This window comes from Peromyscus leucopus, chromosome 19 (assembly GCF_004664715.2).
Source record: "Peromyscus leucopus breed LL Stock chromosome 19, UCI_PerLeu_2.1, whole genome shotgun sequence".
Lineage (NCBI taxonomy): Eukaryota > Metazoa > Chordata > Mammalia > Rodentia > Cricetidae > Peromyscus > Peromyscus leucopus.
Window position 1 is genome coordinate 82,391,310 of NC_051079.1, and position 72,089 is coordinate 82,463,398.

The window sequence follows — 72,089 nt, forward strand, 5'->3', positions numbered from 1 at the left end:
AGCCCTCTCCCTACCCACTCAATTTCACATCCTTTTTTCTTAAACCCACCAAGTAAGTTTTGTGCTATCCATATATTAGTGAAATTATTAAGGCCACTCCACGTAGTTAAAAGGGAGGTTCATTTAGTGGCGTAACTTACAAATGAAGGGATAGTAGGTTGCAGGGTCTGGGGAAGACATAGAGCATTCCGAGGGTGTTCACTGGAGAACTCTGTTCGGTCTACCTCCAGTGTCCAGGGTCCAGGAACCAAGAGAAGGTGGTGCATCCGGATCTCGGGTCTTCAGGGTCCTCTCTTGGCCCTGCCTTGTAGGCGTGACAGTGGCTGAAGCCTCAGTGGGGATTGGAAATTCCAGATCAAAGCTGGAATGACTACCCACTACATCCATCTACTCTTAAATGTGTAGCCTTCCACTGGAGTACCTTCAACCCGCCAGGTGCCACACCTTGAAAGAAAACTGAGTCTCCCTGTCCCAGCAGCTCTCAACTGCCAACAGCTCCCTAGCTAGGGATGGAACTACCTGCCCTACCTCCCTGCTTCATGCTAGAATTTCTCTGGTGTAAGTCAGCATAGACCTACTGCATGCCATGTGTCTCACCTGTTCTGAATTCATATGTGCAGCTGTCTCTCCATGTCTAGAAAACTCTGCCCATGGCTCTGAATTTTCCTTCCCCTGAGGGGGAGGGGTGTGCTAGTTATTCAGTAGAATATATTCAGCTGTTAAGAAAAATGGAAGTCAAAGATGAATGGATGGATCTGGAAACAATCATACTGAGTAGATAACCTAGACCCAGAAAGAAGACAAATGTCATATGTTTCCTCTCATCTTCAGATGTTAGCCTTGAAACTTCAGGTGTGTATATTTCATTTTGGAATAACTGTAGAGGTCAGAAAAGTAGCAGGAGATCTTGGCATGAGAGAGACTTCAAGGGAGGGGAGATAGAGTGGTATAAAGGGTTAAAGGACAATAATGGAGCAGGGAGGGTTTAACTGGGAGGGAAATGGGAGGGCAGTGTGGAGCAGGAAGTACAGGGAGGGACAACACTGAAGATAACTGAAAGGAGACTATATGAAAATCTGCTACTGGAGAAGCTTCACACACATGCACACACACACATGCACACACACACACATGCACACACACACACACACACACACACACACACAGTTATCCTATAATGGAGCAACAGTGGCCCAACTAGACACCACAGGATAACAAATAGAAAGCCCAGAGCCAGGAACGGGTTACTTCTTTGGAGATGTTGATCAATGAGATCCCATTGACCCCTGAACATTGAGTTTTGATTTATATGCAATTCTTGTAAGTGTAGCTTGCTAACCCATTGCACCCATGGAGGTATGATTTATATATGATTCTTGTCATAACAAATGTTAAATGTGAGTGGTGACTCACTGCTCTTTCCATAATTGGAGGCACTCTCGTTGAAACAAAGTGAAATAAAGATCCTCGTGAATTCAGCACAAAGCATCTTTGCTAACCACCCCTCCTCTTAGAGACCGTACCCGTTTAAAATGTCTCCTGAAGAACACACACTTGAATGTGCAGGACTCTGGCCAGACTCCAGGCTCCCTTGCCTCCCTCTAGCCTGAGCGGAATGGACTCTGCCCCACTTCCTCATCTCTGTCCCCCTTCTTTGTTCTGAGGTCCCACTTTGTGGCTTAAAGGACACAGAACAAACACCCACCGTGCTCAGCCTGGTTCTGGCAAAAGAACCACAGCCCAAAGACTGTTTCCACCCACTGATCCACTTCTGGGGTGCTGGGGAGTCCTCCGCTGCTGAGGTCACAACAGGCCATACACCTCCAAGATATCTGCCCTCCTGGATACTCTGTCAGTAACCAGAATTGACAGCTTCATCTGCTGTTCAGATTAGGAACAGGAAGAAGGCTGGGGTTACACGAGAGGCCTCAGATGTCTTGGGCAGAGTGTGGAGGGGAACAGCTGCTGGGTGCATTCTGCCTGAGGAAGGGTGACCTCCCTTGTCAGAAGACTGAAGCTAGGCAGACATTTGTCTCGGGACAAAGACGCCATGAAAACTTCCTTAGGCCAAGACTTAAAAGGACGTGGCCAGGAAGGAGCTTGCGGCATTGATGAAGAAGATGCTTTGGGAACAGTGCCTTGTACACTTTCTACTTGGTTCCTGGCTATGTGTCTTCCCTCTGCCCCATTAAATCTAACATTATTTGGGGACACAAAACTCAGATTCTGTTTATATTTTAAAGATGCATCTGCTAGGTGGGATTTTTCCAACTACAAGAACAAGTGAAGAGACCTCCTACACAGCAATGCAAGGGATACAGGGAGATAGACAGACAGACAGACAGACAGACACACACACACACCACACACACACACACACACACTCATATACTCACACTCACAGGCACAACTCACACACACTCACAGACACAACACACACACGCACACCCTCACAGGCATAACTCACATATTTACCCCCATGTACTGTACACTCACATGTACAGTCACACACAGTCACGAACATTCACATGGTCATATTCTCTCTCTCTCTCTCTCTCTCTCTCTCTCTCTCTCTCTCTCTCTCTCTCTCTCATCCATTCACATTCACAGTCACGCACACAGAGGCATATACACTCACATATGTATGAATAATACACTCATATCCACACACATTCATACACACATCTGTTCTCATTCACATTCGTCAACCCACAATACATATTCACATGCACATAATACATCACGAGCTATGAAACCTTCACACACATTTTACAAGCCACTTTATGTTGTGCCTTGGGGATTATTGCCACACTCGTTCTGCGGAGTGGAGCAAGCAGTGCAGGGTGAGAGGAAGTGACCCCCCTCCAGGCCGGGTATCAGGTCAGAGAAAGCAGAGCCAGGCCCCTCACGGCCCACACCTGGCCCATTCCCCTCCATCCACTACCCAGCCATGCTCACCGTAAGTCACATGTACAGATAACACGCACGTTGTAGGGAACAGGTACATCTAAAAGATGAAGACCAAAGTCTCTGTCTGCCTCTAGTTCAGGAAATGCTTCCACGTGGAGTTCACATGTTTGTGTCAGCATGTCAGCTCCACCTCAGGAGCAAGAACCTCTGCTCTGAATACAGCAGATCATCATGGCCGAGAGTGTGAATGAACCTGTGGGGCCACCCAGGGCCAACAGCTTCCCAGGAGAGTCCATGTCTTCAGCTAACTAACATGACCCACTGGGGTTTTGGGGAAGTTGAATAGGCTGTATCAGTGCAGACTGGGAGACAGTGACATCTGGAGTGGTTGGTGCTACCAGGACCACCATGTTCCCCCTCCCCACCTAGGTCTGGCTCCATGCGCAGAGCGCCATATTGAAAATATCAGAACAGTAGTTCCTCAGTCTCAGTGGCCTCAAAGGTGACCTTAGGATTCTGAATCTCTTCATTCTCCTGACTGCCTCTTGTGGTTATCTGTCACGGGTGGGCATCGTTACCTGCATCCCCAACACAGGCGGAAGTGAAGGAATGTCCCCATCACACAGCTGGTGAGTGAAATGGCTGTAATTCCATGTTCCGTCCATGCCTTTCCAGTTCTTCTCTTACCCAAAATGCCCCTCAATCCAAACTCCTCCAACGTAGCATTCACACAGTCATGACACCATTTCACAAAGAAGGAAGAAATGTGATGACTTGAAGCTCAGGAACCCTGACACTGATAATATAACCCTGAGAAGCCGTACAAAATCAAGCTGCCAAATGCTGGGCTGGAGCCTTGGAACAAAGTATCAACTTCTTGGGGCAAAGTACCTGCCGACAACACAAACCCAAACACAAACAAAGCTTCTCTTTATAGATAGGCCTTAGCAAGAATAGAATTCCTTGAGTGAAAGCCATTGGTATTTACAGGCATACTGTTGAATTAATGATAGTACCGGTAAAATAAATTACAAATCTCTCTCTCCTCTCAGAAGTTTAAAACAGCTTAATGTAATAAGTGAACCCATTGTAAGAATCGAGAAGTAAGTTCGTATCTCAAGCTTTTTTTTTTTAAGGGTGTGGAATTCCCGAGGAGAGGACATCTTCTAGAGGAAGGAAGGGGTGTGTCTGTTTATAATGTAGGAGGGTAGATGTCTATACAGCAGGCTTGCAAAGCTGGCCAGGCTCTGGAAGACCCCAGGCAGGGCAGATGACCTGTGCATTGCACGGGATCTGTACACCAGAAGGGAGTGCTCACAGACGATACCTCTGTTTCCCTCATTGGAACAGAGGGAACTTTTCTGTGTAAGGAAAGGGCTTTTCACCAGGGTTGCTTTTGGGGTACATGGCTTCCTTTGCCCTTCTGTGGGCAGCAGCTTCCATTCCTACCCCAAGTGTACAGCTGCAGCCAGAACATGGGGCTGTTTTTAAGTGAATTTGTAATGACCTGTCTGCATTGGTTTGGTCAGATAACTCAAGAGGAAGCAATCACTGTGAGCACATGGAGGGGTTATTTCAATGTATGATGACACAGAAAATGAAAATATTTCAATTTCTGCAAAGAATAGCTGACTCATCAACCCACAGACACATGAGGGAAGAAAAAGAACCTGAGGAGAAGCTGCCTTTTCCTCGTCTTCTTCTTCATCTTCTTTTTCTCTTCTTTCATGAGAAAAGAATGTCAACAACTCCCAACTTTCTTTTTCCTAAATTTTCATACACTATATTTTGATCATATTCTTTCCTCTCCTCCAGCTCTTCCCAGATCCTCCCACCCACTCACCCAATTTTGTGTTCTTTCTCTCTCTTAAAACATACAAATGTGAGTGCACAGAGATGCACAAAGATGAAAAAAAGCACAAAACATGGGGGTCTGTTTTGTTTTAATGAACTATGGGCATGGGGTCTACCCTAGAGTGGGAATGACATATCAGAGACACGCTACTGATGAAAACTGATTTCTCCTCTCCCAGCAAGTATCAAGAGCTTCCTAGATAAGCATGAGACTCTATGCCCACTTCCACTTCTGTGTGCTGGAGTTTTCTGTGGTTTGAACTTGTGAAGATCTGTGAATGCTGTCACACTTTCTGTGAGTTCATGTGTACATCAGCCCTGTCCTATCTGGGAAAACGCTGTCCCTTTGGAGCATCTGCCACCTCTGGCTCTCATCATTTTTCTGCTTCTTCTGCCACATAAGTCACCCCAGACCAGTCCTTTTGGTAGAGTACTATTCACTTGGCACCCAGCAAATCTGGGCACCAGGCTGGGCTGCAGTGCCTCAGTATAAAAAGACTGAATTACTAATCTTGGGAGCTCCAGGACAAGCAAAAGGAAAAACACCCTAATACTTACTGTGTCCTGAGTTGGATGCTTGCAAGCCAAAGATGTTTTATATTATGCCATTTCAGAAAATGATGCAGTTGTCCGGTCAGTAACTCTCAACTGTACAATTCAGTAGACAGATTCAGCTGGGATGTTTGTCCAAAACCATTCTTTCTAGAAGTAAAGGCCACTCTCTACTTGGTGCTGTTTGTAAAGACCCTGTCTACCTTGAATCCCACTAGATACATAGGGAACAAGGGAGAACCTTTGGCAAGGTGGTACCACAATCTCTGACCAGTGGGTATCTCCATGTGGTTGGTTTCTCATCATACTATAGTCTGCCTGTCTCATTCTTAAAAAGCAGATGCCCTTCAAGTGCTAGCAAGCCTTCCCTCCCTAGCCCAGCAGGGAGAATTCTCTGTGTATTTCCACTTATATGCCTTATTTTCAGCTAGATTAATAGCTGCCCAGGGATGGTAGCTTAAGTTCCAGCACACAGCAGGAATTAGATAAGTGTTGCCTCATGAAATGAAGTGAAGTGAAAGATGGCAACATTATTTTTTTCCAAATAGGTACATTTCCTTCAACACATTCACCAAGCCACAGTGTGAATGGCAAGTCTGGGGACACAGAAGATAGGCAGGTCCTAAGCAAGGCTTGGCAGTGACGTCACACAGCAATCTCCTGCTCCTTTTGATGTTCTCAGCTAATTCATTCTCGCTACATGCTTGACTGGAGGGAACATCTTACAGAGCCCAGAAGACCTGAGAGAGCCTCTTAGTCATCCCCCCTGAGATTAGAACAGTCCCTCTGGAGTCACATGCTGCCGGAAATTAACATCCCCATCCCGCTGGAGTACCTTTCACTGTGGGGAGGCATTTGCAAGAGAGAAGTCAGTCTCATAGCTGGGTGGTAAGCACAGTAATTACCAGAAACAAATGGAATGGGTAGGTGGGAGGCAGGGAGACAAAACCATAAGACGCATGTGCTGTGTCAGACACAGAATCCAAAGAACCTGGTCCTTGGGTGGGAACAACTCAGTCAGAAATGTTTGTACACAGAAGCATGGATGCTATGTGGTGTGTGAAGAGACAAATTAAAAGTGGCGTGAAGGCCCAAGAAATCAAAACCAGGAATGCCCAGGAGAAACAGATGAATCTGGCTCCTGAGGACAATGGATGGCATTTCCTCCCACAGTTAGAAGTGACAGTGGGAAATGGCTTCCCTTGCACCCACTCCAGGGATCCTGGTGTTCCCCTTTCTGATTCTAATCTGAGCCTTTTCCCTTTCCTCTGCTGACTCCCAAACGAGCCAGCACTTAATGATACCCCTCTCACCCGAAACATTTAAAGTGGTATTTCTCTCAGCAGACATGGGTCAGGGACAAGGATGTTCAAAATGAGGATTCTTGGGTGCTGCCAAACTATGTACCAAATGCCTGCTGCAAAATCTGGAAAGCGTCCAGGTGTACCCTGGCGGACTAGACGCTGTGTGCCACAGGAACCTGCTCCTGGGGAGAAGAAACAGGAGGAACTCCATATGGGAAATCCCCTCCACTGCATGCAGGTGCAGAGAAAGTTAAGAATGTTGCCATTTCAATATAGGATCCTTGGGACATATAGATTCTGGTAGAAAGATTAGTCCCCGACTTTAGTTTGGAGTCCACAAAGGCTGGCACTCACCAACATGACTATATGGATTCCTCCCCTCCCTGGAGATCAGATGAAGAAAACATAAAACATAAAAACCATAAAGAGGATTTGACCAGAACACCTAGTCACTCCTCTATGAATGGCTAAAGCTGATACAATTATATTTATAGATGAAATAAATATAAATGTGAAAGATGAAAGTAAAATAATAGGATTGTATTTTACAAGTGAGTATAATAGACCAAATCCAACTCCTCCTGTATGTGTGTGTGTGTGTGTGTGTGTGTGTGTGTGTGTGTGTGTGTAAACATACACATTATGTAAGTTTTCAAAATGCTATGTTAAGTGGGCTTTTGTGAATTGGAGTCGTAGTTTATTTGCTTTGCATACAGAAGATCCTGTGTTCAATCTAAATTACTTTTATTAAGTGGTCTCTTGCCTCTGACTGTTTCATCCCCATGTTTCTCACTTTGTGCACATCTCAAACCTTGGTTCACCAGTCACTTCTGTCTCCTATCCATTTCCTCCTCTATGTAGCCCACTTCCTCTCAGAGAGGTGCCAGGGATTCATAGCCCCCTGGCTCACAACAGCAGAGGGAGGCAGGAAGGCTCAAGGTGAGTCATCCAAGCCAGTTCCTTTTGACACCATGAAGGAAGAGCAAGAACTGAGAGAAGGAGCAGGATGTACGCTTTAAAGGATATGCTGTCTAAACTGAGACTTGGAGATCCACTAGGTACGCAGGTGGTAAATGGAGAGGCAAGAATGGTCAATTCAAAAACCACATTCCCTAACCTGACCACTCCAGAGGCAGTCAGGACTGAGGTGGAGAGTGTTGGTAGAGGGATGACAGGTAGAGATCCCTAAGAGCTTTCAACCAGTGAGTGCTCCTGTGTGCTTGGTATGTGTTTCTATCATCCACATATTACATCATTTTTAAATATTTACAAGTATTTTTATTGCAGCCTAAATTACAGTGTATGTGTATAGCTGGATGCAATGACGTTGCTGTTTTAGCTGGTAGGATTTACTGAACTTCTTTTTTAATTATCATAAATATATTCATGCAACCAGTGTTTTATAATTAAAGCATCAGCCCCTGCAGTAATGCACACCCCTTGTCTGGTGCATGACACACCACATGTCTATTGCTCTTAGTCATTTCATATCATCAGATGGCAATAAAAAGGGACCCTGCAACCTACCTTTCACTTAATCTGTGAGTTATGCCATTATATAAATATCCTTTTAACTACATGGAGTGGCCAAAATAATTTCTCCAATAATGTATACTATATAAATATCTGCCAGGCGGTGGTGGTGCACGCCTTTAATCCCAGCACTCAGGAGGCAGAGGCAGACGGATCTCTGAGTTCGAGGCCAGCCTGGTCTACAGAGTGAAATCCAGGAAAGGCACAAAGATACACAGAGAAACCCTGTCTCAAAAAACCAAAAAAATAAAAAAAAATAATAAAAAATAAAAGTAAATAAATATCCAGGTTTGCATAGTTGTGTTAGTTAATTCTTCTAAACACTCAAGAAAGAAATTGTGCTGATATTGTTAATAATTTTCTTTGACTTCTGATTTAAGTAAAAATATCCTCACAAAATTAATTTCATTCTACTTGAAATCTTTATTGCTATTTTGTTGTTTTGTAAATGATAGTAGCAAAAAATTGCACACAGCTGCAACTTGTCTGTGAAGAGATTGCAAGGTTTTCCATGCTTATTCACAGAATTAGACTTCTAAGGTTGAACTTGATGGAGATAATGGCCAAAACCAGTAGTTATTAATGAGAGAAAATAAATTTCACATGTATAATAAGCTATCAGTACATCAAATCATCAGTATGATATAAAATACCCATTTAAAATGCCCCCAGTGAAAATGTATAGTAGGATTTATCTAGTTAAAAAGACAATATATGGTTGAAAATTTTCATGAGTCATTCGACTACATGGCAAAGGAATCTAATAAGGCTAGAGAGGAAGCAAGCCTGGGAACGGCTTATCAAGAAGACTTCCTGGACGCAAGACGAACCCTTTCTGATGATGGGTGAGTGAGGCACTGATCCATGGTGTAGCAGAACGTCATCGGGAGTCATTTTATCGCTACGTTCCTTTACAAGAACAACAGTATTTGGTTTTCCCCTTGACCCATGACATATCTAGTCTCAGGTTCTCAGTCACTCAAGCAATATCAGGCGTGGGTTCCGTCCTTGGTGAGGGCCTGTAGTCCTCTCTGATAGTGGTTGGTTACTCTGACAACATGGTGCCGCTATTGCGCCAATGTGTCCTGCAGGCAGCTCACCATTGTGGACGTCAGGGTTTGTAGCTGGGATGATGTTTATCTTTCTTCTCTGGTAGTGTGCCTGAGTACCTTCCAGTATGTGAACACTAGTCAGTGGGTGTGAAGGCTCCAGCCAGGCACCAGCTTGGCTTTTCCGTGTTCAGTGAGATGTGTAGGTGTTGTCTTCACCAACAGGGCCTTATGATCGTTTTTTGGGGAGCAACAGTCTGAGTTGTTCAAAAGTTTTCATGGGGCCCCTTTGGCCCATTATTTAACTATATATAACCCATTCCTGGCGCTTGGTGCAAAAAAAAAAGTCTAGTATTGTCTCCCCCATTACTTGGTGACTCTGTTTACATTTCCTTCATTCTGTATATTTTAAGAAGCTTCTACAGTATTGTTGAACCCTGCAGAAATTTTTCTCCTGAATATGCAATGTAAGCATCCCTGTGACTGAACTGGAAGGTTAGCTCAGTCTTATGATTCTCCGCCTTTCTCAACTGCTGCTTCCTCATAAAAGACCTGCTGCCTCTCACCAGGAAACCAAGCCCAACAGAAACATGTGACCCTTCTGTGCAACGGGGAAAGATGTCACACGTGGGCTCAAAGGAGGGCAATAAAAATTCATTTTTATGATTACATATGCACAAGCAGCAGAGAAGAAGCAAGAGAAGAATACGGTCTGTCCCGAAGGAGGTCTGAAAAGAGCAGGCATGGGACAGATGATTAACGAGCTTGTCAATGGCCACCGGCCATGCCTAGCTTAGCAAATGTGAGCTAAGGGTCCTCTGGGATCTGCGTGCTGGCCATTACTGCCAAATGGACAGCAGCCTCCTGGGTTAATTTAATGCTACGGGAGCTCGGGATTCCTGCTGCTTTGTTCGTTGCTGTTTAGAGTAGAGATGGGCTTAGCATTTAATCCAACAGCAGATACAAGTGACCTTTGCATACAAAAGGCCACATACATAAGAAAGGATATCGTGGGCACACAGGTATTAACAGACAGAAAACCACAGGATGTTGCAAAAGAAACTGCAAGAAGAAATGCTAACACCTCCAAGGTCATACAGCCAATCGGCAGGAGACCCTGAGCTGAGCTCCCGCCAGAAGTATCCTCTCCTTTGTTATCCACCAACTCTGGACATCGGAAGTCACGGACGGTGCCAAGAAGTACCTGCAGCAACTATGGATTATTTTGGGGAGGGACTGTAAAAGTTATACACATGCACACACACACACACACACACACACACACACACACACATGCACACACACACACACACACACACACACACACAAATGCACACACTCTCTCTAACACACATACAGTCACTTCCTTGCATCACTTAGGGCCCAGAATCCCGACTGGGGGTAACAGGAATGAAGAGAGGACAGACAAATAGACAGACACACAGAGAAGAGAAGAGCTGGGATTGGGTGGTCTGGGCTCTCCCATAGAGAAGCCTCAGCACCTCTGAAGCCCAGTGTATTGGTTACATACATTTCAACAGGGAGGCGGGATTATTGCAAACAGATAAATAAGGAGGCAGGCTCAGCTAATCTCTGCAGGGGTAGTGTTTGTAGGGAAGCTGCCTTCCCGCCATTAGCATCTGGGCATTTTCTACACACTGTCAACATTCACACATGGACCAAAGGAAGGCTTTGACATCCCTCTGAACATCACCTATGGGACACTTTGTCACTCCTGTGGGGTTGATGCATTGGGGGCCTTGACATGGTGGTGCCCATTTCAACAATGCACATTCACTGAAGACTCCTCACACTCAGGGTTTGTTCCACTCCCCATACATCATATCCTTTAAACACACGGGTGCTGCCATGGTTAACCCTAAAACACAGGACCATCCAAACATCATATACTTTAAACACAGGGGTGCTGCCATGGTTAATCCTAAAACACAGGATCATCCAAAAGCGTTACTGAATTCACATAGTTTACCATAAAACTGTTCTTCAATCAGTGTTTATTTAAAATACAACCATTTCAGTGGAATCCCTCTAGGCTAATACTATAAAAGCGATTTTACTAAACAAGTCAGGAGCCACACTCCTAATGCTCACCCACTTTTAACTCGGCACTTACAAAAGGAAAAGAACATTTAGGTGGAATACAAGAACATTCGAGATTCCCTTTCTTTCCCCAATCTAAGATAATCGGGGCATCTTGTGGCTTTCAGTCAATAGCCCATCTGCATGGAGAGGAGTGAACACCTACAAGTCTTCCTGAAAGGCAGCAATTGCAGTATTGACTGTGCAGCTAAGTGCTGGCATTGTACCTGTGAATTGCCATGTAAATGAGCAGGATGTGCGGGAGAGAGCAATCGTTTCATTAGGAAGCAAAGCTGGAACTCTAAGCCACGCAAATCCTTGCTCACATCACAAATTACCTTTAATGCATCTTTAAAACAGAACAAACAAAGGAACAAAGTCACAGAGGCTTTAATTATTTGCATCTAGAATACAATTTCTTCCATTATTGACAAAGGACTCCATGAGTCCAGGTAGAATATCATCTTTCTTTGCAAACAAGACATATCAGGAGACCTTGGGTCACACAGTCTTACATTGATGGATAGTGTGTTCCTGTTGGACATTCCCCAGGCAGGTTTACAAGTGGGAACCATAACATTTAATCAGACAAGAACCACAGACTAAGAGCTCACCATGTTTCTTAAATAGAAATTGTAATGCTTCCAATGTGGGGGCCAATGAGACAGAAGTCAGCACTCTCCACATACTGATGAAATAAATGGGTTGAATCATTTTTACATGAACCCATAATCACTTAGAACCAAAAGAATTTTATAGAGTCCATTGTTTCTCACAAAGAACCAATACATATGCAAACTGAGTCTGTAAAATTCAAGTGCAAAGCTTGGTGGGTACCCAAAAGCAACAGAGATTGGATTTCCTGGAGTCTCGACTCTAGACAGAGATATGCAGGCGTGTGCAGCTGGGGATGGCCATCTGAGGACAGGGAAAGCAGGTCTGTACAGAAGAGAAAAGTCAGCTAGACCATCCACAGTCATAGCATCTTCCTCTCAGCCCACCAAAATGGAGCTGGATGCTATGGATTTTGGAAAGGTCTAGTTGTAAGAATGATAAGCAACACTGGTTACCGACGCTGGTTACCATGTGGAAAGGTCACGGCCATAGCCACGACAAAACCCAGTATCAGTATCAGAGCTTTATTAGGAGAAAAAGGGGTTGGGGGAGGGGGAACAAGAGACCTAGACTGGGGAAGGAGCACATGGAGAGAGAGGGGAGAGAGAGAGAGAGAGAGAGAGAGAGAGAGAGAGAGAGAGAGAGAGAGAGACAGAATAGACACAGGGTGGTGTCTGAGCCACAGCTCTTTTTTTGTTTGTTTTTGTTTTTGTTTTTGTTTTGTTTTGTTTTTGAGACAGGGTTTCTCCATGTAATTTTTGGTGCCTGTCCTGGATCTCTCTTTAAGGCGCAGGAGGGCTTACAGAGCCATGCCACACATGCACAGATTGTGTGACCACACCGTGCATACATAATCACCGGCGCATACTGATGATGTAAGACCTAAGACCCCTTGTCTAGCTCCTGAACTGTGCGTGTGCAGTCAGGCAGCTGGAGCACAGCAGAATCCCAACACTAGTCGCTTAGAAAAAGTTAAGGAGCAGCCACCTGATGACCCTCACCACATGCTCCTGCCTCAGGGCACGGCCGTAGAGGACTAAGAGTAATAGTGAAAACAATGGTGAGAATCTCTAAGTTTCCACAGGTCAGGTCCCAGACAGGGTGCTCCGCTCCAGGGTCACAACCATTCTGTGGGGTGTTCCTCCAGTGTGTCTTGAGTTAGTTTTACAAAGGCTAACAGCATTTTTTTAAAAGTTGTTTTAATTTTTCTTTTCTTCCTCTCTCCCCCACCCACCAAGACAGGGGTTCTCTGTAGCCCTAGATGCCTTGAAACTCACTCTGTAGACCAGGCTGCCTTGAACTCAGAGATCCGCCTCTGGAGGGTTGGGATTAGAGGCAACCACACCCAGCTAGAATAACAGCACTTTGAAGCAACAGGCATTTACTCTCTTCCAGGTTGCATCTTCGTTGACAGGAATTGTCCCTTCTGAAGGCTCTTACAGAACCAGAGGAGGGGCTGACATTGTTCCAGCTTGCACAGGGGTAGGGGAGGTAGAGAGTTTGAGCCCAGGACTTTGAAGACAGGACACACAAGTCTCAGGGGCAGGGTGCTGTTACTTGGTGCATGCACAGGTGCTGATTTGAGGATACTGGAAACAGCAGGCTCTGCGTTGGTGGAGGACTGGAGGAATGCGAGTTTTGAAAAGCTAAGTCATGGCTAAACCTCCCTTTGTCCAGCAGCCCAGCAGTCACCCCTAGTCACCGCTGGAGAAAGAACCCAGCAGGGAGCAACCAGCAAAGCAGATACTTGCTTTACAGAACCATAGCTCAACAGAGCTAAATTGAATGCAAAGGAACGAGTTTCTATTGAAGTCTGTCACTTAACAAGCAACTCCCTCAGCTTAGAAGAACCTGAGGCAACAAGGAGCAAGGAGCACTAAGCTTTATCTGTGCTCCTCTAAGGTCAGCTGTGAACCAAGAGACCTACTCTCCCTTGAAGGATGCTTATAATGGCATACATTCCTAAGTGGTCCTGCAGCCCACGCACAAGGAGGAAACCAGACCTGGTACTAGAAACCTAGCCAGCTACCATAGATCTTAGAGGAGACTCTACTTACCACCCCTTTACTAGACCAGCATAATTCCTTACCGCATTCTAAATCTTCTTATAAGTCCGGGTAAGTGTAGCTATCATCCCTCATCAAAGAAGCCTCTCTTTATAGAAAACGGAGACATCACTGGACACAATGCAGAGATCAATGGATCTTGGGGAGCCCAGCCCCAGTGGACTCACCTGTCTCGCAGCTCCTGCACCTACGGCTCAGGGAACACAGCAGAAAAGGGAAGGAGAGACCGCAAGAGCTGGAGGACCAGGAGGCCTGCTGTGGAGTCTCTCCTAGAGATGGCTGCTTGCACAAGGCCAGAACAAGGGTGACATTAATGGACAGGTTAAGGGGGACGCAGAAATTTTCACAACGTCCCACTCCAGACAAAGAACTGCAAACATCTAATGACTGCTAGGAGAGGAAGAATTATCCTCTTCCTGAGATGAGGAGCCTCCTTATTGGTTGTCTAATACAATATGGTCAACTCTAAAATCATATATACACATACAACAAACATGTACTCAGTGGTTTATGTTATATATTTGTCTATTTTATATATATATATATAGTCATTTATATAAAATCAAAGAAAAATACCTATCAATTTGAGAGTGAAGACGGAATGGAAGTGGTTGGAGGGAGGGAACACAGCTTGGGTAGAGGGAAGAAAGGGGAGGGGGAATGATGGAATTCTCTTTTTATTAAAAGCATAAATAAGATTGTAAATGATACTTGTAAATGAAAGTGTATTACTGCTATCACCCACAAAGTCATCACAATCTGAAAATCAGCCCTAGATTAGTTTTCACAAAGGACCGGAGAGCCTCCTTCACACAGGACTGCGTAGGCAGCACTGGACCCTACATGGCGTTGACCCCTCTCCCTCACACAGGCTGGATTTAACAGTGTGACTTCATGAAGGTAATACACAAACAGAGCCGTGGTGATCCTCAAAATAAAAAGAGAAACATGAAATTCAATTAGATTTTTGAAAAATCAAACAAAGATTGGGAACAGCTAGGTTTCGGGCCGTGATATGTGATGTTAGATTAATCATCTAGAAGGGAATGAAATGCTGTTGAGCCGGGAAGCCAGCTAGTGAGTCCTCTGGTTAGGAGTGAGTGTCAGCACATCAAGCAACACAGAGGTCACCTAAGATCAGCAGCTCAAGCATCCTTCTGCTCCTGCGCCTTGCTGTGCTGAAATAGTTTCTTGACATACTTAAGGAGGATGTTGGTCAGTCCAGTCACATTCCACTGCACTTTTGTCTCCAGGTCTCCCCACTCATGCTGAAACCATCGTTGATGTCCTACAAAACCTAGTGCTGTGGGATGTTCTGTATGGCAAATGTGTTGCTCTGATTGGTCAATAAATAAAATACTGATTGGCCAGAGGCTAGGCAGGAAGTATAGGTGGGACCAACAGAGAGGAAAAAACAAAGAACAGGAAGGCAAGGGGAGACACTGCCAGCCGCTGCCAGAATAAGCAGCATATGAAGATGCCTGTAAGCCACGAGCCATGTGGCAAGGTATAGATTTATGGAAATGGGTTAATTTAAGCTATAAGAACAGTTAGCAAGAAGCCTGCCACAGCCATACAGTTTGTAAGCAATATAAGTCTCTGTGTTTACTTGGTTGGGTCTGAACCGTTGTGGGACTGGCAGGTGACAAACATTTGTCCTGACTGTGCGCAAGGCAGGAAAACTCATGCTACAACTTAGACTTAAAGGAACCTGAGCTATACCCTCTCTCTTTATCAGACATTCTTAAAACAAGACTTTGAGTAACTGGCCCACTTTTTTTGACATTTACAAGCTTTAGAGACACTTGAACCTTCTTTTCTAGGAACTTTTTTTAGGATTGTAGTCAAGTCCATCATGTGTTTGTTTATAGCAATTCACAGCAAAGAAAGATCCAATGGATTTTGGAAGAGGGGAAAGGCAACCTACATTGTCCAGCTTTTGCTGTGTATATCAATCTCTGTGTATACTGTGAATGTGCTGCTCTGATTTGGTTGATAAATAAAATGCTGGTTGGCCAGTAGCCAGGCAGGAAGTATAGTATAGGCGGGATAAGCAGAGAGGAGAATTCTGGCAACAGGAAGGCTGAGTCAGGAGACGCTGCCAGCCACCACCATGAAAAGCAAGAGTGAAGTACCAGTAAGTCACAAGCCACGTGGCAATGTAGAGACTAATAGAAATGGGTTAATTTAAGACATAAGAACTAGATAACAAGAAGCCTGCCACAGCCGTAGAGTGTGTAAGTAATATAAGTCTTTGTGTGTTTACATGGGTCTGAGTGGCTGCAGGAGCCGGGTGGACACAGGAAAACTTCAGCTACAGGCTTTCTATGATATGAAGCCCTAAGTCAAGCAGCTTTAGATCAGGAATTTGTTTCTCATGATTCCGGGTGGGTGGACCTTCAAGACTAAGTAGATCTGTTGTCTGGCGGGGATCTGCTTCCCGGGTCACAGCAGGATCTGCTTCCCGGGTCACCTCAGCTGCTCTCCTACTATGCTGTCCTGAGGCAGAAGGGAGAGGGAATACCCTAGAGCCTCTTTTGTAAAGATACTGAGCTTGTTCTCTGTTGCTATCACACGCTACCTGAGACTGGGTCATTTATAAAGGGACCCGAGTGTGAGTTACAGTGTGGGTTGCCAAGGGCCTTGAGGTAGCCATGCTTCACTGACCTATGACAGAAAGCAGAGGGGTATGTGGACGCAGGTGGAAGGGTGGGCCCGTTTATGAACTTCACAGCAGCCAGCTCCAGAGGTATAGTCCAGCCTAGAGGAGAAAGAAGACTCACACAGACAGGCATCAGTCCACCCATGGAGGCTCTGCCCGCGCCCCCCCCCCCACACACCAGACATCTCCCACTGGGCCCTTGTAACATTCCTGTGACATCACTTCATGGAGAATTTAAACCCCAGCATGAGGTTTGACAGGAACAGATCTTACTCAAACCATGGAAGGCATTAACCCCATGCCGTGAGGGATCGGCCTTTGTTTCCCTCCAGAGGCCATACCTGACGCCATCACACTGGAAGTTAGGATTTGCACCCACGTGCTGGGGAGACACAAGAGGTCAGTCAGGAGGCAGGAGGCAGACTATTTGATTCCTCGCCTTGTGACTATGGTGTACTCTTGGTCATGCCCCTGCTCATCTGTAATGTCGGACAGAAAGTCTGAGTATCACACCACGAGTATGATCCTGGCCGTCTCTGCGGGCTCTGGGCACCTGATTTTACGGTGCTCTCCACTGCACCCTGTCTCTCACCCGGGCACCCGACTACCCAGAGCCCAGCCTGGAGAAGGAGGTGAAGACTAGGGAAGGAAGGGCCATGCTGATGCTCCCTTGGGTTTTATCATCTGCCAAACAAAATAATTTGTAATAGTCATAGTCAGTTTTCATTAGGATTAAACTGTACACCACTGTCTGGCACAGAGCAGAGTCCTACCTCAGATCCATGATGTGTTTCCTCTGGCTCCCACACGCAAAAATAAATAAATTAATAAGTAATCAAACAAACTAATTAATAAGTAAACAAACAAATAAATAAATAAAGTATCAACCAGAGAGTTTCCCCTCTGGTTAAGGTAACTATAATTCTGTGTCTTTGCGGTGACAGTAAAGGGAATTCTTTTGAAATTCCAGATAAGCTGCTTGTCAAGCGCACAGCAGCTCAACGCTGCTCCCTCGGGACGGCAGTCCGAGACCATCAACGACAGACACCAGTGTCTCCCAACTGGGAACGGCATCATCTCCACTCTATCGCGTGGTTGGCAAGTGCCAGATGAGGGCGACACACTCATTCCACTCCCGTGGGATAGCAGCTGCTTTCCTGTGGCGTAACAGGAAGCCTCAACAAGAAGAAACTTGGATGAGAAAAGGCTTTCTTTTCACTAACAGTTCCAAAGGGAATCATCACATTGGGGAAAGCACGGCAGGAGGAGCAGGAGACCATCTTGGCTGTCCCAATGAGCACATTTCAACCTCACCCAAGAAGCAAAGAGACATCAGAAAACGGGGCGAAAACCCCTGTGGTGATGTACACAAAGCTCCGCCTCCTAAAGGTCCTTTAACCTCTCCAAAGCGTCACCAACTGGGGACCAAGTGTTCACGCATATGAGCCTTTGTGGGATGGTTTCATACTCAAATCACAACACTGGGCAACTCAGAAAGATGAGAGCAACCATTTCATATGTCAGAGTAACCATACCTAGGACCCTCTCTGCAAACAAAGGCTATGATGAGAAGCATCATGGGCTCCTGCCGCCTCACCCCTCAAATCTTCTGTTTTGGGCAGTGCAACCATCATTATGACTTGCAAGGGGAGATCCTGAATGTCTAACACCAAACAGATTGTTTATTTTCATCTAAAGAAGTGTCAAGTCAGACTGAAACTGATCCCATGCAGAAGACATGCCCGACTACAAAACGGTCAGATAATTTAGCCTCATGGTGTGCACGCACGCGCGCGCACACACACACACACACACACACTATACATATACACATACATATATAAACACATCATATACATATACATATACACACACACATGAGTGTGTGTGTGTGTGTGTGTGTGTGTGTGTGTGTGTGTGTATCCTTATGCTAGCCCAGAGCTGGGAGGGTGGCTCACACTGTAGACACACTTTTTCCCATAAGGCTTATTATTTCCTACCTGGTGGACTGGAGTCTATGCAGAGTCTCCTTTTAGCTCAGTGTCAGAATGCTGGGGTGGGCACATTTCTCACAGCAGACATGGTCTGGGGAGGAATGGGCTGACCCAGGAAGAGTGTGGAGAAAGGGAAGGGGTGCCATGCACAGGGCCTCTGGTTTAAGGGCTAAAAAGGCCACACAGCTGTTCCCCAAAGCCAGGAAATGAGATCTGAGAACACTGGTCTCTGTGAGAACTGATGGCTTCAGTGTGTTTTCATCTCAGACTCCGGCGGGATATAAGAGAATGAAGAGATGCAGGGAGCTGGCAGGAGGAAACTTGACAGACTGTAAAAGCTCAGTGAACCTCCTTCCTGCTCAGATAAATAGGCCAGCTGTCTTTGTCCACTTGAGCTGCTGAAACAACATTATCTGGTAAGAACGGGAGTGAGTTTCTGATCCTCATGGAGGCTGAGAGTCCAGAACCGAGGTGGTGGCTCTTGGAGTCCTGCTGAGGGAGGGAAGCTGTGTCCTTCCACAAGCAAGGTCAAGGGTTAAATGCCTTCTTCTATCACATCCTCTCACAAGAGCACGTGACCTGATAAATGAGGAAGGAGCCCCTGTGACCCAGTCACCTCTAAGAACCCCACCTCTTAAAACTCTCCCATCACCAACACCTGGATTGATTGCAGAGGGGGCATATTCAGACCACGGCAACAGTTCATCACCAGAGTACAGACAAATAAGGCATGTCAGAACTCCAACACAATGAGAATCCAGGTGTGCATTAGCTCCAGTACAGAGAGCGGAACACACCGCACGCATCGATGTATTGAAATTGCTCCTTGGGGAGGCTCTTCCCTGCCTTGCATACATCCTGGAAATCGATGGGCACTATACTTCACTCACTTGGATGTCTGCAAGCATAATTAATTAGCAGAGAGTTAAGCCACTGGAATGAAACTCACTTTTCATTATTCACATTCTTAAAAGGCTACGAGGAAATTTAGTAATTCTTAGAATTTTAAGGTGACTATCTCATGTATTATGTCCCATCCAAGTGAAATAAAAATCTGACTTCATTTGTTTAATCCCCTTTTCACAGTAAATTTCACAATGTGTTCAAATCCCATGAAGAAACTGAACGTCAACATTCTTTCTTAATTTCAGGAAATTTCCACACTATAATTGTGATCTCATGGTTGAGGCTCATTCTTTAGCAGTCTTTTCTCTCTCTCTTTCTCTGCAGTTATAGAAGACAAGAATTAATGCTAGAAACCTTGTGCGATCGAGCTCTCCATTTCAAGACATGTGCTGGGAACTGGAGATATTAAAAAAGTAATTTACATAAACTTGGTACAGCTTCTGACTCTCCGTGGCGCGTTCTTCCCCAGCCCTGCATTTCGCTTCTTGACATGGTACTCATTCTCTAGGCACCTGGCTCTGATGAAGAGCCTCTCTGTTGTCTTCCTCTCCTGGTCCTCACTCCTGTGGTGCCTCTCTTGGCTCTCCAAGCCTGTTTTAGCATAACACCATTTTAAGCAGAAAAATAAGACTCAGTTTATCCTATGACCTGTGTTTGATTCTAGGCGAAAGAGAGCAGGGGCAGACAAACAAGACAGAAACCATAACAGTGTCCAGGGAAAATACTCTCCTCTCTGTATGTGTGTATACATCTGCACACGCGTGTGTGTGAGCATGTGGCAGTGGGGGGGGGAGTAGCATAGACACCCTCTGTGTGTGTGTGTGTGTGTATGTGTGTGTGTGTTGCACGCATGTGGGGGGGCAGTGGGGGGAGTGCATAGCATCTGTGTGTGTGGTATGTCTGCACAAGTGTGTGGCTGTGGGTGGGGGAGTAGCATAGACACCCTCTGTGTGTGTGTGTGTATGTCTGCACACACATGTGTGTGAGCCTGTGGCAGTGGGGGGGAGTAGCATAGACACCCTCTGTGTGTGTGTGTGTATGTCTGCACACGCATGTGTGTGAGCATGTGGCGGTGGGGGAGTAGTATAGACACCCTCTGTGTGTGTGTGTGTGTGTGTCTGCACACGCATGTGTGTGAGCTTGTGGCGGTAGGGGGGAGTAGCACAGACACAGAGGCTCCTTTAAAGGTATGAGAATAGTAGCTGACACCTTTATACAACCAATAAACCAGAAGTCACACACCTGACACCTTCAATGAGTGTGGGGAGTATGGAGAGGGTCATAAATAAAAGTTTATCTTGAAGGAATAAAACCTAAATTCAATCTTTTACACAACAAAACTATGGAGTGCTTACAATAACAGACCAACAGATATTCCGAAGCACGCAGGTCAGACAGAGAAGAGTGTACCTCACATGGAGTGATTGACACTCAGAGGGAAATAAGCTCCAAGAAAATGGAATGCATGCATACATTCAAATGAAATCTGCAATGTAAAAGTTAAAATGTATTTTGAGGAAAAAACAAACAAGTTGAAACTACAATAATCATAAAAAATAGAAGATTAAAATGAGTCCAAATTATGAAGACCTTTGTCAGCAAAAAGGATAAAAGTACTGAACTGTCTTAAAAGTAACCATGTTATAATTTCTAGGAAAAAATAATAAAAACAGAAATGCATATAATTTGCAAATGAGGGAAGAAAAATTTGTTATTGTTAATATACAAGAAGTTCTGAGAAAAAGGGTACGGAGAGTTCTACCAAAGTGCCACAAAGTCCTGAAACGCCCAAACCCAAGTGCCCAGCACTTCCCTGTCGACAGGATTTTCCCATAACGCACAGTGATAACATCAGATGAAACTATAATGAGCAAGATATACACAGATGATGGACAAATTGAGTCTGTCAAGTCTCAGGTCACCATGGAAGGCTGGTTCACAGTCATCGCTCGTTGGTACAAAGTATTAAGAGAAAAATAGAAAAGTCACAGGTATGGATATGGCATTTGGTGGAATTTTCATGATAAAAATTATAGACAGCTTAATAAATTGGTGCTATAGTCCCTTTCCTCGGTCTGACAAACACCATCTACAAGGAAACAGTGCCAGTGTAGATCTCGCCTCAGTGGCAGAGTGACTCCCTCAAATGCACAAAGTCCTGGCCTTAATACCTACCCAAACAACAAAACCCTCCTTAATAAAATCAGTGGCAAATATCATGTCAGGTGGGTAGCAATATGAACATTTTTGTTTTGAACTGAGGAACCATTTCACATCACCTTATATGGCATAGTTCTTTCAACGTTGTATTAGCACATTAAGTCAGCACGGCACAGCAGAATTAGAAGCATAAAGGAAAGGTAGCTAGAAGGAGAGGGCCAGGCATGGCGGCACAGCTCAGAACGCCAGCATTCAGGCGGTGGAGGGAGGGGGATCATAGCTGCAGGTCAGACAGCCGGGTCTACAGTGTGTGGGGGAAGGCATCACAAAACCTGTCAAGGAAGGAGGATGTCTTTAGAGTTTCTATGGCTATAAAGAGACACCCTGACCACAGCAACTCTTAAAAAAGAAAACATTTAATTGGGGCTGGCTTACAGTTGAGAGGTTTAGTCCATGATCATCATGGCAGGCAGACATGGGGTTGGAGAAGGAGCTGTAAGTTCTACATCTTGATCCACAGGCAGCAGGAAGTGAGAGAACCACACTGGGTGTGGTTTGAGCATCTAAGACTTCAAAGCCCACCCCCAGTGACACACTTCCTCCAACAAGGCCACACCTCCAAATAGTGCCACTCCCTATAGGCCAACCATTCAAACACATGAGTCTATGGGGGCCATGCCTATTCACACCACCACAGAGCGAAAACGAAATAGAAATAATTTGTCTTGGAGACACAAGTTTTACACAGAAAAAAAAATCCATAAATAACTGATTAGAACTTACAAAATAATTTAGTAAAAATTAAAGTTTGTTTGAACAAAATGTATGAAAACAAATTCATTTTATATGACAACAAAAATGCTACAAAGCAAAAACAAAAATGAAAACCTTTAATTATGATAGCAAATAATGATGAAATAATTAAAAACCATGCAATAATTAAATAAGGATGTTTTTGAATGTCATTAAGACATATTAGAAGAAAACTCAAGAAAATGAAAACCATCAGCCAATACATTCGATTTTACAAAGATTCTTCCCAATTTTACTTAGAGAATCAATTAAACCCAATTAATATCAAAGAAGAATTTTGAAAAACTTGACCAAATTATTCTAAATTTATATGAGAGTTGCTATAGTTTCCATGTTGACTGCTCCCTCAAGGCCCATGTGCCAAAGGCCTAGTGTGCAGGGTGGCACTGTGGGAGGCCATGAGCCCTGTGGGTGGTGGGTCTGAAGGGAGGTCTTTAAGTCTTTGGTGGCAGCCTCTTGAAGGGATGTTTGGGACACCAGTCCCTTCCTCTTGTCTTCTTTGCCTTCGGTCACGATCAGAGCACTTTGTTCAGTGTGCCTCTGCGCTCCTGAACAGCCTTGCCAGCACATCCCTTGATCAACCCTGTTGTCGAGCTCACCTGTGAGCAAAGTGTTTGTCCTCCGGAAGTTCATGATCCCACATTCATTACAGTGACGGAAACTGACGAATACGGGAATTAAGAGATATTGGACTTTATGAGTCAGTAAAGAAAGAGAGTTGCATATGGAATCTAAGGCTTTACTACAAAGGCTTCTGTGGATGAATAGTGTGCTTTTGGTTCACGGATAGACTCATAGGGTCTAGAGAAGAAAACTGTGCCTAGATAAACCCTGTTCATGAGTGGATCTTGACATAAGCTCGGGGTGACACTAAAGATGAGTGAGGAAATACTGCCCTTTCAATAAATGCCTTTAAGATAGTTAGGAATCCCTATACAAAAGTACATTTGATGCCCAGCTCTACCTCATGTGCATGGAGTTGTTCTCACCTAAGATGCCAACCCATGTGGCCACTGCTGACAGAATGAGCTCATAGAATGCTGTAGTTTTAGCAGAGTGGTTGCAGCATCCTTGTGTGTACTGCAGTCTTACCTCATTAGGTGGGGAGCTGTTTATGGTCAGAGATACTAGATCCCATTACCTCATGACACCTTGTGGTACTTAGCAAGGGATTTTCCACATACTAGATGGTAGATAATAACTGAATGAAGAGCAGACATGTTGTCAGTTCCTCTGAGCATTGACTTTGACCTACAGATGGTGATTCATGGTGTCCATTTTAAAAACATCCTCCTGGGTTTTCAAATCTTGTGCACATGCACCTTACTAATGAGCACATGTCTGCCTCTGAATGATTAACACTTAGAAGCAATCCAAAAGCACTCAACTTCCCCCCAATGTGGACAGAGAACACCATAATTAAGATATTTGTTGTCAAAGAAATAACTAAGAAGTACTAGTAATAATGAATTACAGCAGTCCTTGAGAGCATTAATCCCTTTCCCTCCTGGTGGAAGATAATAGGCACTTTTTGAAAATGGGGATGTACAACAGTCGGTACTACCAGCAAAAAAGCGAAGATGATGAAAGGGAGGAGCCATGGAACACAAGCTGTAATTACACCCTGTGTCCATTTCACCCTCTCTGGAAAGAAAGTGCCTCCTACAATAGGCCAGGTTTGCCCTGACCTGGACTGGCTATGCTCAGTTCTCTAGAGGATCAGCAGAAAGAGGTCATATGCAAACAAAAAGTCATAGGTTCTTGGAAGCAGTCATTTCAGCCACTATTCTGACCTGGCCACATCTCTGTCACTTAGCAACAGACAGCTTCTGTTCTCATTAGGTCATCTGAAGATGTATCTTATCCAGTGAGCAAAGTCAGATATAAAAGGCAGAACATAGGTTCTGGAGGTACCCTGCTGTTCTCCTAAGGATGAGGATCATGCACACCCTCTTGTATTTTTAGAAGTCCTGTTCACATACAAGTCAGCTTGGAACATCAAATGCTCCTAATAATAAAAGATGTCATCTATTTCTGAGGCCTCTGGGCACTGAGAAGGGAAGGCCTAAAGACTCCTAGGAATCTGAACACTTTATGATTCTTCTAAAAAGGTTCAGATTTCCTGGGTTCTTTACAGGGAAACCCCAACATGGGTGCCCCAGAACAACTCTGCCCTAAACCCTAAGAAATGTTCCTCAACCTGCAGAAGATCCAAACCTTCATTGCGGCTCATGGTGGTGGTAGAGATCTTATGAGTCTTTTGGGGAGCTCACTGAAGGCTGTTTAAGCCCACCTCTTTGCTGGTAACCTGGCATTGCTCATAAGCCTCTGAAGGGTCTCAAGTGTGAAACCAGTATGCACTAGGTTCTAGATTTGGCAGGACTCTTCCAGCCCTGCTGACCTTTAAGTGTCACTCAAGGGACCCATGCCATGGCAGCTCTGATTGAGAAGAGGAGTGCATCCTCTTCTCAAGCGTGATCCATACTCAACAGAGACTATGCCATGCCTCTCCTTGGAGGACACCCCTTAGACGCCAGACTCCTTTATAGTCACTTATTACTGGATCCAGTAACCAGGTCTGTTTACAGCAGCAAGGAAGGTCACAAATTCTCCTGAGACTCTTGGCAGTAAGTCTGGTAGTGACCACCTCTGTCTCTCTCCTACCAACACATTCAACCACCCTCTTCATGCGTGAATAAAGATAGAAGAACAAGAAAAGCACGCAATAATGGAGACTTCACCAGACAGAGAATGGGGAGAGAGAAGGAAAGAAAAGACAAGAGAGGGACAGACAAAAAAACAAGGCACGTGTTATGTCCCAAAGTCTTGCTGCTTAAATAGCTTCCAACTCCCACCGTGCCTTGGGCCAAGTTTCTAAGGACGGCTGTCGGTGGTGAAGGTTCACAGGTTTGTTCGTGGTATTCAGGGAGGTCAGAGAGAAATGAAGTTGTAACATGTCTGACAAGGAGCTTTGAAATGTCACAGAACACAGTAGCATGGCCTGGAGTTACAGATACCCACCAGCCTCTCTCTTAAAGAGATTTTTGAGTGAAACTATTCAAAGGGATCTTGTCAGAGAACACACCTTTTCCTCCAGGAGCCCTTGACGAACTGAGCATCAGTGTTCCAAGTGACAGGGCACATCCCCAAGAATATCCACTGAGTCCCAAACTCCATTCCTCTCTCTCTCTCTCTCTCTCTCTCTCTCTCTCTCTCTCTCTCTCTCTCTCTCTCTTTCTCTGTGTGTGTGTGAGTGTGTGTGTGTGTGTGTGTGTGATGTATGTACATGTGTTGTATATGGACACATATGAGGGTATGTGCACCTGCAGAGGCTAGGAGAACATCTCTTTCTGTCTTATTTTCTTAAGATAGGGCCTCACATTGAGTCTGGCATTTACTAAACCGGATGGGAAGTGAATTCCAGCCTTCTTAGTGGCGCGGATTTGTGTTACAGATATGTGCACAGACACACCCAGGGTTGTGTGTGGGTGCTGAGATGCAAACCCAGACCTCCATGCTGGTGCAGCAAGTGTTCCTTCCCACTGAACAATCTCCCCAGCTGTGGCGGTTTACATCAGAGGAGTCCTCCGCGCTCTCTGGCGTTGGAACACCTGGTCCTCAGTTGATGCGCTGTGTGGGGAGGTAGTCTTGACACCAGAGGCAGACGTTGGCCGTCTAAAGACTCACGCCGCGTTTAGTGTGCCCTCTCTGCTTCGTGCTAGTGTCTGAAGAGGTAAGTGCGAACCTTCTGCTACTTGCTGCCATGATGGACTCAACCCTCTAGAACGGCGAACCCAGATAAACCCTTCCTTCTATAAGTCGCCTTGGTTGTGGTGAGTTACCGTGGCAACAGAAAAACATCAGCTCACCCCAACTTCTGATCGTGCTGTTTTAGGCACTCATTTGAAACAGAAGAGGTCTCCAAATCCCACAGGAAAAACAACGGTTCCAGCACTGGCGTTCCATAGCTTCCTCCCAGAACACCGTATCTCTGCCGGCTTCACACAGTTCTGTCTTCGATTCATCACCACTCACCTGACTTCGCTCGCAGCTCTTAGGAGTCCACAAGTCTGAAGATGCATGGGGCTGGCTAGTTCTTACCTGCTTTGTCTTTCTAAAGCAGGAGGCCTCCAGGAGTACCTAGTTCCTGACAGTTTAAGGAGGCACTCTGCATCCGGTTCCCGTCTAAGTGCCCAGGGCTCTATCCCAGATATTTGAAAACTCTCACTGGTGTGTCACTGTAAGATGCAGCTGTCGGGGAACTTCGACCCTGTGAATACCACCTGCATGAAGCCAGGAAAGCACAGTTGCTGTAGCAAAGCAGCGCATCCTCTAAAGCAGTTTTGAGATCCAGTCACATTGGGTGCAGCGTAGGATCCGAAAGTGAAGTAGGCAGAGCAATTTGCATCAATATTCCAGGATTAACAAGTTCCAGTGACGTGCACTGTGTGAAAATGTAATCAAGTAAGATGGGCAGATGGAAACACAGCCATGCGAGCCCAGGCTGTGTAATTAGGTGGTAAATTGGGTAAGTCAATCAATATGCTAGGGATGATCAGAGCCTCTCATCCATAGCGGGTGATGGAGGCGAAACCACCACCTCAGCCTCCTTCTGTTGGTGAAGGTTTCCTGGAGATAACAGATCCCAAGGCCAAGTAGACCAGGTAAGGCTCGTGGATAAAGCAGAGTTCTCGGGTACAGGAGTAGACTCAGTGCACAAAGGGCAGCTCAGATCATCTTCTGTATTCTGACTCTCCTTAAGTAAAGAACAAAGTGGTGACCTGACCCACACATTCGCCAAGGGAGAGGGACAGTATCATCCCTGGGGTAAAGCTGGTACCTGGAGGAAAAGAATCTTACGTATTACCACAGCTTGTGGACTTCCACAGCTCAGTCAACAAAACCCATTCCTTAATATTTAATTTAACTCATTAAATTAAATTAAAGATGCCTCCTAAGGGGTTTGTTAATGAAAGCAAGTTCATAACCACTGATGTAAGCCTTTCTAGAAAAAGTTGCTCAAAGCTTTCAGTAAAGATTCAAACTTTCTTCATCAGTACTGTTATTAGGAAAGTCAAAAGACTTTCAGACTGAAGAGCATGGGAAATAATTTATCCACTATAAGTCTTGTATCACAGCTAAATCTATGGAACATTTTAATTTCAACAATAAAAGGACAAATAAAAAAATTAAAATGTCCTAGCCGGGCAGTGGTGGCACACGCTTTTAATCCCAGCACTCGGGAAGCAGAGGCAGGCGGATCTCTGCGAGTCGAGGCCAACTGGTACAATGAGTTCAGAAAGGTGCAAAGCTACACAGAGAAACCCTGTCTCGAAAAAAAAAAAAAAAAATTAAAATGCAGGCAAAAGATGAAGATAGGAATTTCACTGAAAAAGATTTATCAGCTGTACATGCACACAAATAAACACATGGGTGCACACGCAAACACAAACATGGACACACACATGGGGACACACAGACACACACACATGCACAGGATATGTAATGTCATTGATGATCAAGGAACAACAAATCAGAGCTGCATTTGACATTTATTTAGAATGGCTCTAAGGTCCTGTTACCTTAGGAAAAACTGTTACCCTAACAGTTGAATGTAGTAAATGGTATCACCATATGATAAGCATTTAGAAGGCCTTTTGACGTTGAACATAAAATTCTTGTGTCTTAGGATAAGTGAAACATATTTACAGGAAAAATGTGTATATAATATATATGTGTGTGTGTGTGTGTGTGTGTGTGTGTGTGTGATATTAACAACAGCCAACAGTTGTGTGTGTGTGTGATATTAACAACAGCCAAACAGTAGAATGACCCAAATGTCTATCCATTGGATGTAGAGATAACAAAATGCAGTGCATGCATAGAGTAAAATATTACTTTTATTTTTATTTTTGGAAGCCCAGAGAAATTTCATTATAATTTAAAAGCAAAGCCTCAGTGAACACAATCTGTAAATCCTGGCATCTTGGCAGCTGTTCAGAAGAGGAGCTGAGCAGGGAAGGAAGAGAAGTCCTGCCACTCGAATTAATCCAACATGGGGTCGGCCACAGGGCAGACAAACAGCTGCCGGGTGGGAAGGGGCGCTTTACAGAAAGAAAAAGGAAACCCAAGTGCCAGAGGAGGAGCACTTAGGCTCTGGCTAGCTCTGAGAGGAAGAGACAGAGACAGAAAAGGGAGAGGTTACGTCCTTCTGAGCGAAGGCAGAACCAGCCAAGCATCGTCGGGGCTCACCAAGACTACAGCAGGACGGCATTAGGCAGGCACAAAAAAACTAAAGCAGGGCTCCACACAACGGATCAGAAAGACAACTGTGCTAAGTGAAAAACCAGCTAACAAACATGCACCACGCGACTCCATTTACACAGCATGTCTGTCCAGGACAAGTCAGTTAATGGTGATGGTAGATTAACGGGGAGGGGAGAGGACCACGCCTCCCAATGTGTACATTTCTCTTTGGAGTGATAAAAATGATCGCACTTGAACCAGTTGTTATAGCCATGTGACCATCTCACTACCCCCAGAAATTAAAATATATAGTTTTATGGAATCTGTTCTATGATATGCAAATTAACTCTGAATTAAAATAGTAGACCTCATCATTTTTCCTGAACAAACTTGATAAGAGCCCACAGTGGCTTTGAAATATGGAGGAGGGAGTGAGGCCATTATCATGAAGAGATTTCTGCTGGATTATCTCAACCCACATCATCTCACCCCAGACACCACAGCATCCTCGACTTTTACAATGTCTGTGGACATAAGCAAAATGAGCTCAAGTCAAAGATGCATCTGGTCGCCAGGGTGTATAGCTCCTACAGCCTAATTGTGCAGGCTCGGTGATTGACCTGTTGATTGTTCCCATCCCCTCCACTGAGCAAGCATGGCCACTCCTGATAACTGCTGAGAAGACCTCACCACCAAACCTGGCCAGGTTAGAGCTGAGTGGGCAAGTGAAATCAGAGGAGAGACTCAGATTTACAAGAGGATTAGGGGAGAGAAACCATGGCACGTTTACTCTCTGCCCAACCTCAGAAAAAGTCCAAGAAGTGAGGTTTCCTTCCATTATATTGCTCTAAAACACTGAGTGTTAAAGACAAGAGAAATTGAAGGGCACCAAGAGCCCAGGGTGGTCCTCACTCACAACAACGGCTCAGCATTAGGCGGGCAGCGTCCCTGCGCTTCACATATTAGAAATACTCTTCCTGATGTAGTCTGTAACTAGCATGTCCAGGTCACAGATGTCTGTGTTTGCTGCTTCAGAAGAGTGACTGGGAGGGAGCAGGAGAGAGAGCCCAGCTGAAGGGACAGAAGAGGAACAGTGGAGAGGGGGGCTCAGAGGGGCCACCAACCCTCGACTACAATGAGGAAGTAAAGCCAGCACAGCTGATTGTCCCCTGCCCCCAAGGAGGACCACACCTCTGGAGTTCCGCTTCCTAAGAGCCTTGCTGCCTCTGGCCGCCAGGGTTCATCTTGCCCTCCAGCCCTGGCCCTCTTTAACTGGGGAAAGAATGCCAGGCGAGATGGACACAGGCTTGTGCTGAAGCGGGTCTCCAGATCTCACATGTCCTAGCAGGGATACTGGTCTGGCCCCCAGTCTCCACCTGCCCCTGGTCCCTCCCAGTCCACAGCCCCACACATCCCACTGTCCTCTGAGATCACGTCTTTTGTTTGAGTGTTACCATGTGGAAGGGACATCTGGTGGGCCTCCTCCACAGCATGGCCCCCTTTTATTCTTGAGAATTGCTCTTGTATCAGCAGAGGAAAATCATTTCCCACCACCTCTTCCTCCTCATCACAGTTTTCCAAACACTGCAGGATGACCAATGCTCTCTGCAGACACCTCTCTTCTCAAATTGCCCCTTTCCCTCAATTTGAGGACTCTCTCTCTGGTGGGACCACTAATTTATTGGCTCTCATTAGGGGAATAAGCATGGAGATTTAGATAAAGTCTTTCTGTCTGCATTTGAATGCCAATCCCTGCTAATTCGCCCATCTTTTCCCTCTAAGGGGTCTGCCTCTTTAGCCCCACAGACCAGCAGACCCCTCCCCTCCCCACTAACGAGCAGCTCTCCCTGTTAATTGAACCTCCACCTGCTCCCACCTCCCTTTTCCATGTCTCACTCAGCCTGAGGGATGCTATGTCCAACAGACTCCATCTAAGCCATTGTTTTCCCACCCTAGGGAGTCAGCCAGATCTCAATAGAGGCAACTTCTCATTTCATATCTCTCTGTCTGTCTCTTTCTCCCTCTCTCTCTGTCTCTCTCTGTGTGTGTCTCTCTTGCCCTCTCTCTGTCTGTCTCTATGTCTGTCTCTCTCTCTGTATCTGTCTGTCTCTGTGTCTGTCTGTCTCTGTCTCTGTCTCTCTCTCTCTGTCTGTCTCTCTCTCTCCCCACATCCCCAGGCACAGAAGAAAAGTGGTAGAAAGCAATGCCAGAGAGAACTACTCTCCCCCTTTAAAGCTAGTTGTTTTGTTTTGTTTAAAATGGATGTGGATTAGAGGTTGTAATAGGAAATAACCCCAGTTGTCACCGGGGCCATTCAAACAATGCCTCAGTGTGTTCTTGGAAAATGTGCTCCATGGACAGGAAACTGCAATGTGGTCTGATAAATGCTTCCCCACTGTCTTTTTTTATTTTATTTTTTATTTTTAAGATTTCTTTGTGTGTGTGTACATGATGTGTGTGTGTGTGTGTGTGTGTGTGTGTGTGTGTGTGTGTGTATACATGTGGTATGTGTGTGTGGTGTAAGTGTATATGATGTGTGTGTATGTGGTGTGTGTGTATGTGTGTGATGTGTGTGTGATGTATGTGTGGTATGTATGTATGGTGTGTATGTGTGGTGTGTATGTGTGGTATGTGTGTGCATGTGGTGTGTGTGTGTGGTGTGCGTCTGTGTACATGTGTGTATATAAACATTTATGCAGGTGCCTATAGAGACCAGCAGGTGTTGTGGAGCTGGAATACAGGCAATTGTAAGCTACCTGGTGTGGGTTCTGGGGACCAAACTCTAGTCTTCTTAAGCACTGAGTAACAGTGCTGGTCACCACTGAGTAACAGCGCTGGTCATCACTGAGTGACAATGCTGGTCACCGCTGAGTAACAGTGCTGGTCACCTGACTAACAGTGCTGGTCACCTGAGTAACAGTGCTGGTCACCACTGAGTAACAGTGCTGGTCACCTGAGTAACAGTGCTGGTCACCTGAGTAACAGTGCTGGTCACCTGAGTAACAGTGCTGGTCACCTGAGTAACAGTGCTGGTCACCGCTGAGTAACAGTGCTGGTCACCGCTGAGTAACAGTGCTGGTCACATGAGTAACAGTGCTGGTTACCACTGAGTAACAGTGCTGGTCACCGCTGAGTAACAGTGCTGGTCACCGCTGAGTGACAGTGCTGGTCACCGCTGAGTAACAGTGCTGGTCACTGCTGAGTAACAGTGCTGGTCACCGCTGAGTAACAGTGCTGGTCACCACTGAGCCGCTTCCCAGCCCCTAAGCATTGTCTCTCTCTGTGTCTTTCTACATAGTCCTGGTGTTCTAGAACTCTCTAGTAGACCATGCTGGCCACAAACCACCTGCCTCTGCCTCCCAAGTGCTGGATGACAGGTAAGTACTGCTTTGCCCAGCTCTCTGACCAATCTTAGTGCTGTCTGCGTCCACACTTTGTCTATTAAGTGGTGATCGGGCATCTTGCTTTTTAGTTGGTGTGGGTTTGTTGCACGTGGCCCTGGGCTTCCTAAAGATATATCTTTCCCCACATTCCCCTTTCTCTCCTTCCACTAATCACCTCACCATTCTCATTTCTACTTTCACATTCTATATACACACATTATTAAATGTATCAATGAGTGAGTGAAAATGTGTCATTTGTCTTCCTGTGTCTGACTTAATTTGCTTATTCTAATTGTATCCATTATTTTCTGTAAGTAAAATCATGGCATTATTCTCTATGGCTGAATTAAATTCTATTGCATCTATAGAACGCATTTTCCTTATCCATTCCCCTGTTGATAGACACCTAGCTGATTCCATAACTTATCTATTGTGAAGGGTGCTGCAGTAACATCCAGTGTGCAGCATGCCTGTGATCTGTTTACCTGGAGTCCTTCAGGCAACTACCGAGCAGTGTTAAGCTGGATCTCGTAGTGGATCTAGTTTTAGGTTTCTGAGGGCCTCTGTATTGATTCCCTTAGTGACCAGACTATCTGTATCCCCACCAGCAGGGCATAGGGGCTCGCTCTTCTCCACATCCTTGCCAGCATCTAATGTTATTTGTTTTCTTAATGGCTGCCGCTCTCACTGCGATGACTTAGAATCCCAACGTTATTTTAATTTGCATTTTCCCGATGGCTAGTGATGTTGAACATTTTTAAATGTATTGACTACTGGCCATGTGTATTTCATCTTTAAATAATTATCTGTTTATTCCACTGGCCTGCTTATTGGTTAAATTGCTTAATTTGTTGGTTTTTAAGGTTTTCCACTTTTATGGATCTTAGATAATGATATTCAGTGAGATGTGTAGTTAGAAAGTTTGTCTTCCACTCTGTGGGGTGTTTCTTCACTTGACTGGTCTGTTTTCTGCAGCTGTTATGGAATGCCACAAGTTGAGTAATTGATAAACAACAGTTGTGTGTTTGCTTAATAGTTGTAGAGGCTGAGGAATCCAAGATTAGGGTCTGTACATTTGAGGACCCTCTTGGGTGTGGAAACATGGCAGAAGACTCTGCCCAGAGAGAAGAGGAGGGCTGCATTTTCATAGCTACCCCTCCTGCAGGGCTCCCAAAGCTTAATCATCTTCCACAAGGTCTGTCACCTCTTGCCATGCCAGTGGCAGTTAAACACATGCCAGCATGGGTTCCAGACGGAACATCCAAACCACAGTGGATGGAGCCCTCTGCCCTCAGCATTCTGTCCTGTTCCGAGTGCTTCCCACCTGCATATCCTGAAGCACTGTAAAAGGAGCTTCCTCAAAATCAGTCCATAACCACATCTGACCTGGGGACAAATTTTTTCTCCCAAGGATGCTTTTATTTTCCTGCCGCTCACTCCAAGCAATGGTGCTGTGCACACTTAAGCTGCTGTCTTCAGAAGCACCCCCCCACTTCAGCTTTCAGAAGCATCTCTTCCCTGCGATTTTCTGAAGGTGCAGTAAGAGTTCAAGGTCCCCTGCATCTCGTGATCACTTGTTTTCAATGACCAGACGATGGCCACCACTTCCTTCACAGTATCTTCTGCTCCATGGGAATCAACTTGGTGGAAAGTCTACCTCCAGGTAGAGTTCACTGCACTCTCTGAACTTACTGAAACTAAAGGCCTCAGCTGGCAAGAAACTGCCCAGGGATGAGGTGTTTTCTTTGGTCTACTGGCCAACTAGGGTGCCACGGACCCGTGAGAGGATGGGCAGTCCCTGCCTCAGCCAACTGACTGAGCTGGCACATAGGCTGACTTCGTCTCAAATGTGGGGAAAAGCTTTGTGAATACATTTTCCTATTCCTATGGCAGGGTCAGTTGTCTTCATGCTCAATTATGACAGCACCATTTTTATTGCAGGCTTAATCCATACGTTGAGAAATCGTATGGGGATCAAATGCTCCTTGGCATTAGAGAGTAACTCCCGATTGTTCTCAGTGGATTTTTATCTGAAAATAAGTGCTGATTTACATGAATTTACATTTAAAATGCAAATCACAGAGTCCCCCAATGGGGAGCCAAAGAAAATTTGAAGGCAGCTAGTTTCCTCCTTTATCTAAAAAGCAAAGGTTCCATTTGGTTTTTAGAGTAGAATGAAAAAAAAAAAAAAAGCTGTGTCCATGAGCAGTAGCCTATACAACATGTGGGGCAGCCTGCCATGTGCACAGGGCCCCTCTATCCTGCCCATGCTGTCTGGACTCCCCATCTTCCATCTGCGCCTGATTTACATGACTCCCCTCTCAACTGCCAGTCAGCACAGCACAGGGGAGAGGCGGTGCTGGGGGCAGGGGGGTAGTCGCTGCTTTTGCAGAGGAAACCAGGACTCTGGGGCTAATAATAACAGGGGCTCCTAGGTAATCAGTTACTGCAGAGAGAAGAACAGGTCAGTTGGACATCTTTAGCTCAACACTTATACCAGGATCTTAAAAGAATCCTAATTCCACTGGTGTAGCTAAAGGAAGCATGGTTAGGTCTGTGTGCATATTTGGACAAAACCTCTACACTAAACGCTGCTCTCAACTGTTCCTGGCAAGTGAGAACATCCAGTGCTTGAGATCTGACCTGCTACCTTTATACCTGAAGAGAACACTGCATGCATGTGAAGATGTGGCAGGCGCAGTCACTGTTGCCTGCCCAGGCCCCTTCCTGCTGGTCCTTTATGAATGGATCAAGCAAGGGTCAACAGAGACTTCAACTAAGCCTATTGAGCAACCCAGGAGGCAGGAGGTAGGGATTTCACTATTCCAGTCATCCCAGAGGGCCAGGGGAAGAGGAGACACCTTGGTGACTAGGCATAAGTTCTTCTTTGATAGGAATATAATATTCAGCCTGAAAATCAACAGCAGACCCTGAATAACTGCGTGTAGGTCTATTCTTAAGAACTGAGCCAGTGCAGACAAATGCTTGGAGAGCTGGGAGGGGGCGTCTGAGCCACAGAGGGGAGGATCTACCACCCCTCTCTCCTCTCTGGCCACAAGGTCTCTTGGGTGGGAGTAGGTTCTTTTCTTCCACAGTGGGTCCCAGGGACCAGACTCAGGTCCTTAAGCTTGGTGGCAGGCACTCTTACCAGCTGAGCCATCTGTGACCCTGTGACAGCTTTTGTGAAGGCAAGCAGTTCCATGCACATGCCTTGCCCGCCTGCCCGCCCGCCCGGGAACCAGCCTAGCCCCTAGCCCTCCTCACATACTCTCTCTAATCTTTCACTCTGCTTAGCAGCTTCGAGGGGCCGTCCTGCTTAGGTTAATTTGCATCCTACTGATTTCAGCGAATTTGATCTTTTCATATGTTTATGAATCATTTAGACTTTCACGGCTCTGAAATTGCTATTCAAGTCTTCAGCCCTTTGTCTTTGAAGTTGTTTGTCTTTCTCAGTACAGTTGTCAAAGCTCTTGATGTACAGGAAGTGTGCCCTCCTTCCTCTGAGCTCAGGGACCACCTGGACAGCAGCAGCCTTTGCTGTGTGGAGCCCCAGCCTACCTCCAGGGCCTCCTCTTCTATTGGAGATAAAGTCTCTACCTTGCAGGGGTGCTGAAAGACACAGTAGTCTGATAGAGCTATTCACCACACAGTTTAATTTAACGGAAGCCATCCTTGTTTTTTATTTAGTATACAAATGCTTAGAGTTATAATGTTTGATATTATCTGTTTTCAAAGTCTCCAGACCTAAGGAAAGAAGTGTTCATTTATTTCCAAACTGCCTCCCCTGGAACAGCAACACAGTGTTGAAGCACAAGGAAGTCTCCTCGAAGGCTGTCACCCATGTCGCCCCTGGGCCCTGCCCTACACTTTGATTACCTCTTCAAAATTAGTTCTGTTTTGTCCAGAGGTGATTATAGACCAGAGGGTGGGAGCCAGGGCCAGGGCATCCAGGATCTCCCAATAGAGCCCACAGTAGCCCTCACCTGAAGGTGGAGGCCGCCTCCTCAGCTTCAAGTAGCTCACCCAAATAAACTTCAGCAGTCAAAAGCAATTGAATGCTTTATTATTAGTAGTATTATTATTATTATTATTATTATTATTATTATTATTATTATTATTATTATTATTATTATTATTATTATTATTTCCTCAGTATTACCCAGAGCGTCCTTGTGGCTTAAAGAGCATATTTGAAACACAGCAAAGGTTTGTGGAGAGCAGGCCACGGCCTGCTAAGTTACCACCCATTGTATGAAACCGTGACTTTCCGGCCATGTCTTCACCCAGGTGGCTCTCCAGTTTGTCTCCAAGTGAAGTGCAAATGCAGAGGAACACCGCTCTGCCCTGTAACGGGCAGACAGGCGCCTTTGTCTATCCAGCACCATTCAGGAGGCATGAACAGATAAAAAATGTATTCCCACACATAAATGTACCTCCTGTAAACTCATCAAAGCAGATGGGACCATATGGGCACATGAATATACCAATACCATATGAGACCAAGAACATAGCAAATACCAGACTGCAGAAGGGTACAGCACCTTGTACCCCATAAAAACACCTGCCATTTGTGATGCTACAGCCTCATCAACCTGTCATCGGGCCATCCCATACATGCTGGGAACTGATGGGCAGAGAGCTCCTGATGGTCCCAGGCTTTCACGCAGCATGGTTCCCATTGCTAAGCAGCCTGCTGAAACCATCATCTGTCCATCTGTCCATCATCCAGATCAGGTCATGTGCCTCACCTCTACAGTCCTTGACTCTTTCAATTTAGTTCCACCCTGCTACTATCTGGACACTGTGAGCCTGAAACTTCTGCTCTCCAGCTGGGCACCTTAGTATCTAACCACCTACAGGGAGTGCCTGCCTCTGTGTCAGCCCTTTGCCCTCAGCAAGGCCTTTGCGAACACTTGGACCTCTCCTCTTTAGCCTTTAGCAGTCCTTCCTCGCTCTTTTCTCTCTGTGTCTGTGTGTGTCTCTGTTTCTCTCTTTCTCTGTCTCTGTCTCTGTCTCTCTCTCTCTCTCTCTCTGTGTGTGTGTGTGTGTGTGTGTGTGTGTGTGTGTGTGTGTGAGTGTTGTTAGACTCTTTGATGGTCTTTTAATAAAAAACCCAGAGCCAGACAGCAGGGTGAAGGCTGAAAGAGCGTCAGCCACTAGTTCCTGCCTCTACGAAATCCTCAGTCTAAAGAGAGAGAGAGAGTTCCTGTTTCCTCACGCCTTATATACCTTTCTCTGCCCTGCCATATTACTTCCTGGGATTAAAGTGCTTCCCAAGCAAAGGCATGAGATCTCAAGTGCTGGGATTCAAGGTGTGTGCCACCACTGCCTGGCTCTATTTCTCTCCTATACTGGATCAATTTCATGTAGCCCAGTGTGGCTTTGAATTCACAGAGATCCAGATGGATCTCTGCCTCCCGAATGATAGGATTAAAGGTGTGGGCCAACATTGCCTGGCCTCTATGTCTAACCTAGTGGCTGGCTCTGTCCTCTGATCCTCAGGCAAGTTTATTAGAGTACACAATATATCATCACCGTGTGTGTGTGTGTGTGTGTGTGTGTGTGTGTGTGTGTGTGTGTGTTGCATGTGTCTGCAGGTGTGTTCCTCAGTAGTACAGGTACATGCGGATGCCAGAAGCTGATGTGTGACTGTCTTGCTCAGTCACTTACTTACCTTGCAGTGTTGACAGGGGGGTCTCTCACTGAACCTGGAGCTGGCTGTTTGGGCTTGGCCACCAGGCCAGAGAGCCCCCAGGACCTTCCTGCCTCCACTTTCCCAAGACTAGGGTTACAGGAGTAGGTCTCCATAGCTGGCTTTTCTTGTGGGTGCTGAGGGTCAGAACTTAGCTCCTCCCACTTGTGAACAGGTACTTGACCCACTGAGCACATCCCCAGCCCCAAGCAGGGACTCTCAAGGACTACTGGCTGGTCTTTCTCATTGCCCTTGGTGTGCAGAGGCGCAGGAGATCTCCGGCTTTGCTAAAACATTTCACTTGCATCTCCACACCGACTGCTTGCCCTTGGCAATGACTCTCCTTCCCCAGGTGCCCTCGGTGCCTCCTGCACTTTATTAGGACTGATTTCTGACTGACTGTTCTGCTTTGCCATCAACTGCTTTGGTAAGAAAAAGCAATACAAATTAATAGGACCCCTTCGTATTTAATTGCTGAATTACTGTTTTAACGGAGGTCGCAAATCATTTTGGCAAATATACATTGTTATGCTTTTTATTGCCAATGAATCAGGAAATTAAATTAATGATTAAATTGATTAACTCTGCCTAATGATGATAATTGGTACAGGCTGCTTTGGTCTTCAGATGAATGGAAAGCCCATCCTTCTGCCTTCCTGGGTTTCCTTGTAATGTCTTCCATCCTCAAAGCAAGAAGGGAGAGAACCATGAACAATTCCCGTGAGGGAAGCTCCTACTCACCCACTCTCGAGAGCTGCATGCTGACTCTAGACATCATACACCCGCACTGCCCGTGTCTGTTTTATTCATGATTCTTTATGGCTGAGGAATCACAATAAAAACATTTTATAAAATGGACTGTTTCTGCTAAAGCCAGTGTGTGCTCCATTCTTTAAAATCCTTACACCACTAAATCAAGGCCCAAGATGTATTTATTTAGCTCAAATTGAGCGTGGTTAGAGTACTCTCTGACCAGGACACGCTGATAAACCCATGCCTTAGGGGCTGTGTCCTCTGGCAGTCTTCCAATTCTAGAATCTCCCAGAACCTTCCTTCAGGAACAAACACATCCCACATCATTCAGCCTGGCACCTGGAGCTCTCTGCCCATCTCCAGTCTCCCATCTCTCCCGTGAGCTTTAAAGATACATCTCGAGGGGGCCTTTCACCTGGGCTTCTAGAACACCAAGTTGCCAGTCTTGCCTGCCTCTGCAAACCCACACCAGCAGCCACCATGAGACTCTTTGCTTTGTGGATTTGTCCCCACAGACGTGGACCTCAGCAGCACTTTCAGAGATGAATCTTCATCTCACAGCTGCTTCCAGGAAATCTGATGCCCCAGCGATTCTGGATAGCTCCTGAGGCCGGGGAACCTCACAGTCAGTTTTGTGGCCACCAACATCTGTCAAACTGAGCAAATCCCCTATGCAGTGGGCCAGGCTCCTGCTACGTCATGTGACTAGGAAATGCTCATCTAGAAAGGCACTGAGGGGCAGCCATCTTGATCAACCTTTGCCTTTCCCGAAACTTAAAAGGGTGAGGGGAAAACAGTCACTGTCTGGACACCCACACATGAAGGCCAAGGCCTGAGCAATAAGCAAGACAGATAAAGGACCTCTGAATAAAATTCATGGGCATATGTATTTACAAATACAGGGAGACATATATGTATGTGATGAAGTATGTATTTATTCTTAAATTTTTCCTATGTGTATACAATGTACTTCAATCTTCCAAAGCCACCTTTCCTCTCCTCCACAGTTCCCCCTAGACCTCATCCTAACACATCCCCCAAACTTCATGATTTCCATAGATGTATAGATAGCTAGATGACAGATAGATAGATAGATAGATAGATAGATAGATAGATAGATATAGACAGACAGATAGACAGATGATGATAGACACACGCATATGTACACACACACCAGTGAGTATAATTACTAGAGGAGAAACTTGCACATTGATAAGAATGGCGGGACCATTAAAGCAACCCTGGCCTGAGGATGTGGACAGATGTGAACGCTGGACTGTGAAAGTCAGTCCCAGTGTGCTTTATGCCAAAGTCAAGTAGAAGGGTCTTAGTCACCTACAGTTATTTCCAGTGCATAGCAGGACCCTCCTACCACACCCCTGCCCTGCTCACTGAAGTAGGTCCCTCCCCATCACATCCCCACCATGGCCACTGAGGCAGGGCCCTCCCCCTCATATCCCCACCATGGCCACTGAGGCAGGACCCCCCCTCACATCCCCACCATGACCACTGAGGCAGGATCCCTCCTCCTCACATCCCCACCATGACCACTGAGGCAGGACCCTCCCCCTCATATCCCCACCATGGCCACTGAGGCAGGACCCTCCCCCTCACATCCCCACCATGGCCACTGAGGCAGGACCTCCCCATCACATCCCCACCATGGCCACTGAGGCAGGACCTCCCCTCACATCCCCACCATGGCCACTGAGGCAGGACCCCCCATCACATCCCCACCATGGCCACTGAGGCAGGATCCTCCCACTACCTTGGTAACCTGGCCGCTGAAGCAGAATGCTTCAGAGTTGCCTCATATGTAAATTTCTCCCCAAACTCTTTGAAACAACTTCAAAAAGCACGATTTCTCACTCAGTAACAAAATAGATCAATCTACATTTCAGAAGTGGACAGAGACTATGGGAAGAAGACTCACTGTGGGTAAATAAGTGCCAGAATAGCCAGGCGGAAGACATGAGCCTTGATGGAGAATGGAACATTGCCATTCATAAGAAATAAAAGCATGCAACACAGTTGGGCAGGTCGGGAGGGTGACTAATTGTATGGGAGCACAGCCACACTGCCAGAGACAAGAACTCTGTCCCAGACCAGGGAGTAGAGGTGTTCAGAATTAATGGGCAATAATAGCTCCTTGTTGGGTCCTGGTAAACCCATTTTGAAATGGTTTGTTCTCTTTTAATCTCCTATTATCAAAGAGAACCTGAGGCATTACTGGGAAGGTCACAATTGAAGAAGATTATGTGACTTCAGATCCAGCCAGACAAAAGTGCCCTGAGACAGCCTGATGGAGAAGGAGACACAGAGCAGAATGAGGGCAAGTCTCTCTTTCAGAAGAAATAAGACATCTTAATGTGCTTACAGACCTGCCTGTGTGATGGAGACCCCATTTTCAGCCATATGTACACAGCAGCGTCTGCCATCAGCTGCTGATCTCCCACGTTACAAATAATGTAGGCAAGTAGGAGGAGCACATCCCAGACAGTCTCAGCAAAGGCCGTCTTACAAGTTCTTTGGTCTAGCCCCTGTCAGGTGTCCATGGTCTTGTAAACAACCCCTCATCCATGCTGCTACAGTCAACACTAGTGAAACTCAGTGCACCACACTCACATAAAATGGAAGTAGAAAAGGGCTGGGGACCAGCTGGAAACAGGAATGAATTAGGGGGTGTGGGAAAGGGACCAGAGAGGGTAATAAAGGATGAATATGAATAAAGTACATTACATGCCTGTATGAAAATGTCACAATGAAACCCATTATTATGTATAATTAGTATATGCTATCAAAAACACTTTTTAAGGCAAGCTTAACAGGGGCTGGAAAAATGGCTCAGAGGTTAAAGAGCTTATGCTCTCACAGAGGACCCGAGTGAGGTTCCTAGCATCTGGGCCAGGCAGCTCACAACCACCTGCAACCCCAGCTCCAGGGACATCCAAAGCCTCTGGTCTCCACAGGCGCCTGTGCTCACGTGCATCCAGACACACACATATCATTCTTTGTAATACTAAGTAGTCTTCAAAGCCAACTTCTCAGAAGACAGGAAGTGGCTCCTCGCTCTTCTCTGACAACACATCTGGAACAGCTGTTTCCAAACCCACCTGCATGTGGCAACCCTGAGCACAACCTCAAAATCCGTTGCTATCAAGTCCCAGAATGTCTTGGCTGTGGGGCATGACGGGGGATCTGAAGTTCACAGATTTTGATATGGAGGCAAATCTGTGAACCACTCTTCTGAGGAAGTCTTCCTTCATTTGCTTTTGTTTTATTTCCTGAGTGTTGGAGTGCCAGGACACACACATAGCCTTGCAGAAGCCGTGATGGTGGTGGTGAGAGGCAGGCCAATCAACCCTCCCAAGCATAAGGTGCTCCTCACAGACTTGATCAGAAGCCATGGCAGAAGACACTTCTGGATGTCCCAGTATCCAGTTTACTGGTGAAGACTGAGGCAGATGGAAGCTCTGCCACCTGTTCAAGATTCCAGAACTAGGGACAGCGAGGGCAAGATAACAAATTCCAGAGATAGAGTGAAGTTCCATTACCCTCCCACCTGCCCTGGGAATATCTCTCACAGACTGTCCAACGGTGTCCTTTATGACATCCCTTTGCAATATCAAAAACAAGTGGATGAAAACATGTCCTTGGGTTATATGAGCCTTCTAAGCAAATTGTCAAATCAAGCTGTGCATCTTAACCCTCAGCCAGTGGGTCAGAAAACAGATACAAACTGACGACTTGGTGATGATGGCTGAAGGGACCGACCCCTTGACCTGTGATGTCTGCAGTAACTCTGTCAGTATTTGGTTGAACGGTTTGGGGAACATCTCCCACACATTTTGTGTCAAGAGCCTAATAATAGGAAACCACCTTGTGTTTTATTTGGGGATCCACTGTGAAGACTCAAACCTTCCAAGAACCATCTTTCTCCCGAAGGCATCTGGTCCACTGAAGGAGGCCGGGTCTCCCAGGTGAGTGCCTCAGGGCTCCATGGAGCTTTTAAAGTACAAGTGTCCTGGGAGGAAGTCTGAGGACAGTGGTGCACGGTCCCAGGCTGTGGAAGCAGCAGCAGTGGACACTCTTCACCCCGAGGAGCTGTAGGAACTGACACCTGAGAATGCCAAGGATGGGGGAGGATGGGGTTGCCATGTCCCCAAAATGCCATTGCAGACATTCACAGGCTTCTCCTCTGCCTCTTGATCTTTAAACCATTCTGTGCATTGACTCCTGTTCTGTCCGATTCTTAGGAGTCTGCCCTAAGAATCTCGTTGTTGACCTTCTATAAAGAACATTGTGAAAAGTCCACAAGAGACTGCCAGGTGGGTTTCCCTCTTTCCAGAGATGAGGATGGCTGAGGACAGAGTGTGTTTTATTCACATGTCTTTGTATCTAGTGACATTATCACCTATGACTGAGGACCTATGAACACTTGCTTTTCATTCATGAAACCTCATCCATCCTCTGCATATCAATGGTTTTTCCACTTCTTGGCTAGAAGTTTTAATTTTCAGGTAGAGAGTGACTTCATATCTTTAGCTTCCTGCAGCACACATCTCCCCCTCTGAGGAAACAAATCCTTAACCTACAACTGGGCATCGTGCCCAGGAAGTTATCACCCGGCTCCCGGCTTCCTGTCTGCACAGACACAGCAGAGGTGGTGGTGGGGTTACTGTTGTGTTTTTGGAAAGCCAGCTGTGGTTTTCCAAGGTTATGCTGTGTAACCCCAAGAGAAGCATCAAAATAAGCTGCAAGATCGCAGGCACAGCAGAGAGCTGCTGATGCACTGTGACAGCCTTCTCAGAGCTCGGCAGAGAATAAGGACCGCTCATGAATATGCTGGATGGGAAGTTTATTCATTCAAGAGCTCAGTGTAACCTCTATCATGCCACTGCGGAGACACATTACTTTACCTTTTGAGTAACATGGGCCAAGTCATCATGGGTGATTTGAGCCTCTCAAGAGATGGACAAAAAGTGGCCAAGCACTCTTCTCCACCTTCCCTCCTTATGGAGACACCAATAAAATGATTAGCGGTGACAGGGGAGCAGGGGACAGGGGGATGGACAGAAAGAAACTCCGTGGGAAAGAAAATAAGATGAGGTTCACCAGCAAATGAAAGTCCCACCAGTTGTGGAAAACTGATAAGGGGAGGAGTCAGAACAGTGTGCGGTAGCCTCAGACTCACAGGAAAAAATAGACTGAGAACAACAAGGGCAGGGATAATCACAGCTGCAGGAACACCTCAGTGAGGAGGGGCTGGGAGTCATGGGCCAACCCCAGTAATCAACTTCCACCCCACAGTCTCACACCTAAGCCCCACAGCAATCCTGACACGGTGGCGTTATCATTTCCACTGCAGTCTGTAACGTGTCCAAGGTTATAAGACTAATAAGTATGGGTCTGGAAGCCAAAACTCATACCCAGGCAATCTGACTTCAATTTCATGCCATATCCAGGAAGATAGGGTGAACTGTCATGCACAGAATCTGAGAGAAGCTGTAGATATTGTGGGTGAGCACACAAGAAAAGCAAAAAAACAAAATGGGGAAAGGGGATATACATATTGAAATTCTTACTATAAAATATCTGTTTGGATTGTTTCCTCGGTATCTTAGTTAGGGTTGCTAGTGCTGTGAAGAGACACCATGACCCCAGCAAGTCTTATAAAGGGAAAATATTTCATTGGGGTGGCTTACAGTTCAGAGGTTCAGTCAATTATCATCATGGTGCAACATGGTGTCATGCAGGCAGACATGGTGCTGGAGACGTCACTGAGTGTTTATGTCTTGACTCACAGGCAACAGGAAGTTGTCTGAGATACTGGTCATGGCTTGAGCATATATGAGACCTCAAAGCCCACCTCCGCAGTGACACACTTCCTCCAACAAGGCTGCACCTTCTGCAACAAAGCAACACCTCCTAAGAGTGCCACTTTGGGGGCCATTTTCTTTCAAACCCCACACTTAAGATATTGGTAAACACAGAGAGAAAATATCTCAGACTTTTCTTCAGATAAAATAAATTCAATAGGTCAATGGGTGAGAATATAGGTAATGGGTGAATGTGTGATGATGGATGGATAGTGGATGGGTGAATGGTGGGTAGATAGGTACTGAATGATAGATACTGGCTAGACTCTGGACAGATGAATGGATGGATGAATGGTAGAAAGACAGCTGGATAAACGTTTTTCCTAAAAGCCACCTGTTCTGGTTTTCTTCCCTGTTGCTGTGATAAAATACCTGGACAAAAACAACATAAGGAAGAAAGGTTTATTTTGCTCACATCTCCAGGTCACAGTCCAGCGCAGCAGGGAAGCAAGGTAGAAGGAATTTGAAGCAGCTAGGCACATCCGCACTTAAGAGCAAAGAGAGAAGTCAATGCGTGCATGATCATGCTCAGCTTGCTCTCTCAACTCTTGTGAAATCCAAAATTCCCTGCCCAGAGAGTAGTGCCACCCACAGTGGGTGGGTCTTCCCACCTCAATTAACATCATCGAAATAGTTTCCCACACACGGGGTTACAAGTCATTGTGTTCTACCAACACCTCACTAAGACAATGTGTTCTACACAGTCCCTCACTGAGACAATGTGTTCTACACAGTCCCTCCCTGAGACAATGTGTTCTACACAATCCCTAGCTGAGATAATGTGTTCTACACAATTCCTCACTGAGACTCTCTTCCCAGGTGATTCCAGAGTCTGTCAGGGTAGAAAATTAAGCTAAGCATCACATCATCTACTCATTTTCCCTGATATAACTCCTGTCAGTCCACAAGCCTCCTCACAGACCTGGGATTCTCCAAATACTCCACACATGGGAGCCAGTTCATCACATACAATGGCAGAAGTAAAGTATACTAGCCAGCTGGATAAGTTAGCACATCTTACATTCTTTTAAAATGGTGTGTAGGGTGGGAGTGGAGGTGAGGGACATAAATACTTAGAGGGCAATGCTGTGGGTAATTTTTTTTTTTTTAAAGTTTCTGGAGATTGAACTCAAGTCACCAAGCTTGAACAATAAGTACCTTTACCAATTTCACTGGCCCCACATTCTACTTTTCTTAAAATGATGAATCTGGCCAGGTGATCATGGCTCAAGCCATTAATCCTAGCATAGCACTCGGGAGGCAGAGGCAGGCAGATCTCTAAGTTTGAGGCCACCTGGTCTACATAGTGAGTTACAAGACAGCCAGGGCTACACAGAGAAACCCTGTCTTTAAAAAAAAAATTCAATCTGAAAGGATTATGAGGTATAAAATGAGAATCATTAGAATGAATAACATGTACAAAGAAAAACTGGTTATTTAGCTGATGTTGGCAAAGGAGAAGGAGAAAAATGGGAGCAAAGGAAAAAGCGGGGGTATTATCCTTCAGTGATGACCAAAGCAACTAGCCACGAGGAGAAGCCTGGGGGCGGGGTCTACAAACCACTGCGTTCATCAAATGTCTTATCGAAGTTTTTCCCTCCCTTCTGCCGCTCTGTGTTTCACCAGTACCACATGCTGCGCCCTTTCTCACCTCTCTCTGTGAACCAGTAGCCCTCCTCACCCTCACAGCTGCGTCCACTTTCCCTCGGACTCACCTGTGTCCAGTACTGCCATGGGAACATTTGCTTGTTCAGGTGCCTTGAGTCTCCTGCAGACACTGTTGGCTCCAGAGGATGTGTCCTTCAACAACAAAATAGTAGAGATGAAGAAAGAATCCACAGAAAGAAAGACATTCTCTCTGAAATTAAAAATAGATCAGAAAATTTCCCAGAAGAAAAAGCAAAAGAAAAAAAAAGTCAGAAAAAAAGTTTAAGATAAGAATAAGAGATATCAAGTAATTCCATTTTTTTTTCTGGAAAGATTTTGTAATTAGAGTTTTCCTGCCTGGCCCACAGTCAGGACAAATCTTTGTCACCCACCAGTCCCACAGCTGCTCAGACCCAACCAAGTAAACACAGAGACTTATATTGCTTACAAACTGTATGGCCAAAAGCAGGCTTCTTGCTAACTGTTCTTATATCTTAAATTAATCCATTTCCACAAATCTATACCTTGCCACGTGGCTCGTGGCTTACAGGCGTCTTCACATGCTGCTTGTCATGGCGGCTGCAGTGACTCCTTCTGCCTTCCTGTTCTTTTATTTCTCCTCTCTGTTAGTCCCACCTATACTTCCTGTCTAGCCACGGCCAATCAGTGTTTTATTTATTGACCAATCAGAGTAATTTGACATACAGACCCTCCCACGGCAGGATTTCAGAAAGAAAGTGGAGGAAATTCACAAAGAAATCTGACAGGAGTTGCTGCTAGGCTTCCCTGCCCATCTTCGTTCTCTACTCTACTCAGTATCCTGGAATCTGAACTACATACAGGGGCCTGCACTGTGACCTTCCCTTGTGAAGTGCCTGCTCAAGAAGTGCCAAAGTTGGAGGCCAAGGTCAATGCTTCAAACAGGAGTATCAGAGGAAGGCCAGGCCCCTGCACCTCCCAGTCACCCACGCTGTCCACAGAGCACTGTTCTCACATCCCAGAGTGCTTTGCACGGTGTTCTCACAGTGCCCTACTCCTTCACACACGGGAAATTAAGTCTTTTTAACATGATGTTAGGAGATAAGTCTTGAAAATAATTTAAGTGTAAATATATACACAATAAATTTATTTTAAAATGTTAAATACTCAAATGTAAAGAGAGAAAGAAAGAAAGAAAGGAAGAAAGGAAGAAAGGAAGGAAGAAAGAAAGAAAGAAAGAAAGAAAGAAAGAAAGAAAGAAAGAAAGAAAGAAAGAAAGAAGGAAACAGTATCCAAAGGTTGTTTCTTTCTTTTTTTTTAAATATATTTTTATTTTTATGTGCATTTGTGTTTTTGCCATGGGTGTCGAGGTGTCCTGAAACTGGAGTTACAGACAGGTGTGAGCTGCCATGTGGGTGCTGGGAATTGAACTCGGGTCCTCTGGAAGAAGAGTCAGCTCTCTTAACCCCTAAGCCATCTCTTCAGCCTCCAGGTTGTTTCTTTTTAAATAAAGTTGTTCATCACCATAAACATTGCAAGTGATCCAAATGATCACCAGTGTGGAAGTATCAAGAATATGCATGAAACAATATGCTCTGCAATTGTTTAGACAAGTGGACAAATAAGTCTTTTTTACTATTGACCTAAGTTGACAAACATCTGTTTTCTGCTGAGACCACAGATGATAAACCATCATGATAAGGGAACTTAATAAGCAGCATACTAAAGGATGGGTGAACAATACTCGTATCGAGTAGCCTCATACGATGTTTGTGTGCCAAGAATCCAGACTCTAACAACTGCTGGAGAATGAGCAAGCCTCCTACCTTGCACAAGTATGTGATAGCGTCAGATTAATCACCGGCTGCTCTTAGCATTTTTCTTTAAACTAGAATTCTATATCCAATCATCTCTCGAGTTTAAATGAAACTAGATATAGATTTAGAAAAGTAAATGTCCAGAAAGCACCTGTGCCCTTCTTAGGAAACTACTTGAAGGTGAACTGCAGACATGCAAGGAATGAGGATGATGGAAGGTTGAAGCACAGGACATCCAATCCCAGGAGAAAACCCAGAATCCACACACTGAAGTCTGTCTAGAAATTTACCCACCTTAGTTAGGAGTGAAGTTATTGTGCTCAAAATAAACCTTTTACAAGAACAGAATGCATATTGGGAATACAATGTAGAAGTCTATCTTTTTTGTCTATAATAGGGAAAAGGAGCTATCTAAAATACATAAAAAGAAAATCCAGGTCAAAGGGAGAAGAAAATGAAAAGACCGCACAGCTGTGAGCAACTACCTAAGATGAAAGGCAACTTCACCATGCAGCAATGGACACCTCTAATCCCAGCACTGAAGAGGCGTAGAAGGAGCCTCGGCTCAAGGACGTTCATGGGTAAATAGTGAATGTGAGGCCATGGAAGGGGACCTTGTCTCAAAACAGAGGAGGGGCTCTAATCCACTTATCAGCAATCCTGCAATACTATCTGATGTGTGCAAAATTGTGCTGAGGTCATGACCTTGAACTGGCAAAGAAAGAAACCCAAAGTTTGCACAGCACCTGGCCTAGCAGGATAAGATGTTCATAGAGTCACACTTAAGCAGATGCTCTGTGAAGATTTGTAACTTTTCATTTCAACTGAAAACTCTGAAAAAAAAAATCCTACAATTTCAGAAGAGACCGTAAATGTTTCCAGCTTTGGCAACACAAAAATAAGGCACAAATAAAGACTGAGAGAGAAAACAAGATTCGGCATGATAGTGCAGAAAATAGAGGTCAAGGGTTGCCTATACACGTTGTCAAGATTTGAGAGGCGGTTTGAGGATAACAAAATAACCCTATGGGATAGTCAGCACAATGGGGGGTACTTAGTACTATGCATTTGGAAAACTCCACAGCTCTACAATGCAAACAGCCTTGATATAACAAACCTACACTGTTCAAAAACCATTGTCTCAGTTGCCTTCCGTATTGCTGCAACAAAACACCTGACCAAAGCGACTCGAGGAAGGAAGAGTTTATTTGGCTCCTAGTGCATCATGGGAGGGATGTCCTGGCAGCAGGCCTGGGAGGCAGCTGGTCACATTGGTGCTGTTCATCGGCAATCAGGCAACAGTGAGGTTCAGGCTCAGCCAGCCTCTCCCTTTCTATGAAGTTCAGGACCAAGCAGGAAATGGTGTCACCTTCACTCTAAGGTGGGTCTTCCCACCTTTTTAACTTAGCCAAGATAATCCAAGATCATGTGTGTGTCCTTGGAGATTGTCTCCTCCGATGTCATTCTGGATCCTGTCAAGTTGATAACACTAATCATCACCACCCCACTTCTTGTCAGTGTGACACCCAAACTAACCACCTTAAAGGCGCAAATTTTCATGCTTGTTTCTATAACGTCACAGCCAGGCAAAAATACTTTCTGTTCAACTTCAGGGGTCCTCACTGCTATTAACAAGACCCAGCACTGTTTGGAGGTACCAAATGTAAGCCTTACCTGAGACTCAAGGCAGTCTCCTAATAGGGCACTCCAATAATACCAATAGCAAGTCACCCACTTCTAACAAAGGAGTCTTGTTTCAGCATGGAGGAACTGGAGCATCACCAACAGTGAACAGACCAAAATGAGACCAAAGATGATGAGACAAAGATGCTCAGCAAAGAAAACACCAAATCCTGGGGCTCATGACCAAACTGGTGAGGCTCCGGTACGCTTAGGTAGCCCCATCCCTCAAGCATCCCCACGGCAGGCAGCACACGTAGCCTCTCTTCTTACACCAGCCTCACTTCATCCCTGCACCTCTCCTCGATGTCTGTTCCCTGCTCTATTGTAACTTGGGCTTCATCTTTGCAGCTTTGCACAGTGACCTCTCAGACCCTCTTTTCAGGACTCTGACCCTGCCATACATTGTCTGCCTTAGCTGCTCTCTGAAGCCATGGAACAAAACTTCATGATCTTCTATCTTTCATGCCTTCAAAACCAGTCAACACTCAAATGCTCCTGCTAGCTAGAGATGCAGCTAACCTCTTGGACCATGGCTGTATCTGCTGAACCTGAAGAAACACCTCCCTCTGGGGTTCATTTCAAGGGATGGGGGACCTGTCAGCTGCATATCAACCCACCACTCTTCTTTTAATCAGCTTGCATTTTCACATGTTGAACCCTCTGAGGAGTAGAGTCTCTCCTTCCAGGCAAGGTAACGAATTGTCCCTGTGAAGAGTATGATATTTCTGGGTAACGATCACAGCCCCCCTTTCTACAAGCTCATTTAATTATTGAAGCTCTTTTAATCCACAGACTGTAGATTTTAAAGTATTTTTCTGCCAAACAGTTTTGTTCTTTTTCATCATAGATCTAGATAAGTGCAGTAAAGGCAGCCACGCCACAGCTTGAATGTCCCCTCTCTTGAAATTTCCTCCCTAAACTAATCTGCTACCTTAAATTCAACTGCACTCAAATTCTGAGGGCATAGACAGAATTCAGCCAGGTTATTGGTCAAAATATCACATGAATGATCCTAACCCAGTTCCTAATAGAGTTCGTGTTTCAAAGGTTCAAGAAACACATGATCGGGTTTTCAATATCTCCACTTCTCCATGTGATTTTCTGTTTCAATTATTTCCCTGTTGCTACAACAAAATAATTAACCAGAACAACTTAGGAAAGGACGAGTTTATCTTGGCTCCAAGTGCTAGGATGCCATCGTTCATGTCAGGGAGTCCTGGCGGCAGGAACAGGGAGCTGAGGCAGCAGGTCACACTGCATCTCAGGCAGGAGACAGAATGAGCAGCATGTGTGCTCCACTAGCATCCCCCTCTTTATGCAGTTCAGAACAGAGCCCAGGGAATGGGCCTCCCATATAATCTTTCCTAATTTAGGAGAGGACAATCGCCACTAACTTTCTCATATGTCCATACGGCTGATCAACAGTAGTGAATACACCATGCAAATTCATGATGCTAAGATTGGGAAAAACTGTTCAGTGATGGGGAGAGGGTCTGAGAGTTTTATACTTTGTGCTCACATTTTCTGTTCCTGACACTGCTCTAAAAACATTATCTATCTCGTTAGAACAATTGGAAACAACGAATTATTACATAATGACTTAAACTTGGTGTGAGTGAAAGTAAGGAAATCTAAACTTTAGCCCTGATAAAGAGGAGTCAGTAGTTTATCCTGAGACCAGGCAGTTGGGCACTTGCTGTGGCCTTTACTCACCAACGAGAGCAGGGCATGAGCAGAGGCACCAGGGCAGTCTTCCTTTAAGAGCTGCATATACACCTTGACCTCTGACCTGGGCCTGAGTTGCTCCAGACATAAAATTTTCTAAATGCTATTGGTCTCAATGCACCCACTGCCTGGCCATGCTGTGGGCAGTGGTTCTGTCACGGGAAGGCGACTGGTGGGGCCGCCCTTCCACCAGGTTTTCACCGCGCTCCGTGACAGTCCCCCACCAACGCGGCTCTCCAGTTATCAAAGTGTTCCCAGACACTGCATGTGAGAGTTCTGATCACAACCATAAACATGCACTTACCCCAGGGTTGTCTGCATTCATCTGACGTCTGAGAACTGTTGGGATACTCTTTTTGTACACGGTGTGAGGATGTCTCTGTTTTACCTCATCTGCCTAAGGCACCTTCTGATTTGTTTAATAAAGAGCAGAACAGCCAATAGCTAGGCAAGAGAGGATAGGTGGGACATCCAGCAGAGATAGGAACTCTGAAAAAAAATCTGAGGCGAGAGATTAGCCGGCCACGGAGGAAGTCAGATGTACAGCACTGCGAAGAGATAATGAGGCACGTGGCAGAACATAGATTAAAACAAATGGGTTAACTTAAGTTATAAGAGCTAGTTGGGAACAAGCCTAAGCTAAGGCCAAACTTTCATAATTAATAAAATGTCTCTATGTCATTATTTGGGAGCTAGCAGTCCAAAGAAAAGTCCAACTATAATTGGAACCCAAGACAAGTCACCAAGATTTTGTTTTTCCCCAAGGACAGCAGCTGCACCTGAATCTACTGCTGTTTCAGCCAGGAAATGCAGCTCTACAGTTACCAGCCTGATTCCCAGACAGTGGCCAGGCAGGACTTCTATGTCCCTCCGGATCCACCTCCAGCTGCTGCCACCAAAGTAGTTTTTAACTAAATCGCTATCATTCTATTTGCCAGTAAAGACTTGTGAGTCAGAGGCTGGGGTGAAAACCTGCTAGCTCAGAGAGGCTGAGGAGCAGCGAGCTGACCTCCCCTTTTTTCCAGTGTCTCAGAAAGAGAGTGCCTCTTCCAACGCTGCAAAATTCAAAAAGAACAACCACCCTCAAAGTCCCTCACTACTACTTCCTGTGCTTCTCTCAATTGGTTTTCTGGACTCCCTCTGACTCTCTGTGATTGCTTTCTGTCAGCTAGCTGCTGCCTCTGCCTCCTTACCCAAGGTTGATTTTAGTTCATTAACACAAACACAAACTTGGGGTTCACAGTGTGATCATATATCCTACAACACAGAACTCACACTCATTCACTTATTAATTTACCCAGTCATTGCCAAGTGCCCAGGAAGGGCCTGTGGCATCCAGAGGCTCACCGGGTCGGTTCTGTCTGTGGGTACGACAGGGTCCAGGCTATGGTGCCATCACCTAGGCAACATCGCTAGAGGATGTGGATGGTCATCTAGGAGATGTCCTAGGGACATACGTGCAGGTAGGTGATGGCGACTGAGTGGAATGCTGGCATAGAAACCATTTGTGACAAACAGAAAATCAGCCTGCAAATTAGGCTGGAAAAGAAATCTTAGGGGAGATAAGGAACCAGGAGAGTGGTGTGTGTTAGTCAGAGGAGCAAAAATCAATAGTATGCCGTGTATGTACATGTGCGCACGTGCATGTGAATACGCATGTGTTGTGTGTATAGACATATGTGAGTGTGTCCAGCTTCCTCTGCATCCTTGCAGATGTTGTCAAGGTCACATACAGCCAGGCATGGAGGACATACATCATCTGTAAGTATTGTTAATAGCTAAACAAACTCATAAATGATTAAGTTTCCCATTTTAATCTTACTATTGAGAGTCTTTCAGGACCTATGTTTATGTTCAAGTTTGATCACATATTACAATATGTAATCTAGTATACTAAATAAACTTGCTCTATTTTAGTTACAGATGTAATTCCTAATTTCTGTGATTTCTGCCATAGGTAGATGCTATTTTTATGTTGCTACTGAACCACCCCTAAATGATGCCACTTACTGGAGTATTTTTAGTTAGTAAACTCTGGAAAGCCAGGCAGCTGAAATAATGGGGCTTGGTTTAGCCATCTAACTGGAGTTAATGGATACCATGTGAAGAAGTTGCAGGGCTAATGTAGAGATGCCTGTGAGCCTGATACAGTCCCTTAAGACGCCATTGAAGGAGTCCCAGCCGTCCCCAACTGCAAAGGGGTGCTGACAGGGGAGGGTTCCTCCCGGGATCCGCGGTGAGCAGCTCTAGGAGACCGCAGGGGAAAGCCCTGATCGTTCTTGCGTGGCCTCCGGTGCTTTTAATCAATGCTAAGAAGCTTCCTGGAAACTGGCACTAAGGACGCATCCCTCAGAATCAAGCATTTGGTTTTCCACAGGCCTGCACTGCCTCGGCTGTAAACTACTGCTGCTGCCTTCTGCTGGGCGAAAAGGCCGTCTGTGTTCGTGGTCAGAGGCACAAGGGAGCCTTAAGAGCAGGTGGGGAGACACACAAAGGAACGCAGGTTCGGACAGTGCGGGAAAAGCGCGCTGCTGTGCTGCCCTGTGAGGGCCCTCACCCCTCACACCCAGGACTCCTCAGGCACCAGAGTCAAATCTGCCTCGCTGGCGGGGTCTCCATGGAAACCCTGCTGCACCCCACCTCTCTGTGGGCTCCCTGGGGCCTGGATCCTAACCCCGGGCAATGCTTTCCTTTTCCAACCCCTGAACGTCACCTCCTAGAGTCCTAACCCCTGGGTCTTGTGTCAGTCGCTGCTGACATTTCATTCTTGTCTTCATAAAAGTCTAACATCACTCTGCACCCTACCTTTCAGAGCGCTTGGCTGCTTCCCCCAAGTCCTCCAATGTCCTCTTAATTCGACCCTGCCCGTGCTATCCCCAGGTCCAACACCAGGGAGCGCAAATGAGCAGACAGGACCACCACTCTACCCTGGAACCTGAAACCCACTTACTATTACTGGATACAGAGCAAAACAGTCTTCCTGTTTCTCTCCCATCCCAAAAGAGGCCCCCAGCTTATCCTGGTCTTAGTGACTTAACGAGACAAAGAGGAAGCTCCGTACTAGACACCTCGTTTTCGCTAAATGGGACCTCCGACTAGGCGCCAGTTCCAGCATGGCGCAGGCTACAAAGTTCGTATTTGAAACCCTGACCCCCCGGCACATAAGAATCTGACAAAAATGTGGAAACGACCATTACAGAGGAAAATGAACTGAAGTGAGGCTCTTCGACTGGGCCCTAAAGAAATTGGACTGGTCTAATAAGAGACAAAAAGGACTCCAGAGGGGAGCATGCAGAGAAAAGATCGTGTGGAGAGGCATCCGGAGGACAGCCAGGAAGAGTCCAATAGCTTGGACAGGAGACCTCCAGCCTCCCTAATCATAAGGCCAATTGCTTAGGCTCCAAAGCTGTGGTGTTGTGTCATGAACCATGGGGTAAGCAGTACACATAACTTCTCCTGAAAGCTTGTACACCCGTGTGTCTGCATACCTCACTGTATACCTATAAACCTGCAGCCAGTGTACTGACAGGCCTGCATGCATGCGCACCTAGACACCTATATGCCTGTGTGCTTACACACCTGTTCATGTATGCACATCTGAACACCTGCTTGTCTGCATTCCTGCAACCTACACATGTGCATGCCTGTACTCCTATGCACTTTGAATGCCTGAAGGATTGCACACCTATCTGTCTGTGCAACCATGCACCTGCACATTTGTACACTTGCAAGCTACATATCAGCGTGCCTAAAAAGTTGCATACATGAGCACCTACGTACCCATACACATGTATACCTGCAAGCCTGCACACCAGCATGCCTGCACACCTGCATGTCTGTTTATAGCTGCACCTGAATTCCTGAACACCTACAAACCTTTATATCTACACATATGTGTGTTTATACACTTTCACAGATATATACCTCTATATCTGCAGGCCTGAATACCTGTATATCTACATATTTTCACACGTGGGTGCTTGAACACCTGCACAACTGAGCACCTGTGCATCTGTATGGCTGCAAGATCATACACCTGCATTTACATTGTGCACTTATATATCTGTATGCCTACACAGCTGAGTGCTTGCACGTCTGAACCTTTCTACACCTGCATACCTGCATGCCTACATGTCTGCACATGTGTACACCCAAACACCTAAACACCTGTATGCCTGTATGCCTGAACACCAGCAGCCACATGATTGACATTGCCCGGCAGTTCTTCATTCCTCCTTGTGTATCATTCTTTCACAGATGATTTTTTTCTAATGAGTATTTTTCTTCTCTACAGTCCATAGAACCTATTGCTTCTCACGTTCCCATTCATTTTGTGCTCCATGACCCAAAGCATGGGATGTGTATTGGTTACCTGCAAGACCCTGAGTCTAGTACCTCTGAAGCAACTGCACTTAGCCTGCCATTTATACCATAACCCTTCACAGAGCCTCCAGCTCAGGCTCCACTTGGCATCTGTAATGAAACTCCCTTCTTCTGCAGAGACCTTATACCTCACACTGCTCTAGATACTCCTGCCATGCACAGCAGCCTCTGTCCCTCGGGTGCACCAGTGTGGGGGACATCTACCTCGGGTCCTGATGCGGGAGGATTCACGGAAGTGTCACCTCCTCTCCAGTCTCCTAATCAGTCAGTCTGAAGACATCCTCCGTTCTAGCCGCCAGCATCACAAGGAAGGAGCAGCAAGATCAATGAGTTCCCATCTAAAAAATGTTCCCAAGCCCCATGATGAAGCACGGTGAATAAACACACTTCGTCCTGCACACTGAATGGTTAGCAGAAGGATGGATGAGAGAACTAAGCTGTGCTCCTCCCGCCCCAGGATGTGGAGAGGTTTAGAGACAGCCACTCCCATGTTGGGTGTCTGGAGGGGGGTGGGGGGGATAATTCTTCCTAAGGCCTGCAAGCTGGAGCTGCTGCCGCGGCCCCTGCTTCTGGCCACATGCCAGTCCATTAAGAGAACAGATTCCGGATTTATTCCTATGCTTGCATTATATCCACACGTAAAATCTGGCCCTGAAACTGCAGGCCAGTGCCAAAATCTGTTTCATTCCTTTAAGTTTTTGTATTTATTTTAATTAAACGCTAGCAGAATGCCATTTGCAGTGGCGTAGTGAGTACCTTTGTTAATTAACAATACCAAGCCAGGGAGACAGGCTTCTTCCACACTCTTTTAATTAACTGAAATATGAAATAGTTCAAGGACGAGTCAGTGACGGTTTCATTATGGGTATGGAAGGAGGGGGGTAGAGAAGGTGCCCTTCACTAGCGATGAAGCACAGTTTTAACAATTTGAGGATCTAGCAGGGTATATTTGTTGTGGAGTCATTATCAGAAGTAAGAGATATTCGCAGATGCTGTCATACATTAAATATTTGGATTGAAAGAACTCAATATGAAATACAGTTAAAAAAGAAGAAGAAGAAGAAGAAGAAGAAGAAGAAGAAGAAGAAGAAGAAGAAGAAGAAGAAGAAGAAGAAGAAAAGTTTAAGCAGCTTGAGCGGGCTTAATGGTGCTAATGTATCAGTCAGCTAGGAATTACAAGATTCAGACAGACACCTGACGTCCGAAAAGTGGTCCTGATGCGTCACAGAAACACAGTGCGTTTCAAGGTTCCAAATGCTCGTTCCTTGAGCTGCCATAGGTTTTTGTTCTTCTATTGTCCCTGCAAGACCCCCCATGTGTTCCACTTTTTAAAGGACATACATAATTTCTCCTGTGGAGCTCTTGAGACAGATGAGCTCCCCATGCGCGTGGGATGCTGTTTCCCGGCCGATCCCAAAGCAAGTGTGAAAGCACGTGGGTGCTGAAGCATCCCACTCTCTTCAGCACCACCACGGAACCCAGAGCGCAGTGAGTGTGTGTTGACCAGAGAGCAGCAAGAGGCAGTGGGGACCCGGTCTCCCCCACCCCCTCCCGAAAGGCACTACTGAGTCACCATTTACTTCTTGAAGCCCTTGGTCCCACCCTCACTGAAGGTAGTCAGCTGCCGCTGAGCACAAAGGCATCTCCCCATCCCTTTGCCAAGCGCATCCTCCCTGCCAAGACTGTAGAGGAGCACTTGAGCCTCGCCCAGGGGGAGGGGCATTTTGACTCATGTTTCCTGTGCTGCCGATAAACTCTTGAGATTGAGAGAAACTGCTTTCGCTTGCCGAATTAAACCACCTCTCTTCTCTCTCCCTCTCATGTGCTGAAGCTCTGAACCGCATTTTCCAGACACAAACTGCCAAGCAAAATCCCTTCTATATTAAATTTCGCAGCCATCCTAAGAAAGGGAGAATTATTTGCTGTGCTAAGGAAATGAAATATATTTTAAATTGAATAGCCTCATGAATATGTTAATAAGGCCCAAACAATTTAATAATGATAACAGACCTTGTCTTCACGTGGCCTCTTTCTTCCAGTAAAGGCTGACAGCACTTACGGGGGTGGGGTGGGGGGTTGAGAACACACTGGCCCTGCTGCATGGACTAGAGGAGCCAAGCTTTCTCTCTGTGTATGAAACAGGCAGTGGGTACTGTCTTGTCCACTTCCTTTCTCCACAGGCCTGGGGCTGAGCTCCTGGGAACCATCTGGAGGCTCCAGAATTCCTCCATGAGGCTCTCCCTGTTTCCTTGTCTCAATTATCACAGTCAGGAGAGGGACTCACATGTCTGCGGTACTTACCCAGCAGTAAAGATGGTGGACATGGAGTCTCTACCCACTCCCCTTGCCTGGGATAGGGCTGTGTCTCCCTCAGCTCAGGTGCCGAAGCAGATCTTCTGGGCTGACCTAATATTTCCTGACCTTCTGGCACCATCTTCCTTTATCCACTCCCACTTGACAGAGAGGCAGCTGGACAGTGAAAACTAGTGTCGGCAGACGCTTATATTACTAAGGGCAAATTCACAGACAAAAGGGCAAGGAGGAGGAGGCTACTCTGGCCAAAGGTCTGGCGGGAATGGACACTAAACATTAGGTACATTGTAGGCTCATCCTAAGCTCAGCGTGAGCTGGAGAGGGTGGGAGAAGGTGGAAAGCACTAAAAGGGAGAAGTGAGGCAGCTGTGAGCATCACAGACTTCATGGCCCACAGAAACAGTCTGCAGCCATGAGCATCACAGAATTCATGGCCCACAGAAACAGTCTGCAGCCATGAGCATCACAGAATTCATGGCCCACAGAAACAGTCTGCAGCCATGAGCATCAGACTTCATGGCTCACAGAAACAGTCTGCAGCCATGAACATCACAGACTTCATGGCTCACAGAAACAAAAAGTCTGCAGCCGTGAGCATCACAGAATTCATGGCTCACAGAACAGTCCGTGATGAAAAGCAGCAGGAATGGATGAATGAGTGAATAAAATCTGCAACATGCTGTGGTGGCCTCTCCATTGCTCTTGTCTTCACTGGAAGTCAAGGGAGTCCTCAGCCCCTGGTGGTTACCATCCCATGGGAACTGCTGACCTCCCCTGGGAAAGCCCGCTTGCTCAGGCTTTTTCTGAACTGTGATTTGGGATGCACTTCTAAGGGATTGACCAGACACGGTTCCCCAAAGGAGAGCTGCACTTCTCTCATGCCCCACCTGAGCAGGTTCTTGAGCATCACTGACCAAGCGGAGATCCTTCAGCAACTTAGAAGATGCCCAGCTCCAAGAAAGAAGCAGCTTTCACGGTTAAGCTGCCTCCTGGGTCCCGAGGTGTTGATTTGACAGCACAGGAAGGAATCAAAAGCCCATCGAAGAAGGCCTTGATCAACAGAGGAAGCATTTGTGATCAGTACGGTTACTGCCAGATCCCACACTGCATCCAGTCTATAAACAATTGCCAAAAAATAGTGTAACAGAGCCACAGAGAGAAGGCAAGTGCCTGTCCTTGGAGAGTCTCTACTGAAGAGATGGTGTGGCAGTTAGGATCTGAAATATTCTTCAGAGTTCCCTGTGTGAGCTGTTGGGAAAGGGTGGGACTTTTAGGGGTTGGCACAATGTACGTTATATTGGTACACTGTCATCATTGCTGGAGTTCACTGAGAATCTGGTCCTGCAAACAGAGTTGCCCACCCCCACCTTCAGCTCCAACCTGTTTGTCTCAGAGTGTCTGCCAAGGCTGTTTGTGAGGGTGGTGCCCCCTGCCTCCAACTCTGTGACAGGATTGGAAGAAAATTAAAACAGCCCAAGATTAAAAACATTGTGTCCATGTAAACAGCTAGAAGGTGAACCATTCCAACCGTGGTTACTGTTTATACCATGGTATGAAAATGCTGCCATGCAAACTCAAGAGTCTGAAGTACAGCCATGGAAATACACACACAGGGAGAAAACCCAGTCGGAAACTCCAGCTGACTGTCTCAACTACCCCAGGTATGTTTGTTGGGTATTGTAAGTACCACTTTGAGGCCATCATCTCTAAATGCTGTTCCTTCTTTTGCTTGAAAACCTCCCCAGAGGGGACACAGGACACTTTGCTCTGCCCAGGGCTCTCAGCTGGGAGCTGCAGTTGGCTACATTGGCATGGTTCACCCAGTCATTTTCTGCTGGGTGATGTGTGACGCTCGGCTACTTGTCTGCTAGCTCTTGTTACTTATTTTTTCACTTGTTATATACTTAACAGACCAGCTCACTCAAAACTGAAAGCCCAGCTCTTAGCTCGTTCTCCAGACCACGCAGAGCAAGTGAGTCCTAGGGGTAGGAAGCTTGGTCATTGAGGCATGTCTTAAAGGGGAGATTGGAACCACAACAACTTTTTCATTCCCACTTTGCTTTCTGGTCACCATGAAGTGAGCAGAGCATGTAACACCCTTTGACAATGTCCTGTCCCACCCTGGCCAAAAGCATCAGAGATAAACAGGAATCTGACACCATGAGCCAAGATAGAACTAAGCTCCTTTAAATTGGCTTGGTTCGTGTATTTCGTCACAGTGACTAAAAGCTAGCACACAGCTGGTTAGTATGTGTAGGGTAGTACTCAGACATGTGCTGGTCGGAAGACAGATAACTCAAGACTAAAGCCCCATCGTCTACAAGAGCAGAAACGTACAGGGCATGAGTCCGACACCCCATCTCCGAGACAGAAGAATGCCCATGTCTTCACCGAAGAAACCCTCCTGCACTCAGCCCATTTGCTTCCAGAGACAACACAGTCCTACCCTGTCTCAGACACGGGCAAGCAATGAGGGAAACACAGAAAATGCAGAGCCTGGTTCCCCACAGGCCTGTCTGTCTGTTGCTCCATTCTCACCCATCCCTGGGGGCCATGGCGATGCCAAGCCTTTGTAGGAGATGGGACACGGCTCGGGAGTGCTTCCTTCTCACTGGGCCTCTGCCGGTGCCTAATTAGGGGCTGGGCCCACTGTGGTACATAATGGACATCAATGAGTGGCTGTCCCTGAGCCACTGGGGTGTGCCAGGCATCTGGTGGGCCTGACAAATGCAGAAACCTTTACAATGCCCCTCATCAAGCAATTCAGGCCCCAGAAGGCAGCCTGCATAGCTAATGAGGCACTTGCTTACTCTGTGCATATAGATACAATGCCGTTTGGTAACCTCATTAGGTTTGCTTTAGGCTTCACCATTAGCACACTTGCATGGACATGCTGGGGCCACTGGGACAAGGAGCAGAACACCAGGAAAATCCACCGCCCAAGTGTGAAGAGAAGGGTCGACTATGGGGGTGGCCAGTCCTGCATGTCTGTCTGGTGTTGGATGTAATTGTCACCGTTGGAACCACAGGGCAGGCACTCTCGTTTTCATTTCAATAATGAGACATCCCAAACTTTGACTTCTGGGTCTTTCATTTTAAAGATGGAATTTAAGAGGAGCAGATACATGTGTTTAAGAACCAGCTTCTACTGTGATTTGGGGGGCTACCCTGGGCTCCTAAAAGAACCCAGCTCCCAGGGTCCCTGCTATTCTGACATCAGTGCGCTTTTATCCAGCTAACTTTCAGCCTCATACTTGCTAAGCCTTTGACTCAGTGTGAGAAGAAAAAAATGTGCCCTGCCCTTGGACCTCAGAACACCAGGACCTCGTGTGGATTTACCTGCATAATGTTTCTAGAATCTGCCTGTGCATGTGTGAAAATCATGTGAAGAGGCCTCCTACCCACTCGCTCATGGACATAGTGAGAAGGCTAATAAGCTACTTGTTCAGCTCAGAGCAGTGCCCATACTACCTGCTGTTCCTGGAGCCTGAACGAAGCCAGCTTGCTTTGTTAGAAGGAGCGGCTGAGATCCCCAAGGGTGGAGGCATTGCTCTCCTGACTCATGTTTTCTGGCCTTGAAAAAAGACACAGGTTTAAGAAAATGCCTCTTGATATTGCAGGCTTTTTATTTCTTTCTTTCCACTGCTACAACTTGTGACAAATAATTCCTATTAATTATATTTTGATACAAACAAGTGTACATTTTTGACTGCTGCTATCAACAGTCACTCACCCTATTAGCATGGTTGTTCACAAAAGCAAGGTCAGCTTCAATATTAATATGAACCAAAGGTTGCTTCTTTATCTCCTCTCCTTTGCATCAAAACATTTTATGCAAATTCACAGCTTATCTGGAAGTAATTGGAGACTCTGTTTGAGTTCTCCACTGGAGATCTCAGCTTCCTGAAACATGGGGTCCTGTCAGAGCCCACGGACACTTTTACATAATCAGAAAGAATCCCAGTGAGCACAAGGACTGCCTGTGGTGTCTGCTCATAGCTGGAGTTGAGAATCCTGTAATCACATGGTCTCTTCTGTTGAGATCCTCACTCTGCAAGGGGTTTGTCATCCAAAATGCTATTAGCTTAAAGGCTTGCTCCAGACCAACACATATCTATGACGCCCCAAAGACTCCCACACTTGGCCCACATCCTGCTCCTGGGGAAAGGGCGGCAATAACTGTGAGAGTAAAAGGGAGACTCCTGGGAGACATCTAAGTCCTCGCGGCTTCGAGGGAAAGCTGAGGCTGTTTGTGGATTTTGTTAAAATCAGTCTGGCTAGCCAGGCAGTGGTGGCACACACCTTTGATCCCTGCACTCCGGAGGCAGAACCAGGCGGATCTCTGTCAGTTTGAGGCCAGACTGGTCTACGGAGCGAGATCCAGGACAGGCACCAAAACTACATGGAGAAACCCTGTCTCAAAAAACCAAAAAAACAAAACCAAACAAAATCAGTCTGGCTATGTATATGAGGTATAGGCCATATGACACTCCAAGCCATGGAAAGCAGGAATAGGGGACGTGTCAGAGTGTAGTGATTGGAAATTAGAAACCAGAAAAAGAAAAAGTGACTGCAGGTAGGGCTTGAGCTAGCCACAATGGACTTAGGCAGTTCCCATGAAGATCCTCACGTTCTCCAGTTGTCTGTGGTGGGAGACGAAGAGACCACCACAGTCAGCGAAACCAAACAGAACCTTCTGTTGAGGGTGTTCTCTTGGAAGCTCGTCTGGAGAAACACATAAAGTCCATCTAGACAGAAGCTCTTGAAGACAGGATGCATCAAGAGCAACAGTTCGTGAAATGTGTCCAAGATGCTGTCCTTTCCGAGCCTGAACAGTTATTAAGTTTTTGTTTAGGTCTAATCTCTTATTTGTTAAGAAAAAAAAATTGCTCTTGACAACCCTTTTTGAAAACTGGGATATTTCTTCGCATTGATCCCCCTTCACAGCTGATTATTCCATTTTCATCAAGAGAATTTTATGACTTATTTCCTGATCCTTTGAGTCTGAACTGTCCTTGTGACCTGAATAGGCTGGTAGAACATGGCGCAGATGATGATATGCCCAGCCAACAGCATGGCCCTTTCTTCATACCTCTGCCCAGACGCATGCAATCAGATACCTGTGAGTGAGAAAGGCCATATACTGAGGACTGTGTCAGGCCTCTGCTGTTCAGCCTCCAATGCCAGCCAGGCCCAGGCAGCTCAGGGGTAAAAGCCCAGTTCAGACACAACTCCCTAGTCCAGGAGAGCAGCTCGGAGAAGGATGAAATTGGATTGAGAATCCTGAGGAGGTTGTTTCAATCTTGATCAATGCACTTTCTTCACACTACCCCTGTCAAAGGAATGACCTTAATTCTATGTAAATAAGGCAGTTTCTGGTGGGAGAGCTGAGCAGTAACCCTGACTTTACAGGTGCTATAACAACCTAGTTATTATGGAAGCAGAAATAAAGATCCTCACTCAACATTAGAGCTAGGAGGAAATGGACTTCTCAGTAGAATGGGCTCCACTGAGAAACTACAAAAAAAAAAAAAAAAATGAACCTAAACTTTTGTTCCAAAGACATGCATGCACACCCATGATGCACTGAGATTTGGGTCCCACTATCTACTCTTTTGAATTCACTGTTCTCCTGATAAATTCAGCATCTCCCAAACAGAATGTCCTGCCTACTGCTAGGATGTCTCCGATGACTGTGATTGTCACTTCCTGAAGCATATATTGTAAAAGAGAGATGTTGTAGCTTTAAATGGAATCCAGAGAAGCAACAAGAGACATCAGAAATATGAGACAGCTAGAGACTCAATTCAGATTGGACTGGGAGCAACAAAATCAAGCCAAAGCCACAAACATACTAAAACTGCTCTCTTGAGCGCTGATGACAACTCTAACTTGAAGTGTTCCTGTGACTATCAATAATTTAAAGATGGATTAGTCGACTCTTCATCACTCTAAAGAAATTCTAAGGTCAGGTACTTTAATAAAGAAAGGAGATGTATTTAGCTCATGGTCTTGGAGGTGGGAATTCAAATAGCATGGTGCTGTCTCCAGTAAGAAGTCATAGAGGTGTCAAGTCATAGTGATGTTGCCATGGTGGGAGTGTTAGCAAAAGAGAAAGGTAGAATGGTAAGACAGGAAGCTGGAGAGCAATCAGAGGGTCAGGCCACTATACTAACAATCTCTGTAAAGAAGTAACACATGGTCTCATGCAAACTACATGACTTTTTCTGGCTTCCCTTCCATCCTATGACCTAGTCAGTTCTCACCAGACCTCATTTCTGGAAGTACTTAGCACCACTCAGCACTGCCACAATATTGTCTCTTTGGGGACTGAATTCATAGCCAAGCCATAGCAACAGATGAGAAAGTAGAGTCTTGACAGGGCAAGCAATGTCCTCACAACCCAGAGAGAACAGCATTGAGACCCTGCTCCTCTTGTGCCTACAGACAGCTGCCCTTCTCCTGTGCCAGAGGAATGAGGCAGGTCTTCTACTGGAACAGTCTTAAATCAGACTGTCAAGGACAGGATGTAAATAGGGTCAGTGTTCTGAATCCCAAGGGACAAACACAGAAAGAGAGGGTGGGAGACTCTTTCAGTTGCACAGGGAGGGACATGCTTGATTTGGCCATATTTCACTGTACAATAAAGCAGTCTCCATCTGTCATGAAGACCACGAAGAGTGAACAACCACTTCCCATACAGTGGGCTGCTAGCCCCCTCTCTAAGGTATGATACCCTCTATTGTCATGAGTTTGGAGGTGTTAGCTCTCTCAATTATATTCTTTGCTAAGAGCATCATCCTCAGATAAATCTCTCAACCTTTGACGGACACAGGAAGAGAAACATAGTCATCGAATAATTGGAAATGACCATTTTTTCCATTTTTATATAAATTTGATCTCATTAATATATGAGACACTTCTAGGGCAGAGTTTTTTTTATGGACCCCTCTCATGTAACATATACTGGAGAGCACATACAGTTGCACAAGCTGCTCGAGAGCAGCAGTAGCCATTCTCTATGATAGCTAGCATCCCTTTCTCTACGATAGCTAGCATCCCTTTCTCTATGGTAGCAGCATCCCTTTCTCTATGATAGCCAGCATCCCTTTCTCTACGATAGCTAGCATCCCTTTCTCTATGGTAGCTAGCATCCCTTTCTCTATGATAGCAGATCTTTTCTTATGATAGCTAGCATCCTTTCTCTATGATAGCTAGCATCCCTTTCTCTATGGTAGCTAGCATCCCTTTCTCTATGGTAGCTAGCATCCCTTTCTCTATGGTAGCTAGCATCCCTTTCTCTACAATAGCTAGCATCCCTTTCTCTATGATAGCTAGCATCCCTTTCTCTGAATGTCACCCACTGTCACAATGTCCTTTCTGACACTGCTCTGAGAAGATTCCAGCTGCATTGCCACCAAAGGGATCTGGCTCCCTGCAATCTCTACCTCCAGAAGCTGCCTTCCTTCCAACAAATATGACTGAGAAGAGGCCTCTATGTACCTGTCTGTACCTTCACCTGCTGTTATAGAGACTTTGAACTTGTCCTCTGCAGAGCACATTAACTGCCTCATTAATTACTGTGTTACTTAACACAACTCTTCTACTCTTGGGTTCTGGAAGCCAAGAGAGGCTTTTTGTGCTCACCTATATTACATTCATGTACATGTCTAACACTTCTTCCCTCTAAAACACAAACAGGAGCCTTCAATCCTAGTTGTCTTGGACATATTCTACTTATCAACGTACTACATCCTCAGGCTGTCCTGGAAGGTTTACCTCCCCAAATGCACCACTGTGTTGAGATTTCTACTCACATGGACCCACAAGCTTTGGTGTCATTCACTAAGGTTTCTCCCATTCTGCTCCATCTTTTATTTGAGTTCTTTTCCTTCGGCCCTCAGCTTCATAGGACATTCTTCATTCAGAGGGCACTCATGGTCCTGTCAGCCCTGAGGATGGAATGCTCAACATCCATGGGTAGAACCACACAGGAACCACATTTCCATAACTTTCAAAGGACTCATGCCACAAGCCCGGTGGGATGAAATGCTACAACACATGTCAGACAAATGTCAGAACAAAACACGCCCATCCTCCCATTACTTCTCTTCCCTTGGTGCCTACCTCAGAGCAACTTTTCTGAACTGTCCCCTAATCAAATGGTCCTTCACAGACATTCCGCAAGAATCCCAAGAACTCAAGGGCACCTTTAGGAACCAGTAAGACGGCGATGCAGAGGATGGGGTGAGTAGGCAGTAAACAAGCCTCTTGTCTGCTGACAGGCGCTCATGGCCCGGGCCCTCAGGAGAGGTGGGGGGCAGTGTGGCATCACAGTGCGAGAAGCTCCTAGGACTAAGCCTTAGCAAATAGAAATCCTCTCACTGCCTGACGGTTCAGAACACTTGGACTCTGGGCACAGCATACGTGTTGAGGTTCAGACATTTCTAGCATACTCCACATGGACAGAAAACAAATGCTGGCTGCAGGAGCAAAGACAGATGAAGCTTAGGGATGGGAGAACTCAACAACAGTCAGATACATTCCCTGGTTCCCCTTGATCTGTGACTGTAGAACGAAGACTACATCTTTCCAATTCAGCAAGCTGAACCTCAGTCCCCAGTGTGATGGTGTCTGAGGGAAGTCAGTTGGGAGATGACTTAGTCTGTCATGGTGCTAGAACAAAACACGCTTGGCTGGGGACTTACACACAACAGAAATGTAGTTCTCAGAATTCTGCAGATATAGACACCAGATCAGCACATTGGGGTATTGATGGGGGCTGCTTCCTGGTTTACAGGTGGTACCTCCTCCTACTAGGGAAACAGAGAGCTCCCTAGAGTTTGTGGTAGTATTCCCTCAGGACCTCATCACCTCTCCAAAGCCATACTTTCTAATACCATCATGCAGGAGGTTAGAATCTCAACATAGGAATGTTGTGGGAACACAAGCACTCAAGTCTAACAGCAGATGTTGAGGAGGAAGAAAAAAGGAGGATATAAACGGTGCCTCAGTCACCTCAGAGTATGACCAAGTGGTTTTGAACAGAACGTTAACAGGACAGTGGATAGAAAAGAGCTGCCGTGGGAAGTGAGAACACGTCCTTGGAAAACAGGGAAGAGGCATCTTTGTAGTAGAAGGTGAGGGGCATGGTGGGATTGTGTTCATGTTCTGGGGCTTTGTAGAAGTGATGAATCTAAATATTTAACTGAGGCTATTTCTAAGCAAAATGTTGCCAGTTGGGTCTAATTTCTGATTGATCATCACAAGATGTAAGAAGACAGAAATGACTCAAAGACAGAAGTGTTGATCAGGGAGGAAATAGAAGTAAAATGTGTAGGGAAATAATCTAGAAACTTCTCAAGCTGCTCACATCAGGAGTGGGGAAGCCAGCCTGGGAGAGAACTGGAACTGGGGGAACAACCACAGGGGCCAAGGGTCCATTTCATAAGGACTTGGTAGAGACCCACCATCTCCACAGAAGCAGTGAGGATTCTCCAAGCCAAATAAGGAACAGCTCTGAAGGTAATCCTTAGTCAGGGCATGAGAAGGGCAGGCAAACACCAGGGCTCTTGTGGTGTCTTGTGGGCACCTCTGGGGCAGTTCCAGGCTCTTGTGTCCTAGGACAAGGTATAAAACAGACACATGGACAGTAGCAAGCAAAGTAAGGGAGCTTGCTAAGAAAGAACTCACTTCAGAGGGAGAACATGGGTTAGAGCACAGAAGAGCTTGCATGTTTAAAGGTAAAGGCAAAGCTCAATGGGAGCTTTTAGGTCATTTTCTGTGGGCTTTGGGGGTCATTGGCATAGCATGGAATTCCTGCCTGTTTGCACAGAGTAGGCTTCCTCTGGTTCACTCTGTTACTTGTAGTTTTGTAAAGAACTCGATGCATCCTCTGTCTCATTAGCATCTTAAGCTTCCACCCAGGAATGTGTGTGTTTGTATTATGGGACACACAGGTAACTCTAAACCACACCAGTGGCTCTAGCCAGTTCTGGTTGGTCCTAGTCTGGGGGCTTTTCAGTCTTCTGTTTAACCAACTGGTTTTTCTCAATTTGGTAGCTTTTGTATAAGGCCTTCTAGGACTCACTCTCTGCCTCACCAAAGTTGCCTCTCCATCCCAGCCCCCAAAGCATGAGAGTTGGCAGAGGGAGACAGGAGGATTTAATGATTGCTTTTGGGCTGCTCCAAAAAAGAAGTACTGAGAAAAGAACTTAAAAGGGTAAATTCTTTATTTTGACTCATGTTTGAAGAGGTGTCATCCTGTAGAGGCCAGGGCAAGATGTAGCCCTCAGGGACACACTTCCAGTATACCTGCTCCAACTAGGCCCCCCTTACCTTCACCACCTCCTAGTAAGGCCACCTTATTATGAATCCATCAAGGGATTTATCTGTTTATTAAGTCAGAACATTTGTGCTCTGATCCTCTACAGAGATGTACTTATAAACACCTATAAGTATGTTTCACTGATCTCCCAGGCAACTCTTAGTCAAATAGTGTTTGTAGTCAAGATTAATCATCACAGTGACTTCAAACAAGGGGCTGAAGTATGTGCAGGACCTCAAAAATGCTTTCCAGAGCCTGGTACTACATGGGCCTTGAAATCCACTTTCCTAGCAAGTATAGGAAGCAAAATTTGATGGTGTCTCTATGATTCCATCTCTATTGCTTTGCAGAGACTAAGGGTCCAGAGAACATGAGTGCATCCAGCCAGATTTCAAAAGATAGAACCTTCATAGAAAGTCATTCAGAGAAGCCATGTAATGAGGACTCCCAAAAACTGGGTTGGGGGGTGGGGCAAAAACTGCCTAGAACTTTGCGGCCCAACTACTGCTAAAGTACACACCCTGAACCCTAAGGTTTAATGGTTGCTTTCCATGTTCATTTTTTTCACTTACCTGCAGACTATACTTCCTCACTTCCTATTTCTCACTTCCATAATGGGAATATTTACCTTTTCTGGCCCTCCACTGTGTTTTGGGGAGTGCAGAACATGCCCCACTGCACAGGTTCATAGCTGGGGAACGCTTTGCATCTTCATAGTGACCCTGACATTGCATCTCACCACATCTTATTTCCATCCTACTTCAAGAGAGCATTGGTGTCATTGGATGCTGTAGCAACCTAAGCTTCTGAAGCCTGGATGACAAAACTAATACATTTTGCGAGTAAGAAAGACATAAATTTTGGAGTGGGGTATAGAATGCTTTTGGCTGAATGTTTGTATACTCCCACACCCAGAATTCTTATGCAATGAAGTTTGAAAGAGAGGAACTTAAGGGTAAGTAGGTCTTGAGGGTAAAGCAAGGCTAATCCTTCCCATACCCTAGACATTTGTTCCCTTGAGAATCTACACAATGCCAATAAGCTAGTTGTCCCTTTGGCCTCGGGCTCCTTAATGAACCAGTGCTCTGCCCCTGCTCGTGTTGCTCCACAGCACTGTCATGCTGCTCAGATGAGATCATAGATAAATCATGCTTTGGTGACAATGCAGAACTGAGATGTGATTTTACCGCCAAAACCAGATGATTCCTTGACTTACACTGTTAATCTCAGCACCACTGTTCACACCATTAATCTTCACACATAGTGTCAGGACCTCTCACATTTCCATAAACTAGTGACAGGCTTGGCCTCAGGGATCCCTGGCATTACAGAGTTAGACTAAATGCCAGGAATCACTTTGCCCAAATTAATTGGACTTTTAACTATTAGTACTTAGAGAATAAATAAAATGTCTATATAATTTGCCAAGCACAGAACAGAATGTAATTAAATTGGAATTAAAGTTCATAAACCTTATTTTAGAAGGTAGCTAGCAAGTGAAATTATGAACTAAAGCCTGGGTTTTGCAAACAGAGAAGACACTACTTCTTAAATAATTACAACAACCCTAATAAGGAGAACCATGTGCTGACTAGCCATTATACCAGGTTCGGGACCAGATGGTATTGAAATAAGCAAGATTTTTCACTATATTAGAGATTCTTTAACACTTATCCCTCAAATTTATGATTTCTAAGGTAGATGAAGTCATAGCAGACATTGGTCAACATCTCTACTTTTCTTGGTTGAAGTGTAGTTCAATGGTAGAACATATGCTAGTTTGTGTGAAGCCTGGGTTCATTCTACACCCATCATAGACATGTAGATAGGTAGATAGATAATAGGTGATATGTGATGGATAAAGAGATTAGTGATTAATAGACAAATAGATGATAAATATAGAGATAGATAGATAGATGATAGAGATGATAGATGATAGATAGATAGATAGATAGATAGATAGATAGATAGATAGATAGATGATAGATATACATAATACATACATATATACAATATACATACATAGATAGATATATAGATGATAGATAGAAAGATAGACAGATGATATATACATACATATATACATAGATAGATTTTATATATATATATACATATATATATAGAGAGAGAGATGATAGGTAGAAGATACACAAAGACGTATATTCAACATCAATAGATTACATTAAATGCCAAATACATTAAATTCTTTTATGAAAACTACACTCATTACCCACACTTTGTCCTTTCTTCCTAGAAAAGAATCCAGGCTGTAGTTATAAAGACTCCTTTGGTGGCCCTACCCCTCTTCCTCCAGAATCATCTATCATGCTTCGGTCCCGGTGCCTCCAGGACAGGCCTTTCTCCTCTAGACACCGTCTCTGAAGGATGTCACTTACATTCCCCTCTGTGACACTCACATGCAACCTATGTCTCCCACATACCACAGTTAAAATCACACAGAGTTCTGACATTTTTGAAGGAGGTTGACAAGGCCAGTCAATTAGCAGTGACCCTGTCCCATCAACATGTGTGCTTGCTGTAGCTGTCTCTGCTGGATTCCCCAGTGAACTCATTGATTTGAATTAGATGTTTGCTAAGTCAATGGAATGTTCTAAGATGGCAAACTCTGGTCTGGTAAAAGAAGTCTGGTCTTTGACAAGGAAATAGTGTGACTTGTGGAACACTGTAAATCTGGTAATGCCCCTCCAGGCAACACTTGTAGGTGATTGTACATGTTGGGTGTATCATTGTGAAATTGGTAGACAAGCTAGAGAGAAGGTAGTTTGACCCAGACAAGCTGGGACCAGCAGTGCTCTGTGTCCTCAATAGTTCATGGAAACACACAATGCTGGCCATTGAGATTGAAGTCACTTAACACATAGAATGCTTACAATGAAGACAATGTCCCTCCCCAAGGCCACTTGACTAAAGCAGTTACATTCTAGGGCCCTACACCCAGCCATGTTGGCACAGATCTGAAAATGTGGGCAGAAGCAAGGCATGTACATAAATAGGAGCCTCATTGAGAATGAGGCTGACCAGAGTTTGGGTCCTCTCTTAGCTCTTCCAGCCTTTTCTACACTTCATGTGGTAACTGTGATGTCAAGGTAGGATGAAGTGAATTTGAGAAAAAGGAATTGATCTCCATCCTCTCACAAAGGTACCAGGTAATTTGGGCCCACAAGAACTTTGTTCTTTCAAAGTTGTAAGTTGTTATTTCAAAGGCTTGTCCATGGGAGCAAGGTAAGGATAATCTGGTAATAGCAATCAAGGTTTTTACAAACTAAAGCATCACTTTTTAGATTAAAAAGCATGTTTAATGTCTAGATAAGGAAAAAATTTTCTTGTGAACATTAAAAACTTACAAAGTAAATGACAAAAAATTTCTACTAAAAATATATGTAGTAAGATGGAGGGTATACACCAAGAGTAGTAGCTGGATCTTGAGGTAGATCGATTTTCAGCTTCCTGAGGAATCTCAACACTGATTTCCATAGTGGCTGTACCAGTTGAAAGCCTACCAACAATAAATGAGTGTTCCCCTTTCCCCAGATCCTCACCATCTTCTGCTATCATTTGTTTTATTAATCTTGGCTATTCTGACTGGGTAAGAGGAAATCTCAAAGTAATTTTAATTTGCATGATAGCTTAAGCATGTTGAACACTTTCTGTTTCTCAATCATCTGTGTCCCATCTTTTTAGAACTCTCTACTCAGTTAATTACTCCACTTTAATTGGGTTATTT